Genomic DNA, 72,089 nt, shown 5'->3' with positions numbered 1-72,089 from the left:
GGGTGTATGGCCAGTCCCGTACCGTTTTCACGAAAATGGCCATATCTCTGTGTATACCTAATGGATTTTGGATCTGCAGCCAGCATTGGTCAGCATATTAGTTCTAGTTTCTGGGGAAAGCAAAAAACAAGATGTCAGTAAACGTCACATAAAATGACAAGCAGAAGAAAAAATGCATTTTTAACATACCCTCGGAAAACCCGGAACATCTCCGGTGGCCAATGGCCTATCTCAGGTTCTGCATGGGGATAATATACGTAATAAGAGTTTCCGCGTCCGATAGTCCCAATTTCATCAAAATCGGATTTTTATACGCAAAGTTATGCTGATTTGAACTTCGACAAAATTTTGCCTATCTCAACCTTTTTGTCTAACCCCTGTATGCGATCATGGGCGGTTCTTCTCCTTGGAAAAAAATGCTACGCGTGATGGCATATGTTTGTCGGTTCGTGGACAACTGTCGAACGCCAGCCATGGGTCAAGAACGGAGAAACGGTCATCTAACACAGCTCGAGTTCCAGAAGGCGGAGGAATGTCTGTTTCGAGCAGTACAATGGGAGTCACACGCCGACGAAATGGCTACCGTTCTGACTCAAATTCCGAATGACTTATATTCCGAACACTCGCTTTTAAATGGCCATTATTCGTGTATTTTTCTCTATAGGATCTTGAATTCGTTTGTAATCTTGATCCTCAGTATGGAAAACCGATGAAAGTTTTAGTTTTAGGGCGTTACACCAGTGTTCGGAATATGAGTTATGCTCGGGATTTGAGTCAAAACGGTACTTTGATCAGTAATCAACTACTCCCAGTACAGGACCGCCAACCACTGGAAAAGTCCAGCCTTCTCTATAAGACTTCGCCGATGTTGGATACAGCAGGAATATTACGAGTAGATGGCAAGTTCGGCGCGTCTCAAAACGTCCCGATTGATATGAAATTCCTGGTTTCGGAAGAATGAAACGACACCGTAAGACCTTGCTGGTTCTTGATGATCTGCATAGCAAGTTACTGCGCGCCAACAATGAACCTGTTGTAAATGAGTTCGATGCGTGTTTAAGCAATGTCAATTCTGCACGATACGTAGAGCGTAACCTACAGTACCACGAATGGCTCCCCTACCCAGGGCTAGGTTGTCTTCTTATGTACGACCCTTCACTTACTGCGGCCTAGATTACTTTGGCCCCCTATTGTTGAAGGTAAACCGCAATCATGTCAAGCGCTGGATGGCCATATTTACATGTTTGACAACTGAAGCGTGCATAAAAGGAGTACGCCGATTCATTTGTCGTCGAAGAAGTCCTGCTGAAATCTACAGCGATAACTCCACTTGTGCTGGGACAAGGGAATAGCTGTAGAATTCACTAGTACACAAACAGCGTGGAAGTTTTTTCCCCCGGGCACTTCACATATGGTGGAAGGGGGGGGGGTGCTTGGGAGAGTCTTGTGAGATCAGTAAAAGTTGCTTTGACCGCAATCAGAATGGTATTAACCTTTTTAGCGGAAGCTGAAGGTATTGTCAATTGCAGACCGCTTACATACCTATTGAGCAGGGGTCCTTAACACCAAATCATTTTTTATTAGAAAGTTCTACGGGGGTTCGTTTGCCTGTCGTACAGACAACCGACGAAGTATCGCTTCTCAAAGTTCGTGGACAGCTATCCAAAGATATCTGGATACCTTTTGGAATCGTTATACTAGGGAATATCTCCCAACTCTAACAAAACGAAAGGACCCTCCTTAGCCGTGCGGTAAGACGCACGGTAAGACGAGGCGGCTCTGTTTCAGTGTGGGGATGTAATGCCAATAAGCGGTATCGAAGGTTGCTGGAACCGAGAGCATTGAGAGGTTCCAGTGGGGGGAGAATGTTGTGAATCTGGCAACCTCGCCAGGGCGAAATCGGAGCGAAACAGGCGGAGTGAACTAATGACAGAACAGGAAAATGGCTTTAAAAACGCCAACGGGAAAAAGCAAAATATGGTACATGCTTGAAAGTAAAAAAATCGTTGTTAATACAAGAAGCACTCGATGTGTTGTTTTTTAGAATTTATCTTGCAAAATAATTGTGGTTTGTGCTTGATCTATGTAGGTAAATTTTCCAAAGCTTATTCTCTAAATGAAAAATGTAGTCATCAGTTTGTTCTAGTTACTTAAAAGAGTGGGCATTAGCCTTATATTAATTTATTCGACAAATCTCTCTGCTATATAGCTCGTAAGCATAGTGCACGAAGTTTCGCATTGTTGGGAACATCGATAAAACCACAACAGCGCACTGAAATCGTGAGTTAAAAACCTGAATAAACGGGAACACGGCAATTTATCACAGACTGCTTCTTGTTACTATAACTCTATTGGTTGCAAAACAGTTATTTGACTTCGAAAAATGAAATCAGAATTGCGTACATAATGTTAAAATTTCGTTTCGTTTCGCACTTTCGGTAGATCTAATATAAACGCTCAAAGAACTTGTCGTTGGGTTTTACGAATATTGATCAAGCAATAGATACTAAACGCCAAATTAGCTCCTTTTTCCATCTCGCCGCGACAGTAGTAGATGTACTATTTCAAAGGAATTCTGGAATTCCTTGTGATCTTCTGGTTCTCCACTTTCTCGCCATTGAAACTTCAGAAATGCTGTAACACTTGCTGTAACCTCTACCGTCACCCTTTTGAGTTTCTTGGGCAAGGAGGCCAGCTCGTGCAGGCTTCAGTAAAATACTGACAACGAGATTCCAATCTGTTTTCGTAAAACATTTCCTTGCCCTTTTCCGATTCTCCAATCCTGTTTTTTTTTTTCATTACATATTTCGATGTCAACAAGCTGCAATACCTGGCCCAGTGACAAGGTTCGTCAATTTTCGAAATGTGGCACCGAATTTCTTGTACCGCTACCCACTATGAGTCAAACGCTGTTTTGGTTTGTTTAGACTCCAATCTCTGACAGGGCTAGTACGTTTTGAGAGGATTATGGTCGATCTGGTGAGGCCTAATTGTAGTGGCAGTATTTTTAACGGGATATCAACTTTTAAGATCATTCATCCCTATCGGGGCCTGTTTGCAGATTTTCATAGAAATATAAACTGAGCCAACTGTGAAACTTCATCACATCTCCAGCTGAAGTCAGATATACAAAACTGCATAAGTACCAATCCCTTCACTAGCGGTCAATAGACCTGAAGAAGCATGAGATTGGAACTTGTGATGACCAGATCTGTATTGGGCGCCAACTCACCACGCCAAATAAATACGTTTTGTTTATTACCTTTGACCATAAATCGAAATAAATCAGCTATGAGCAGGTCTGTCTTTTATTTGCACAATTTACGAAGTGAAGAAATTCTTGATTGGAAACCCCTGATGCATAATGCCACTTCTCTCACATAACCAGACAGAAGCTGGCTTGAGCCTTCGGTGCTAATCGAAATATAATTATTAATGAGCGTAATTACAGCTTTCTGAATATTAGTGCGGTCAGTTCCGTCGGACTTGTTCGACCCGGGAGCCGAGGACCGAATTGTTGATAATAAATTTCATTGATTTTTGACGACCATCACGGCACGGTCATGGCAGCCTGTGCACCATCAGGTTGGCCCGGGCAAAGCAGTGGGAAAGACATTGCATAACGGTGATCTACTTTCACTTGGCCATCTTCTTATTGGCCAGGTTGTTAGTTTGCCTTTGCCTTCTGTATAATTCACTCACCGAGATTTCTAGGACAGATCGAACCAATCTCGATCGCATTCGATGCACGCAAATCGTGACTGGCTTATTATTTAGCTTATCTATTGCTGTTCGGTGACTGGACTGTCTCAGACAAAACCGACCCTCCCGTATAAACAGAACCTTGTTGAAATGCAAGCGTGCGCCGAAGCAGACATGGTATATATCAAGAGTAACATTTGAAAGATCTTAGCTTAGAAATCAGAAATATTTCAATGGTCATTGTGAAGTTGGAGTCTTTCCAAGTGTCGATCTCGATATCTACCTCGTAGTAATGAATTTTTACATCTATCCCACGATCGCAGTCGTCCACTTGATGGCGGTGGTTAGTTAACTTGGTCCGATTAGTAGGTGCACTAGTCATGCTGAATTATTTGTCTTCCGGTTGTTATTTGTCATTTGGGCGATTGGAGAAAGAAATTTATGAGCTTGTCCGAACGGCTGAGGTATTTTATTGACATGTGGGCTACAAAGTATGACCAATGTATATATGATGTAGATCTAGTCTTTGATTTCATCAATTCATTAGATTATTTACATGGTTCTCTCAATTGATCTTAGTTGTATTGGGACCTAAGATTAATCTACCTAGCGTAGATGGTGATGGTACTGTTGTCGTGCATATTTTTATCGTATTGGCAAGCTCAGAACAATCACTGTTAGGGAATCATTAATACTCATTGTCGTTTCCTACATAATCAACTATTTAACCTTGGTTTTTGACGAGCTTTTTCATGGATTTTTTCGTTCTGTGAAACAGTGCTCCAGCATTATCATAGCAGAATGCAAATAGAAATAAATTCCCACCTGTCATCATTTCATTCGAAAATCCGAATACGAATACACTACTACGGGTATAACCTTCAAGTTGACTCGAAAGACAATCGGGTTCTGCAGATTCTTTCTAAGGTACTGTTTTTTTTACAGAAATCCAAATAAACTCTGCGAAAACATAATTTTTTTCATTGAACCAGTGGCTTCTTCCTTCACCATTTCGTCAGCCTCTGGTCAAAATTAGTTCTCGAAGTGCAACAAATGTTTAGCAAACGATCTCTATCGGCTTGTGGATCACCTCGCCGCTTGACAGTTGGTTGGCAACTGACGTCTTCTAATTAATATCCATCGGCCGTTCCCCTGCTGTTCTGAGGCCTTACGTCAGATAGATTTAGTTTCACTTTATGCCGTCACCCATCGCCATCCTCGCCGCTTGGGTTTGTCTTCTCTATATGCTAAATATGACTTTATGCGAATACGTATGTCAAGCCTGGATGTTGTATGGGTCTTGTTCCTAATTAGTGCTGATAGTGAGTGGCTGCTCGAACAAAATGCCGTTTCGATCCATCTAGGCTAGTGCCAGATGCGGCGACCGAGGACTGCATTTATGCGCCGAAGTCACTTTGAGTGATGAATGAGCTAATGAGATTTGAGTGTTTAATAGATCCTTCGTTGTTTTTGAGGTGAAGGAGGGGGAATGGAATTGAGTCGTTTCACATACGTGATCTTTTAAAAACATTCTATGCATTTACAAATTTTTGACATTGCATTTAGCTACGAATACCTTAAAATTGAGATTGAAACTACGATTTCACACTTCTCGCATCTGAACTGCATGAACACATGGAAATGCAACCAAACAACATCTACGAGCTATCGTCACATCGATCGTGCCATATTTCAACGAACTTGGCGGCCGAAAGCAGAATAACTGAAAACCCTTTTTTGGACCTGAACCACAAATGGAGAGGATCGTGCTGTGTTTCTCCTTAGATGTCAACTCTTGTATAATAACACATCGCTTTGGCGCAGCAATGGTCGACCGACGACATCGACAACGGCACGGAGATACTTATCCCGTGGACCAGCAAACAGACAACGAGGATGGTGGTACCTACTGCTGCGGTTCTAGTTTGCTCCTTGGTATGATTTAAAAAAACATTGGCCAACGGGGAGGAGCACCGCGCATCGTCAGGAGTTTAGAGTTACCAACTGTTACAAAATTCATGGAGATATCATTTAAATCTTCAAGAATTGAATTGTGTTTTTTAGCCTTAAACGGTTACGGAGCTAGGATATGTTTAAATTGAGCAATAATAAAGTTCACATCGCCAATCATAGGTTTTGTGGCAGAGTAGCATAGACCAATGTGATAAATATTGTTTAATTATTACTTAATTTCTATTCCAAATTTGACTTATTGATACATTTTATACACAGTGTAGGGAGATCCATCTCCTTACTAAAAGGTGCACAGTTGGAAATACATACACACAAAAGTCATTCTCAACATTCGAGTTTTTTTTTCGATTATCGACAAATTCCAGAGAGTAAAAAAACAATTAAAGTTTGTTTTTGCATTCTTCATTTAATGTATCCCCCCTTTATATCCAAATGCGCAAACATACACACTTAGTTTTTATTTCTGTAGCTCGGCAAAAATCCCCACAGCCGTGCGCCAGCAAAATAAAAGAACTGATATTCCGGCAAAAATTATGTTTGTTAGCTGATTTTCGGCTAATTATTTGCTGATTTTCAGCAATTTTGACAGAATTCTCGGTAAAAAACATGTTTGCTGGGGCACAGCTGTGCGAATCTCGGTAAAAGTTGACCATTTTGCTGAGATTCCTGTTTAAAATATTAAGTGTGTAGGTCTTAATCCCAGCCATAAGGTTCTACACAACCTCAGAATCGATTGTTTTTTTTTTTGCATGCTAACCAATGCTTTCTTCAGTCCTTCTACCTATACCCTAATACCTAAATTCCTAATTGTCGTATACAATTGTTTTTAATCGCGAACCTTTTCAAATTTTCGGACGTGTTTATAAACTAAACTTGCTTCCACAACAATCGTTTTCAGAATGAATCGTTTCCTCGTTAAACCCTTGTGATCTTTTTTTCATCTTCCGCTCAACCTTGCGTTTTCTTTTTTTGCGTTCTATAATTTTATCGCGTTTCCGTGCATCCTCCTTTGTTACAACTTCCTAGACGTTACGCAACTTGCAATGCGTATGGGGTTTGTGTCAAAGATAACTGTTACACCGTAAAACATTTCGTCAATATGTAGTTGTATTCAATATTTTGTTAATACATATTCTTTTAGATATAATCATATATTTCCATTTAGGTTTATGTTTTTAAATTCGGCTAAAGTTTATATGACCAATTAGAAAACTCAAAACCTTATTGTACAACATTAAAAGTATTTCTATGAGTGGCTCGGTTTATCACCAAAATGGTTAAAGTACTGTAGTGTGTATTTAACTTAAATTGTTCGTGTGGAACATATGTTTAAGGCAACCTTGTATATACACATGTCGTCTCACATCCTGTTTTATTTTTTTGACAGCAGAATTTTGTTTTAGCATAAATTATGTTTTTGTTTATTTTAGATATTATTTTTCAGAATCCTCAGTTCCTACATCTTTCTTCATCTCTACTCTTAAGACTTAATTAAAAGGTAATCGACACAAGTTAAATAATTAATCTCATCTCTTTATTTTCAGGAATATTTAAAGCCTTTACGGGAATACATTAATGTTGGAATGTAGTGGTTGCTATGGGGATTTTGAAAATAAACAATGAAAATTTCAATGCGAAGAAATTTGAGCCTAATGAAAAACGTGATATACAAAATCTTCATATCGCGTTGGCCGTTTTATCACTTTCCTGTCGCGAAGCGACCGAGATTCTTTGGAGGTCGGAATTGTATTTTTGGATGTATCCGAATTTGACGGAGATGCGGAATTGTTTTCTGAAGGAAGTGAACTTTGCTGAATCGATGGTTGATGCCCATTCGATAAAAAATCGTGCTTCAGATACGTAGCTGTTTCTTCATCCTGGTGTTCCTGTTGTACCTTATCGCAAGAATCGTCTGTCTGAGCTGGAGCAATTTTTATATCTTGGATGTTTCGAGCGTACTGGACACCTGTAGTGCTCATTACCACAACGCGGGCCTCATTTCTGGCAATAACCCTGTACCTTTCCGGAGAGAACGTTGGATCGGTTTTCTTTTTCCTTTGTTGTGCTAGCAATACTACATCGCCCACCTTGATATCGGAATCTCTGGCTCCACGTACAGCATCAGCGTACACTTTACTAGAAAGTTTGTACTCTGCATCTCGCTCGCGAATGTCGTCTACATCAATTCGATCGCTTTTGGAATTGTTCCAGAGTCCGGGAAATATTCCACGATACTTCCATCCGGTCATCAGTTCGAATGGAGTAACTCGTAGTCTCGAATGAGGTACCAGTGTGTTATGGTTGTGTACATAATCTTGGAGTGCTTTTCGCCAATTCTTCTCTTCCAGCTTAGCAACCGACAACGCTTTTATAATACCCTGATTTTGCCTCTCAACCGCGCCATTGGATTGGGGGCTGAGAGGTATTGATTTGCGAATGGATACACCCTTTTCTTCCCAAAACATTTTAAAAGCAGAGCTTTGGAAAGGCGGCCCGTTGTCGCTCTGGATTACCATAGGCAATCCCCACGTTTGAAATACCTCACATAGAGCGGAATTCGTGCTAGCAGCATCCAATGATTTCATCTCTACTACAGCTAAATACCGAGAAAACGTGTCGACGACGACTAGAAACTCACCTAAAGCAAATTGAAAAACCATTAGAAGATCAAATCGTAGGTCAATCATACAAACATTTGTATTGGGAATGATTATGGACTCACCTGTCCCAAATTGAGTAACCGTTAGAAAATCAATTTGTAAAACCTCCCATGGACCGTCAGGTAAGGCTCTAGGTCTCAAGGGCAGAGGAGGGTTTCTTCTTGACAGAAGGGTGCAGATTTCGCAATTCTTGATGAATCGTTCTATATCTTTGGACATTTTAGGCCACCAGAAGTACTGACGCATTATACGTTTTGTTGCCATTTCACCTATATGGCCACCATGAGCGGATGTGACAGCCTTAGAACGAAGCATATTTGGTAATACGACTCTTTCGTTCTTGAAAATGAGTGGTCCCAAACAGAACAAGCTCTTCTTCTGTGACTCATATGATCGCAATTCTTCTGGCCACTTATTGGAAATCAAAGCCTCTCGTACAGATCCAAGTTCTGCGTCTTCTTCCGAAGTTCCTTCAATTTCAGACCAGGTTATCTCCATCCGCTCTGTGTCCAACGCATAAAGAAAGTGCTTGTCGTCGTTTTTGTCGAATGGTTCTTCAGACTGAGTTTCAGACACGAGACGAGATAGTACGTCGGCAACATTTTCGTCTCCAGGCACGCGTTTGATAACGAAAACATAAGGTTGCAAACGTAGTGCCCACCCTTCAGCACGTGATACCGCTCGTTTACCCAGTTTATGGTTTGCATTAAAAATAAACTGGTTTGCCTCCGCATCCGTCCATATCACGAAAGACTTTGCCAGCAAGTAATAACGGAATCGTTCGACACCCCAGACAACAGCTAGAGATTCCTTCTGAGTCTGAGGGTATCTTTGTTCGGTTTGAGTAAGTACCTTCGATGCACATGCTATTATCCTCGGATTGTCAGTTTCGTCGAACTGAACGAGAACCGCCCCAAGTCCGAATGGTGACGCGTCTACAAACAATTCTGTGCGATGATTAGGATTATAGTATCCTAACGTTTTGATGGATCGTAGGGCATTTTCTCTCAAGTGATCAAATTCGCTTTCTTCATTGTCAGTCCAGTAAAAAACGTCTGAATTGGCTAATGCGCGTAAACGTTCCGTTTTTGTTGCTCGATGAATAATAAACTTATCGACATATGTGATGAGCCCCAAAAAGCTTTTGACCTCTGCACAGGTGGAAGGTCTCCGGAACTCTTTGATTGCAGATATTTTTTCCTCTTCAATCTGCCACCCCCGAGGAGTTAGAATGAAGCCAATAAACTTCACCTCTTGAGATCCAAAGACACACTTACTCTCATTCAATTTGACGTTGTGATTGGCCAATCGTGATAGTACTACCTCCAGATTCTTGTCATGCTCTTCCTTCGTTAGACCGAATACGAGGACGTCGTCCAAGTAATTAACGCATCCTTCACATTCGTCCAAGACCTTCCGCTGAAGTGCTTCCTGGAATAAGTCGGGAGCGTTGCACAATCCAAATGGCAACCTTACGTAACGGAACATTCCAAATTCTGTGAAAAAATTTGTCAAATGCCTCGAACCCTCGTCCAGCTCAATATGAAAGAACGCATTCGACAGGTCTATGGTTGAAAACCACGTCATTCCTTCAAGCTTTGCGAGAATTTGCTCTAATGTTGGCATTGCGAAAGGGGTGCGTTGAATATATTGATTTGGTCCTCTTAGGTCAATGACTAATCGGAAGTCGTCTTTTCCTTTAGGCACTACCAACATTGACGAACAAAACGATGTATCCATTGTACCAGTAACGGACTCAATAATGTTTGCTTCAACAAGGCCTTTCAAACGCATTTCGACTAATGGTTTGATGGCTAATGGGATGTTCATAAATACGTTTCTGCAAGGTGGCTTCATCGTGTCGTAAAAAATCTTTACGGCCGGGATATTGAACTTTGGAAAAACTTCACTTGCAGAAATCGACGCAATTCCCCCAGTGCGAGGAAGAATAATAGAATCCTTCGGTACTTCGGCATACGGATTTACTGGTACCTTCAAACCTAGCATCAGTACACTATAACGACATGCAGTTGACCTACTCAAAAGAGCACGAACCTCTTGCACGACGTAAAACTTTTCTAGTAATGTAGGTCTGTCGTTCGTAATATGGAGATACGCGTGAAATGTTGCTACCACCTTAATTTCTCCAGATGTAGCGTACGCTTTCAGGGAGCGATCTGTATCGTAGCTCACGTTATACATTTCTCTGCTGTACCTTGACTCTGACATGATCTTCTCAAACATAACCAATGTGAACGTGTTCACTTGGGCGCCGGAATCGATCAGAAATTGACATCTCAATCCTGCTACCACCCCCGTGATGAATCCATCCGAGGATTCAATGTGAGCGACTTTATCAATTGAAGTCGGAATTATGCACGGATGGTGAACCTAAATTTAATAGTAGAAATCCTAAATAGCCTCGCTTATCCATAAATTTAAAACTATACTTACAATATGGATGATTGCGGCATGTGATTCTTCGTTTTCATCATTCACATGAACTGCCCGACCATCACGATCATCATCGCCAGCGTTTTTCTCTTTCAGTGTAGATAATTGTGTATTATGTTTGATGTCTTTTGAATCGTATTTTATTTCCTGTATGATATTGTACATACTGTTAAAAACCACATAGCATTTAAGATACATATATTTATATATATTTTGTATTAATGTTTCTTTTGGTAAATGGTGAAAATGCGTTAGTATTAAATTCAACGCCCGATCATGTAACTTATGTTGGATTTCATTTAAAAGGTAAACTTGAAAAAAAAGGTAAAGTAAACTTGAAAAAAAATTGACGTGAAATTAAACTAGTTATTCTGAATTGAGACATACAATGTTTATCTCATTTGATCATCAACTAACAACTACTGAGATTCTAAATTTAATCTGTATTCTCACTCACCGAATCTTGTGTCATAGGAACTTCTTCTGATTTTCCTTGTGTCTCAACTGCCGCGATCTTGCTAGGAGGCACAGTCGAAACCTCTCCACCCGCGCGTTTCAAAGAGCCATAACATACTCGTTGAATATGTCCTACTTGTCCACATCTGTTGCATGTCTTTTCCTTAGAGTTACAATCATTTGGCGAGTGATAGACACCCCCACAACGCCAACAACTTTCAACCGTTGGAACTTCGGGTCGGCCACCTCTATTCATTCTAGACTGAAATCCACGCCCATTATTCATGTGGGCGTTAAAAAATCCACCTCGATACATCTGTCTTCCTCTAGTAGAGTTTCCACGGTAACTTCCTCGTTGGTATACACCACCACGAGATCCAAAACTGTTCGGGTATCTTCGTTGACGAGAGACATCCCAACTGGGGAAAGATTGCACCGGTGCAATTAGTGCTTGTTCTTGATCTCGATGTCTTTGCATGACGTATTCTTCGTTCAGTCGGATAGTTTCTATCTCTCGCACCTTATCTACCAGGTCGATAAAAGTGCCCTTTCGACTGAGCATTTTCAATGCTGTTGTGCGGACATCCCGATTTCTTGAATGTTCAGCTACCGTAGCGACGATTTGCTCAAACTCCTTTTCTCCATCAAACTGGCAAAGTCGAGCAGTAGAACCGACACGTATGAGGAAGTTTATATCTGATTCGTCTTGTTTTTGAGCCATCATCGCTAGCTTACGTCGCATTAGCATCATGTCCGAGCCAGAACCAAAGTAGCTTTGCAAACGGTGCAGTGCGTTCGAAAATGGTGCCTTTGCTGGATCTGGTGAGTTAGTGTGCGATCTTGTGTTTCGGAAAATCTCAAGCAGTCGAGCCCCAGCTTTCACCTTAAATACTGTGAATTTTGTAGTCTCGTCCTCGATTCCAGCTAATTTAAGGGAGTCGATCAGCAGATCTTTCCATTGTTCATAAGTCTGATGATGTATTTCATCATCATCCGCTGATTTACACTCCGGAACGTTAATCGACGCAACGGAGAGTTGGTTCATTGATGATAGGAATTTAGATTCCTCGAAGCTTGCACCAGGTACATGTCTCGTACTGCTTAATCTTCCTTCAGCATTAAACTCGATCTCGGGTTCCTCTAAAACCTCCGTCCGCCTTACCTCATTATCATTCGAACTTCCTGCCTGAGACTCTTCGTTCGCTTTAAGGCTTCGTTCCAAGGCTTGCACCAAAACTGCATTTTTCGACTTTTCCTCCGCCAACTCGCGGGCCAAGTCTTTAGCTCTCCTTTTCTGATCACGTGTACGTGTCGACTTTTCTAAATTGACAAAAAAAAATCCATTAATAATGTTGATCGGCTAACGCATAGCATGCTGATTGATAAATATATGAAATAGTAGCCCACTCGCTCTACTTCTGCGAGAACCCACTCGTTCTTGCAATTATTTATTTATTTATTTATTTTATTTATTTATCATTTTTTTTATTTATTTTTTCTTTAAATCATGTGAATAGTAGCCCACTCGCTCTATTCTTGCGAGAACCAACTCGTTCTTGCAATATTCGTATATTTTTTTTTCATACATCGTCTCGTATAATTGTTTTCTTAAATCATTGGAATAGTAGCCCACTCGCTCTACTCCTGCGAGAACCCACTCGTTCTTGCATATTTTTCTTTTTTTTTTTTTTTTTTTTTACTCGAAACTACATCTCACTAATTCTTAAAATTGCTCTCATGAATTATAGGAACAGTAGCCCACGTGCTCTATTCCTGCAGGAGCGAACTTGTTCTTGCCATGCGTCAGACTTTGAGTCCTCTCAATGAAATGACGGAGCTGAAACCCGCCTGCTTATAATTTTTTTTGACCTTGTCAAATTTCATCCATTTCCATGAAATTCTGGTTTACACCAATTGTTTTGATCATTATACTCACCTACAGGCTGCGCCATGTCGTATACAATTGTTTTTAATCGCGGACCTTTTCAAATTTTCGGACGTGTTTATAAACTAAACTTGCTTCCACAACAATCGTTTTCAGAATGAATCGTTTCCTCGTTAAACCCTTGCGATTTTTTTTTCTTCTTCCGCTCAACCTTGCGTTTTCTTTTTTTGCGTTCTATAATTTTCTCGCGTTTCCGTGCATCCTCCTTTGTTACAACTTCCTAGACGTTACGCAACTTGCAATGCGTATGGGGTTTGTGTCAAAGATAACTGTTACACCGTAAAACATTTCGTCAATATGTAGTTGTATTCAATATTTTGTTAATACATATTCTTTTAGATATAATCATATATTTCCATTTAGGTTTATGTTTTTAAATTCGGCTAAAGTTTATATGACCAATTAGAAAACTCAAAACCTTATTGTACAACATTAAAAGTATTTCTATAAGTGGCTCGGTTTATCACCAAAATGGTTAAAGTACTGTAGTGTGTATTTAACTTAAATAGACCAATGCAAGATCTTGATCTAACCTCACTTATTTGACAGTTCACAGAGCTTGTTTACAAGGTGTTAGAAGAAAAATCGATGAGGAGAAAATTAAAATTCATATTTTTAGTTTAAAATTGCTGCGATCCGAATATTTCAATGATATTCTTTGCATTCAGCATGAAATCAATCGCAAACTACATGCGAATAAAATGACAAAACAATTTTATCGGAAGCATCGCCAGAGGCTAAGTCCCGGTGAAAAAGCTCTGTGAACTGTCAACCTACGTCATCATGCACTGGTCTATTGTTCGTGTGGAACATATGTTTAAGGCAACCTTGTATATACACATGTCGTCTCACATCCTGTTTTATTTTTTTTGACAGCAGAATTTTGTTTTAGCATAAATTATGTTTTTGTTTATTTTAGATATTATTTTCCAGAATCCTCAGTTCCTACACTAATGGTCCAGTTTTATTCTCTTGGGCGCAACTCCGGAGTGTATTCAGATCTTTCGCCTCGACATCGATATCATTCGCCTTATACAGCACATCCTCTAGCACATCCTTCGTGTAGTGGCATGATAACAAATCCGGTCAGAAGATCATCGAGCCTTCGAGTGTCCGGAGGTTCTCGGGAACATCACACTTATTCTTGGCAGTCACATACAGGTTTCCTAGAATCTGAGTGTCCGCATTCACATATGCCACGCTTCGTAATTTATTACGCAGCAGCGTGGTTTCGTTAGCTTTTGGTCACACATCTTCAGGGCTTGACTTTTTGCGACGTGTTTCTCGTCAAGGTTTGGGGACTTCTGAAATTCAAACGCACGCAGTTTGGCTCATGTTTTGGTATTCTGCGCGAAAGTCTTTTTCCGGATCTTCGCTTCCGATCAACAGTCAGACGTATTTCGAACCGTTTTATCACAGGCAAACAGACGTAACCCTTGATTCCAATAAATCGTATATGAATTATTTTAAGCGATTCCTTCTGCAGAGGCGCTAGCAGTCAACCACTTGAGCATTCGACGCTCGGAATATCAATCACATAAGGCGACGCGACAAATTTATGGAGAGAACGCATTTGGATTTCGCCAAAGTATTGCCTGCGAATCGTTTTAGATCCTAGATCCGGGAAATTTGAGATGTTCAACATATTTTATATTCTGCAGCTGTTCGTGTACATAGTTTTTTGTTACTGAAGGTCACATATTACCGTGGGGAAATTTGTTGATCTTCTGTGGAGAATTATCAGCCCATGAACAAGATTCCCTAATTGTAAGGCTTCCTCAAATTCCAGAAATGATGTAGGACGAAGAGTATGTTAATAAGACATATTTCAAATCTATTTGAATAACTGGATTCGATACGGAAGAAACGCACAACTGTCATTTCTAGACCAACATTTGAAAAGGGCGTAACAGCCAAAAATTGTTGGACCGTATTTATCACATTACCACTGAGATAACTTAATGAGGTGGTAATATGTTCGAGAATTTTTGAAAAGAAGCTCAAAATAGAGAAAATAGATGAAGGGACTGTATCCCCCCCTAGGCATCGTGACTACCCGAGCAAAGGCAGATAACTGAAATGATATTAAACTGATAACACGCTAAGTTATCCTTATTATCATTTTGATATTTAGTTATCAATCATGTGATTAACTGATAACTGAATAATAACACATTTTATTATCAATATGTACAAATTTTCTATTTTCTTCACCATATCGCGTCGTTCAGGTATCGTGCTAAGCATTCTATTCTTGTAAACAAACTAACTTATGAAAACATCTTCCCTAGGGACATATTTTATGGTCAATGGTCACCCCAATATATTCAACACGAGGTAAAACTTTACAAAAAAAAAAAACTGCGATTCTTTAAACAAATTTTCCTTACATAATAGGATGAATATTAATCCAGCTTTCCATTCTCACCATAATGGTGGATGTTATAAAAAGTGTAACAAGAACTGTTTCCAAACACTGAACTGAAATTTTCGTTTAAGTAGACGATTATTTTCATCGTTACCAACGATATCTATTGATTTTATTTATTTCTCTGTCAACAAAGCAATTTACGCAAGAGTTCAAGTTTTCTTATTTGTTTTATACTATGCTTATTAACTTAACTTTTATTTCAGGTGTCGTTGAATAATGAAATATGTATGTATCTGAGAACCAATTAAACTACAAATTAGTACTTAACATGGCCTTGCAACTCCCGGAACATATGATCCAAGACTAGGACCAAGAGAATGTGCTCATTCAGGAATAGTGAACACTCTTGACTAACCGCCTACTTTGCATGACAACGTCTATATATAAAAATGAGTTTGCATTTGCTTTTAGGCAATATAATTCACGGACGGCAATATAATTCATCTTGGGATCCGCAGTGTTCATATATATGAGGAAGCGGAAAATTTTACTGGGAACACCGGATAATCAAGAAATTGCAACGATCTGGTGTGATTTGGAGAAAACAATCATGCTCGCAATTGGCGAACAAACGTTGCATGAAGAAGATGCATAAAGATGATATTTGAAAAAAAATTGCACGGGGAAGCACACGAAAAAAAATGGAAACTCTTTTTAAAAGTTCTAGAAGCAATTAAATTAAAAACGGTTAACATTGCGGGGTCGAATTTTCTTATACTGTGTATTAAGTGCAATATCACAAAATAAAATTTTAAATCGAAATGATGTGGTTATTATACAATATAAGAAATTTCCGACCCCGTACTGCTAACCGGTTTTATTTAAATTGCGTCTAGAAGTTTTAAAAAGAGTTTCAAAATTTTCTTCGTGTGCTTCCCCGTGCAATTTTTTTCCAATATCATCTTTTCTGTTTCTTCTTCTTCATGCAACATTAGACTGCCAATGAAGTCGATCTAGAGTGCGGCGCTGCAAAATTCTCAACTATTAACAGTTAGAACCTAGGTTCAAACGCAAAATACAAACCCAAGATCGTTATCTACAATCATGAGTCATGAGTCCATAGTTAAGGGACAGTCGACTCATGGAAATATCGAGATATGGAAAAGAAAATCTTTTCATCACAGTAACCCGTAAAACAATTTTTAGTATGGAAAAATTTGCTTCAATGAGTCGATATATCGAGTCATAGAACATCGACTCCTGGAGGTTTTTTTTTTTTTTTAATCTTTATTTAGGTGTTGACTCCTAGAGGTTCGACTGTACATATGTAATAATGAGTTGAGGTTTCTGTTGTCTCGATTTTACTAGCAAAAGCATATTCTCCAAATAGTAACCGTTTTTCATGAATTAATTCTTCCAGGGATCAGCAGTGTTTAAATATGTATATGAAAACATGGAACGTTTCACTGCGAAATTACATAGTTGTTGCTAGCAACCTAATGATTTACAGTAAGTGAGAAAAACTAACCTGAGCAAGGTCGGGAACGATTGCCTTGTATTTATATATTTATTTATTTGTTAACAACTGAAAGTATTCAATAAAAGGACGATGAACTATATTTGTCCTATTTGATCGCCGGTTTGCTATTTTGAATTAAATTCGGTTAACATATGTTTGTTATGTTGACTGGTAATTCAACCAAAATGATAACAATTCTAGTTATCAATATAACTGGATAATAAAGTTTGTTATCATTAAGTTATTCTGTTTTGCACTCTGTCCAGCCGACATTTATTTACATATGGCAACGTGATTTATTTATAAATAGTCTTCAGTAAATGCAAGATTGTAGAAAGCGTAGAGCTCTTCTCTTCTGCTTCTCAAGAAAGTGTAATTGGATGAGTGCCAAGAGACGATGCCGTACAATCACTCGATTCGAGTTCGAATCTCAATGAATGCCAATATTTTTTCCAATGCGTAATAAAGTCGGCAAAGAAAAACTATTTTGGTCGATAAAACAGTGATGGATGATAACTAAATGCTAACTAAATAAGTTATTTTGAGTAAATAGCACGTATAACAAAATGTGTTATCAACTTGGTATCAGTGATAACTTAATTTGTTTTCATTTAAATATTTTACTCACAAAATTCTGGTATCATTTTTGTTATGTTGGCTGTTAATTCAGCCAAAATAATAACAAGTTCAGTTATCAAAATATCCGATAACCGGATAATATAATTTATTATCAATTAGTTATTCATATTTGCTCGGGCAGTTACGCCAATGAAATCCACAGAACATTGTACTACGATTTAATGAACTCCTCACGGAATCCAAATTTCAAAGTACTCGCGTTTTCAGGGGCACACCACTCGATAAGGAAGCAATGCAGAACTGCCATTTTTATGATTTCAGCTTTGTTGCGTCGCAGCATGCGTGAAATAATATAAATCTAGACCAGCATTTGAAAAGGGCGTAACAGCCAAAATTTATTCCTTCTGATTCTTTGACCACATATATAGCTATATATGGCAGAGGCAAAATCAGAAAAACAATTTTCAGCATGAATAATTTCACGTACTTAATCGACAGACAGTCATTACACGATCAATTGTGTCTTGTGTTTGATGCATGAAGAAGCAGAAAGATGATGTGGAAAAAATTGCAGGGAAGCACACGAAGATTTTGAAACTCTTTAAAACTTCGGACGCAGATTTAAATAAAACCAGTTGGCAGTACAGAGTCAGAAATTTCAATATTATTAAAATCATATTGAAATATTAGTTCTGGAAAGTACTATGACGACTGTCATATAGGTGAAAATGAAATTTCGATGCTCTGAACGACGCGATATGGTGAGAATTATTAAAATCAAAGATAATCTAAAACAATTCCAGATCAATCACACTCATCCATATTCTCTGTTCTCAAGCACGTACTTTCTGTTGTAGCCCACAGTATCGAAGTGTAATCGTTTACCAGCCGATGATTGCTACAACGACTCCAGTTGATAGCGTATGGCTATTGCCTCTAAGTGTAGTAGCGCTCGGTTTTGTCCCGCACACTCAAAGAACAATATGTGACGGATCGTCCGAACGTAATCTCTAGAGATTACGACAGGAATCCTCCAAGCATACCGAAGACAACCTCTAGGGATTCTGACTGGAATGTTCCAGGGAATCCAAAGGGAATATTTCAGGGATTCCAAATCCTCCCGGGATGTCGACGGGATTGTTTCAGGAACCTCAAAAGGAATATTCCAGGGATTCCGACGGGAATACTTCAGGAATTCGGATGCGAATGTTCCAGAGAATCCAACGGAGATGTTTCACGGATTCCAATGAGAATCTTCTAGAGGTTCCAAATAGACTCCTCCAGGAACTCTGATGGGAATATTTCCGAAATTCCAACGGGAATGTTCCAGGAGTTCCAATGGGAATGTTCCAGAGATTCCGTCAGGAATGTTCCAGGAATTCCAACGTGAATGTTCCAAGGATTTCGTAGGCTCCAGGAATGTAGAAGCAAATCGTTGAAGGATTCCGAAGCAATCAGTCGAGGGATCCAGAAGCAAATCACCGAGGGATCCTTCATGGTTTCCGTAAAGAATCCTTCAGCGATTTCGAAGGAATCCTCCTGGGGTCACGAAGCAAATCGTTGAGAGATTCTGGAGCAAATCGTTGTGGGATTCTGAAGCAACTCTTCAACGAATTTCGAAATCCTTCTGGATTCTAGTTGGAATATTTTGATGATTCTGAAAAGAAATCTTTAGAGATTCAAATGAGAATTCTTCTGGGATTCCTATGGGTATTCCTCTCGGATTCTGATGAGAATTCTCTCGGGTGCTGATGGAAATTGTGGATATTATCACGCTACTAGGCAAGCGGAAGTCTGTTTGAAAACTGTTGACCACGTCTTTCACTACTGGTGAAGTACCACGATTGCTTTGATTGATATTTTGGTAGCTCTCCGTTGTTGTTCATATCGAGCTTACTTTGATGCTGTCAAATCAATAATTGATATTATTAGATATTCCTTTTTTATAATTAACACGAAGTGCAATTTCACTGCCACACAGGAATCTTTCTCAGACCTAATGAGAAACAAGCTCATTTGTCTTCAACTCATTTTATTATGACAGTGTGAATATGGGAGATAATTCTTCTGTCTTCAAACGTTTTCAGTTATTCATTATGCTATATGTTGAGAATTGATATCATTGCCAACTAGCTTTTCCAAATCCTAGGTGGCTAACTTAAGTTCAGAACTAGGGGAACTATTCCGTTTTCCATCTCACTGGAAATGTATTCATCTTTCCGCGAAACAAAGAAATAAAGCACCGATGTCATCGATTCTTTTTGTTCTCTGCTAAAAAAATCACAAAAATAAGAAACAAAACAAATTCCTTTTCATTGTTTTGTTCATCGTGGGGGGATGGATAGATATCGGAGCTATAAGAGTCTAGGAGCAGTAACCTTATATGATTGGGTACTTGGTTCAGATCCGGCTACCTTGTACGGCAGTCGATCTTCACTGACCGAAAACGGGACAGGAGCGTCACTCCCTGGTCGACCGATACCCCAAGAGCCTTGACTATCTTCAAGTTGGGAATAAATTGTTCACCTACCATGATGCTGGAACCAATCAGCTGGTGCCTCCCTTGACAAACGTGTCCACGAACTCATTTTATTGCTGTTATGGTGAACCCTACTGATGTAGCTCAGCAAACAACTGCTCCCGGTTCCCGGTATCCACTAACCGTGACAAGAGATGTAAAGTACGAGACAGGGAAACAGAGTTAAGGAAATTCTTCTATAGTTTAATTTTAGCCTCTTGTACAACGGACCGGCACTGTAGGTGTTTTTGTTACTTCTAACGTATTTACCTTGCGTGGAGGCTACCCAAGTGCAAGCGTCCTGAGCGCACGGAAGGATTTTCTCCACGCCGTGTCTCCTCCGATCACAATTAGATGGCTTTTCCACTGGGGGCCGCAATCATTCCTAGCTGCGGTAGCAGCATTCAGAATTGTTTGGGTGCTTGCTACTGCTTGCTTCTGTTAGATGGGACTTAACTGGATATGTCCTGGGCCGTGAGGGTGGATTTCAGTAATTTACCAAATACCAAAAATTTATATGCAAAATACTTTAGGCATACCATGCTTAGGAATTTCAATACCAAACGAGTAATAATTTGTGATGCGTTTGGTATTTTAATGTTATGTTAAAAATATATCTGTTATGTCTAAAATATTTCGCATATTAATTTTTGGTATTATTTTTTAGTATTTTACCTCTTATGCAAGGCTAGTTCATAACAGAGTATGGTATCAATAACAGAATGAGGTATTATTGAGGTAATTTCTCCTGCTCGGGATGGTTGTATAAAACCTTTCCGCAATTGTATATGCCTAAATTCAATACAGATTTTGAAAAGCTTTTAGGCAGAGCTGTATTAGAATCCGCTGTCCGCAGCAAATATCATGAACCTTGAAATTTACAATCTTGTACTATAACCATCACACCACCAATTCTATTTGGAGATACAGCCTACAAGTGCGCTGCATAAGCAACAAAGTTATTTTTAACTTCATTATGTACTTGGAACATGGAGGGGTCTATTAAAAATTAAATGCTGTTCACCTGACCACAAAGTGTTTTGCAACAGACCAAAATCATTGCGACAACAGCAATGCACTATTTGTGCAACTTACTTGTTCTGATATGCAACAACCCATCTTTAGGAAGTCCGTTGGAAAGCGGATTTCGACACGACGTCAGTGAAACCGAAATGAAACATAATGTGTTTCTGAAACTGAAAACTTGCTTTAATGAGATTTGGTGTATTGTCAGAATCTACACTACAATTTAGATGGAACATGCAGCTATTCGGTAGATGCTGCCCGTGCTACTTTGAAATGAGTCAACATTTGGAATTTAATTTGTCATGCATTCCAGCTATCACTTTAAGTCTTATCCACAGCATATGAACGCCTATTGCGCTTTATGTTTCGTGATATGTTGAGCATTGTTCCACTGAAATGCCAAACGAAGTCATGATTAAAAAAAAGACCTTTGTTTTACCTGGTTACCCTATCAGCGTGGAGGTGAACCGCATGTAAGATAAACTCAACAACTTGATGAAAGAAAAAAAAACTGTCAACCCAACAAAATTGCAATAAATCGTGATGGTACGACTAAAGTTGGGTATCGAATTAATATCAATAAATTTTTACCTTTTAAGCAGTGACTTCATCGGATACTACTGCGGTCCGGCTCTATGTGCACTGGCCATGCAACGGTCGTCGGTTGGTTGACGGACGCTCAGTTGCTGGCTTACAATGGGTCACTCCAACATTTTCGGGTCAATTGAAACATGAACGCATATTTTACAATCGAAAATCACTTAGAACAATGAGTCTCCAAACATGCCCATTGTGTGCAAAACGGAATGCGTACAGAAAAACCAGAAAGACGTACACAGAAAAAAATAATGAAAAATAAACAGCGCGTAAGACTTGACATGCGGAAATTTACGCTATTCTTCGCTGAAATGGTCCTCTTCCTAACAAGATTGCTTACAACTCGTATGCAATATTGACGATTTGCGTCAAATATTGTATACATTTAGGCTATATCTCGTCTGGAATTACGCTTATAATAGTGTTCCATTTATGTGCATGATTTTTAGCTTAAATTTCAGTGGATTTTTCTATCTGTGTATGCATGAGAAAATTTCACCTCAGGAAAACATTCTTCCGAAACCAGTTTCCTTCTTTGGGATCATCCTCGACTGCCTTGCTTGGTTGCTTCCCACAATCCCCAATCGGGCGACGGACGACGAGTCGTTGTCTGTTGCTTCAATCTTGATCGGTGCCGTTTTGCCTACGTGGTCATGTTTGGCTTCTTTGGGATTCATGCACGGATCCCGTCGTCGGCCCCCAAGCTGGTGCAGCGACAAATTGCTGATATCTCTCTCAAAGCGACCTTCGCCGTGAAAGCCATGCCATGAAGCAGACACGACAATGCCATACTATTCCTTCAACGCTGGCTGGCAAGAAGGGCTCTCTGGAGAGCTGTAATTTTATCACGTGCAATTACCACAAAATCAATCACCTTAAAAGGTTTCCCCCAGCGGTGACGATGGATGGAGCAAAAACCAACCAACCGCAGCCTTTTTAGGCTGCCAAACCAATAAATAAGCAATTAATTCCAAGCATTTTTTCGATTCTTTCGTCTCGTTCCATGTTGTTTTCTCTGCAGCCTGCGACTGTAATGGCCATGCTCGAAGTGTCGCTTCAATTTGGACCTCTACAAGCTGTCCGGACGGGTGTCGGGAGGAGTGTGCATCGATTGCCGGCACGATACAACCGGTCGACATTGCCACTACTGCCGAGAGGGATTCTACAAGGATCCCACGAAATCAATCACGCACAAGAAGGCATGCAAACGTAAGTATTATTGTAATATATCGAGTTGAACTGTTATAATTCGGTCCTGAATTATAAGTATTATAAGTGTCAATATGTTACGTCTAGAATATGTTTTGTTATTAATTTTCTGTATATAGTACCTCAATGGGTTGGGTTGTAAGAATTTAAACACATGTTGCTTCACCACAAAGTGTAAGTTTGACAATCCAAGCAATATTTCATACATTGTTGATTATTTAAACGAATAACTTTTGTTTAGGAACTTTAAATTACTGCATTGGCAGATTAAAAAAAAATATTCTTAGCTTAGACAGACTGTAGTGAAATCCATTTGATTGATTTGCCGCTTTTGGTAATAATCTGCATGTTTGCAGATATGTGTTTGCTGCACACAAAACGGGCCTTTCCTTGAGCAACACAGAAATAGAATTAAAGTTACACAGTCGCAAAAATGTCTCGTGATTCGGATGTTTTCATTATAAAAACGTATGTACAGATTTCTGGTTTTATATAGATTTTATACCGTTAATAATTACGGTGACTTTGTCAACAATATCTCTAAAACACCCACCCAGTATACGATAGCATAGGCTTTCCTTTTTCACGTTGTACTTATGAAATGTTCTATCGGGGATCATTTTTCCACACATTTTTGGTGGTGATGAATAAAGTTTTATATGTAGTTTGAACTAAAAATACAGAAACCACCGTGAATATTGGAGCATTTCTTCTGGGGGATAGGCTGTGCTTACTGTACTCGCTCATTCACGCTCAGACAGGCACTCATCCCTATGAGGCTTACTTGGGTGCTCTTTCTAATACATCCTGACACTCGCTCATACGCACCATATGAGTCCTACTTGAATGCTCACCCTGCCACCTGATTCACGCTCTAGCACACCAATTTCAGATTTTTTGGGTGCTCACTCTAGCACATCCTGCCACTACTCCTGATACAAACTCTGACACACAATGTGGGACTTACTTAGGTTCTCACTTCTAACATACCATGCGAACTTGACTTGGGTGCTCTCCTCGAACATGACTTGACTTGGCTGACTTGAATGCTCACTCTACTTTCCTCTGCCATACCTCGATGCCATGCCATGTGTCGATAGCGATAGGTACCAACAGTTCTACGCTACGACTCCTACCTCGGCATGTGCAGTCCGTACTCACACCTATGTGCTCACTCTTCTGACATGTTTCGAGGTGGCGACTGCGGTTGCCACCCGCTGCGACACTTACCTTGGCATGGGCAAACCTTTCCTTCTCTTCCTCGCGCTCAACCTGTGATCACTATATGGGTGTAACCCTCATCCACCCTCCAGTTCAAGTCTGGTGCCAGACCAGGACTGACAAACGTTTCGTCAATCCATGACTCAAACCCGTTCTTTTTGAACGTGCTAGACGAACCACCATTGACTAACGCAGCGTCGTGCTTCGCATGCGCCCCAAGTACACAGTAAAAAATAAAACGTAATATCACATCATATTTGATGCACATCATCACCGTCGAATATAATGCTTTATTACATCTGAGTGACGTTTATCAAATTATAGCGTTTTCAAATTATAGCAATGTTATTAATTTTCGACGTAATATTTTTGGTGTAACTGGGAAAAATGACGTAAAAACAGGTCAGGATGAATCCCGCTTTCGGCAGCGGGGTAAGGGGTATTCGGATTTTTTATGCTCGAAAATACATTTAGCAGTAACTTCAAATTATATTTATTTGAAACGCATTTTATTGTATCCACAAATACTAATACCTCAAATTTGCAATTTTTTCTAAATAAAAATTATCAAATTTCAAATATTCCACCCCCCGTTAAATGAAATACCGTTCAAATTACCGGTATCTGAATATATTTTAAACAATTTGTTTAATATATGTTTCATTATTATGTATGCATTATATTTTATCGGCGGCGGCGTGGCGGTGTCCCGCTGTTGGTGATCAACAAATGAAGGGGGGCCGAATTTGTTCGGAAGTTTTCTTCAGGAATTCCTCCAGATATTCCTCCGAAAGTTCTTCCAGGAATGTCTCCGAAAGTTCCTCCAGGAATTCTTCCGAAAGTTCCCCCGGGGGTTCTTCCGGAAGTTAGTCAAGGAATTCTATCAGAAGTTCGTCCAGCAATTCCCTCGGAAGTTCCCCCAGAAATTCATCAGAAAGTTCCTCAAGCTATTCCTCCGAAAGTTCATCTGAAAATTGCTTCATAATTTCCTCCAGCAATTCCTTCGAAACTTCCTTCTGGAATATCTTCGGAAGATTAACCATGAATTCCCCCAGAAGTTCCTCCTGGTATTGCTTTGGAAGTTCTCCCAAGTTCCTCTCGCCATTCCTTCGGAAGTTCATCTAGAAACTCCTCCAGACATTCCTTTTGGAGATACCTCCACGATTTTTTTTAGGAATTTTATCCTGTAATTCTTCCGGAGTATCCTCCAGCTATTCCTTCACAATTTATTCCAGCAATTTCCTCAGAAGACCCTCCAGTATTTTTACCGGAAGCTTGTTCTGGAATTCTTCCGAAAGTCTCCCCAAGAATTTTTGCGAAAGTTCCCCCAGGAATACTCCGAAAGTTCCTCCAGTAACTCCTCAAAAGATCCTCCAGAAATTCCTCCAGAAATTGCTCCGGAAGTTCCTCCAGGAATTCCTCTAGAAGTGCCTGCAAGAATACCTTCGGAAATCCCTCCACTAATTGCTCCAGAATTTCATCCAGGAATTCAAGCGGAAGTTCCTCCAGTATTTAAAGGAATTCCTGCGGAAGTTCCTCCAGAAATTTCTCCGGAAGTTCCTCCAGGAATTCCTGCGGAAGTTCCTCCAGGAACTCCTGCGTAAGTTCTTCCTGGAATTTCTGCGGAAGTTCCTCCAGGAATTTTTGCGAAAATTCCTCCAGGGATTCCTGCGAATGTTGCTCCAGGAATTCCTCCGGAAGCTCCTCCAGGAATTACTCCGGAAGTTCCTCCAGAAATTGCTCCGGAAGTAAATCCAGAAATTCCTCTGGAAGCGCCTCCAGGAATAGCTCCGGAATTTCCTCCAGGAATTCCAGCGGAAGTTCCTCCAGTACCTAAAGGAATTCCTGCGGAAGTTCCTCTAGGAATTATTGCAGGAATTATTGCATGCCATTACCAAGTCGTTACGGGAAGAAGTGTCAACCACTAATTGGCGGGAAGAAAGCCCCCCCTCATTGCACCGTAGTCACACCAAGCCGTGGCGTGGAGGAAAACCAGCTGCTGATTGGCGGGAAAGTTCCTCCTGGTATTGCTTTGGAAGTTCTCCCAAGTTCCTCCAGCCATTCCTCCGGAAGTTCATCTAGAAACTCCTCCAGACATTCCTTTTGGAGATACCTCCACGAATTTTTTTAGGAATTTTACCCTGTAATTCCTCCGGAGGATCCTCCAGCTATTCCTTCACAATTTATTCCTGCTATTTCCTCAGAAGACCCTCCAGTATTTTTTCCGGAAGCTTGTTCTGGAATTCTTCCGAAAGTCTCCCCAAGAATTTCTGTGGAAGTTCTTCCAGGAGTTCCTACGAAAAGTTCTAATCGAATTTTTACGAAAGTTCCCCCAGGAATACTCCGAAAGTTCCTCCAGTAACTCCTCAAAAGTTCCTCCAGGAATTCCTCCAGAAATTACTCCGGAAGTTCCTCCAGGAATTCCTCTAGAAGTGCCTCCAAGAATACCTTCGGAAATTCCTCCACAAAATGCTCCAGATTTTCATCCAGGAATTCAAGCGGAAGTTCCTCCAGTATCTAAACGAATTCCTGCGGAAGTTCCTCCAGAAATTTTTCCGGAAGTTCCTCCAGGAATTCCTGCGGAAGTTCCTCCAGGAACTCCTGCGTAAGTTCCTCCAGGAACTCTTGCGAAAGTTCCTCTAGGAAGTCCTGCGGAAGTTCCTCCTGGAATTTCTGCGGAAATTCATCCAGAAATTCCTGCGAAAATTCCTCCTGGAATTCCTGCAAATGTTGCTCCAGGAATTCCAGTGGAAATTTCTCCAGGAATTCCTCCGAAAGTTCCTCCAGGAGTTCCTCCGGAAGCTCATCCAGGAATTTCTCCGGAAGTTCCTCCAGAAATTGCTCCGGAAGTTAATCCAGGAATTCCTCTGGAAGCGCTTCCAAGAATAGCTCCAGAATTTCCTCCAGGAATTCCAGCGGAAATTCCTCGAGCACCTAAAAGAATTCCTGCGGAAGTTCCTCTAGGAATTACTGCGAAAGTTCCTCCAGGAATTCCTGTGGAAGTTCCTCCATGAATTCCTGCGAAAGTTCCTCCAGGAATTCCTGCGAAAGTTCCTCCAGGAATTCCTGCGGAAGTTTCCCCAGGAATTCCTGCGCAGATTCCTCTAAGAATTCCTCCGGAAGTCCCTGCCAGAGTTTCTCCAGGAATTCCTCCAGAAATTCCTGCGGAAGTTCCTCCAAGAATTCCTGTGGAAGTTCTTTGAAGATGTTCTCCGGAAATTTCTCCAGGGATGAATCAAGAATTTTTTCCAGGAATTCCTAAAGAATTTTCTTCAGGAATTCTTCCGGAATTTCCTCCAGGAATTCTCCCGGATGTTCCTCCAGGAATTCCTCCGGAAGCTCCTCCAAAACTTCTTGTGAAAATTTCTACAGGAATCCCTCCGGAAGTTTCTCTAGGAATTCCTCCGGAAGTTGCTTCAGAAAATCCTACGGAAATTCTTCCAGGAATTCGCGCTGAAGTTTTTCCAGGAATTCGTGCGGAAGTTTCTTCAGAAATTCCTCCTGAAGTTCCTCCAGGAATTCCTCCGGAAGTTTCTCCAGAAATTCCTTCGGAAATTTATCCAGGAATCCCCCACAGAAGTTCCTTCAGAAATTCATCAGGAAGTACCTCCAGGTTTCGTCGTTGTGGTGAGGTAGGTCAGAAATGCGATAAGGCTCTAAAATGCCTCATCTGCTCCAGCAAAAAGCAAGCCTGTAACCAAGTTATGGGTGGACCTTCGTGTCCCAACCGTGAAGAAGCCGTGTGAGTAACTCAGCTGAATCTTAACCACTGTGCACCTGCCCAACAGCTGTTGTGGCAGTCAGTATCGGAATAGAGAATCAATTTCACCCTCCTGTCCGACCCGTACAACGTCCATGTCGATAACGGTAATTGGGTGACGGGCGGGTCTATGATGACGGCTATTTGCACGACGGGACGGTACCCGGTCCAAGAGGTAGTACACTCCTCCGCTGAAGGTGTCACGATAGCCAAGATCAACGGTGTGTACTGTAGCTGCTATGTCCCACCAAATTCTTTCATTTGATCGAGGACACAAGGACGTTCGCACCGCAAATGTACGTAATGTATGTAATAAAGGTTCCCCCATACACACGCGACGCGATTCTATCGCTTGGTGACTGCGAATCTGTCGCCGTTGGTACAGAAGCGTAAATGGAATATTGCCTGCAGTGACTCTATAGTTAGAATCCCGGCGAATAGTTGTCGCTGTCGGGGCGATGTAATCGCTTAGGTATTGGGGAGCTTTAAGGCGATGATTATACAGTATTCAGAAGATGATTAAAACTGATTCAGTGTTATCCGTATAGGAGTTACCAAATTAAATTAATAAGTATCTCTTATAATTTATTATGTTTCCTTCTCCGTTTTAAAGCATTATGAAAATCTTTCTAAAACTTTAAAGCATAATTTCATAATTTCTGTCTGCATTATGCCGACGTGCGATTATACTTTCAATTGGTGTGATGTTCCTTTACAGAGCTAACTGTTTTCACTAATCATTTCAATGTCACTGGACTGCAGAACCATTTTAATAAAGCCAGAATTTATATAACCGCAAAACATTGAAGCCCGCAGTCTTGCTCACTAATTAAATCGCTTTGTCAAGTAGCCTTTTCAAACACATTCCAGACGATGTGTCTCCACTTTTCGCGACTCCACGGCTGATGGTGAAGTGGCAACTAGTGCTTACGGATTGCGGCGTTTGCGTTAACATGGCTTTCGGTTTGCGGAGTTTCAATGTAAAAAAGCAGTTCTCCGAAGCAGTAATGGGACATGGAATCCAACTGCCAGGTAGAAATGATCCCAGTTAAAAAGGGATACAATTATAACAAAATTGCATACACTAGGTAACTTTTGTTAAATACAGAAACAAATACCCATAATAATCTTCAAGTTTTAAATAATACAGAACTAATGCTAATGTAACAACATGTGGGATAAAAGTTTGCACCGAATGCATTAATTACCATTCCAAATTTCTTATCTACTGAAAACATACATGAGCAGTTTGTGTATATCAGCAACACGACAAGTGCTTCGCTGTTTGTTCTAACTCCTTGTTAATTCCTTCCCTTTCAGATCGGTCTGGTTTGTGATTCCGCCGTTGTGGTTTGCATAACACTATTACACCTAGCCACCAGAAATCGCAACTTCAGTTCATCCGGCACAGTCAAGTCCTAGGTCGGGCGGGGTGCATGAATGGCAAAATCCACTTGGTTTTCTTGTTATTCTACACGCCCCACCTGCTTCAGTAACTTTGTCACACCATGTAAAGGTAGATGTCAAGAACGCGTACTAGGTGCGATTCACGAGGGTGGTCCTCTGCACCGGAATAAATGCCCCACCTGGTTTCGTTTGCCGGACTGCGTGGACGCAGGAAGGAACGCCCACGTCTGCGATACTTTGCGCTCGTAGTCACACGGACACTAATGAGAGCTTTAAATTACACAAATGTGACGCGGCAAGTCACGGCCACGCTTTCATGTCGTTTCGTGTTCCACCGCTATTTTTCACAGCGGGACTTAGTGGCACGTCCGCTTCATTAGTTATTTCCCTTGCGACGTGAAAATGGACGAGGATGATGGAAACTGTTTTAATTAGAGGAAATTGGAGCACTTCCGTGCAGGGCGGAAGAGGGGCTGTTCCTTAAACATTTGCGGGATAAATGCAACAGTCGGAAACTGTTGCATTTAATGCTCTTTGGCAACGGCATCCGGTATGCAGGTTGAAAGGTGTAAAAAGTGAAATATTTTAATTATCAGTAGAGCTAAAGTAAAGTAAACATACTGATTATCCTTGATCCTTCGACAATATATGTTGGTCCTTCTTAATACCACAATTAAACTACACTGTTTGACCACAATGCACAGATTTTTTCAAGCCTGTTTTTTTCTTCAATCAAACCATTCAAAGTTGTTGGTATTTCTGATAAGCATTTCCTCAATAAAATTGATTGTTAACTAGATACATTCAATTCGAACTGGCTGAGATTGCGATTTCCGTCGTTTGGAAGCTTCCTCATCTGATCCATTCCTTCTTTTCCAAGATGATGATGACCACAATCGATGGATTCGGCGTTGATCAGCCTGTTACGAATGTTTCATTTTTCTAATCAGGAAAACTTGATTCCAAATGACAATTCACCACAAATTGAACAACATGAGCGACAACTATCGATCGACTGGTACTGGGATATCTGTTTTAAATATCCTCGCAGCAGTTTTGCTAGGCATTCTATATTGATTGGCAATTTAGCGTTGAAAACAGAAGAATAATCACTGGCAGTTTAGTTCCAGAATTTATAGTCATTAATTTTTTTCCATTGCAATTTCATTTCCGAAAAAACTGAATTGTCTGAGGTTGCCAAAAGCATTTCCTTTAAATCAGCTTTGGTTTAAATCTTGTAGAAGTACAAAATTATTAAAATCATATTTAGTTCACAAAAATCTAATCATATAATATTTTCTCCTTTTTCAGCTTGTGATTGCCACCCGATTGGATCGTCAGGGAAGAACTGCAACCACACTTCCGGTCAGTGCACTTGCAAGGAAGGCGTGACGGGTCTAACCTGTAACCGATGCGCCCGGGGCTACCAACAAAGCCGATCCCATATCGCACCGTGCATCAGTAAGTATGGTCGTTACGGTAGATATATATTCCTCGATGCCGTCATATCAGCACCACGTCACAACATTCCACCGTGCCCGCCCCGTTTCTATACGAGTTCGCTGACCTTATCAGTGAACCGATGAGGCTGTTGCCGATGGAGACCACCGCTTCGGTGCTGACGGAGGGGTTCCGTGAAATGATTTTGCAAAATTCATGATTCGCATCATAATTGCTTTCCCTTTCTCCCCTGTTTTCCGTCAACAGAGATTCCACGGGTGACGATGGTGAACCACCAGGCTCAGAACACCGCACCGGACTCCTATCAGTACGACCCAGATGCAAGTGAAAGTACCAAAGAAAGTGAGTAATTAATTGCCCCGTTTTTGCCAATCCATCTATCATGCCTCTCGTCCGTCCGTTCAATGTTTGTGAGGCTCTAAATCCCTGGCTTACTACTATTCGGTGCAGATCCCCACCGTTCGTCACCTTGGTATCGTGTGAAGTGAACTCCAACCGTTTTTGGTTGGCGGCTTTTTGGTGCTGACGAAGGAGAAGCACATCACGTAGCATTTGGTCGTGATAACTCACGTGCCGTTCCGTAAAGCGTTCTTCTGGAAGGATTTGAGAGATTGTTCGAAATGCCAGAATTCGGTCGACAGCGTTGGTGTATATTCCCGCAGTTTTCGTATGCAAGTTTGTGAGGGTGCGATGGAGTACAAGTTTGTGGATTCATCAATCAATTTGAAGAGTCGGAACCTAGAAGTTAAAAAAAAAACGAAAAAGGCAGTGTCATGATAAGACAACATCAGCGAATGTCATCTCCGTGCCAAAATGAGCACTGCAATGTAGGATTTTGAGATCTTTTCTATTGATTGATTATCCAGAAGCTGCATGTAGTTTGAATTTGTTCATATTACAAGCAGGTCAATTTGAAATTCAAGATTTTGTTTTAAGTATCACTCTTAAGCAATATATTCTGGAACATAAAACTATCATGTTGCCATCCAAAATATTCATTGCAAGACAATGTCCTATTCTCACAATCCACAGAAACGCATCAAATTTGTAAATCTTGCAATTGGATATTTATCCAATGGGCCACGTATCCTACAGCGACCCTTTTGTTTACCACTACACTACGATAATCAGAAGTACCGTCTGGTAGTACTGAAAAAATACCGCCACTAAACATAGTTGGTTTCTTCTTCAACGCCACCAAAAATCGATAGTGACTTATATATGACTATGCATATGTACATGTGACCAATGAATGACCTAGTAAAACGACCTACTATGAAGAGGATAAGCACCGTGTCTAAAGAAGCTTGGTTTCAAAACATCTTTAAAAATGGACTGTGTATCTTTTCCACAAGCTGAATAGAAAACTTTTGGACTCTGCTTCAGAAATATTACGTCAATTGTGCCAGATTTGCGTTACTTTATTTCAATTATAATTAAAACAAACTACACGGACAGAAATAAAAAAGATAAACGGATTGAAATCTAATCTAAATCATATTTGGTCTATCGATTCAATGCAAAATAACGTGCGAATGATTATTATAAATATTATCAAAGGATAATTGTTGGCGATAGTCCTTACCTTCCGTGTGTATACAATGCGCTGGCACTCATACCGAAGAACGGAATGGTCAAACCATTGGCAAAATGTGAGTTCGTTAGAAGTACGATAGCAAAACAGATAAACAGAAAACAGTAAAATCTTAATCTAAACGTGGTTTATAAAACTTATCCTAAATTTACTATTTCTACATTCGTTTGGGCTTAAATCTATAGTTATCTTATCCTATAACATGAATTGTAAACATCTAGATACGAAAAAGTACAAGAATCTATAACGGTAATCAGGTGAATTTAAGCTAAAAGTGGACTAAAATCTGTAAGTAAGATGAAAAATGAACTATACAAAATACTAAAGATTAAATATTTACAGCTTAAAGCTAATCCCAATCAAATTAATCGGGTTTGCTATATAGATGTCCGAAACTTTACCCGCAAATTCACCCGTGAGCCAACAAATCTTTAAGAGATTTTATCAACCTGTTTAAGGTTATCGGACAATTTCTGTTAGCTGCCATAGCAACAATCACTGTGAGAGCCCATTGATAAAAAACCATGTCGAGTGTCCGTTATCGTGCTAGCTGCTCTGTGCGAATGCTTACTGAAGAAGAATCCACTCAAGAATTCAACTGTCCTGCTTGTGATCGGCCTGATGTTGCAGATCGTATGATGGTGCAGTGCGATTTATGTGATGTGTGGTATCACTTTACTTGCGTGGGCGTGGATGATTCCGTGAAGGATCGTAGTTTCAAATACGTACGATGCTTACCACGTACGTCTAGAACTTCTACGCACACTGGGAAATCATCAACCACGGATGGCATTCATGAGATGGTCGAGTTAGAATTGCTACGCATAGAGGAGGAAAAACGAGTACAAGATCAGTTGATTCATGAGGTCGAAGAACACGAGAAGTTGGTACGTGATCGAGCAATGCATGAGGAATTGGAGCTAAAGCGGAAGGCAAATCAGGAGAAATGGCATCGTGAAAGGGAATTCATTAGAGAGAAGTACAACATTTTGCGGACTGCGGATGAAATTAGAGATAATGTGAGTTTGAAAAGTCTACGTAGTAGTCGAAGCACTAGTAGCACGGTGCATCGGTGGTTGGAAAACCAGAGGAAAGCAGCCACGTTGGAAGACAGCGGGAATGCATATGTCCCGATGATCGCCAAGTCGCGCACTGGAACGATCCCGAAATGTACCACTGCACAGAGTATGGTTACCAGTAGCATATCAGTCACGAAAGCTCAATGCCTTCGCCGGTAGGAATTCATCCAAGCCCCAAATGTGCTGCTGCTTCGCAATCGGTTGCTGTTCCCGAGCAAACGTTAACAGAAGCTGAATTAATTTCTCCACCAGCAACGAAGCAAGGTGGTCCACCAGGCGTGTATGCTTCAAAGTCAGCGGTAGAGACTAGTGAAGTGAGTTTAGAGAACCAAATAAGGGATCTGCAATGTCAGCTGGACAACCTCCGAGCAACGAGCAAACATCAGTCACTAAGGAATCTCCAAACTGCATCACTTTCTGATCCTGTGATATTTGAAAGGGTGCCATCCGGAGGTAGGTCACGACAGCCTGTAGTTACGTTTTCGTCAAATCCGATAGATCCCCCGCGCTTCGGGAATCCTCTTATGAACTCGACTCCCGCAACTATCCCTTGTAAGACAAGTACAGACAATAGTTTAAACCACCCACTGGCGGTGACTAATGCTCCTATAACAAGTATCCCTAGTTATCCTAATCCAATTCCAAGTGCGTCGGCATCGCAGAGTATTCCTTCCATTGTTCCTGCGAGTGGTCCGAGCGCTCAGCAACTTGCAGCCCGGCATGTTGTATCGAAAGACCTTCCCGTTTTCGATGGAAATCCGTTGGATTGGCCACTCTTCTTTAGTAGCTACACTAACTCTACCCAGATGTGTGGTTATACTGACGCAGAAAACCTCATGCGACTTCTAACGCTGTTTGAAAGGAAATGCTCTTAACGCGGTCGGTTACCAACTCTTGCATCCTTCCTCTGTCCCTCAAATACTGAGGACCTTACACATTATATGGTCGACCAGAGCTGGTCGTGAATAGTCTTCTCAACAAAGTGCGGGCTGTACCTGCGCCAAGGGCCGATAAATTGGAAGCTATCATCAGCTTTGGACTTGTAGTGCAAAATTTGTGCGGCTATCTCCAATCCTTGGTATGGACAACCACCTTTCAAACCCAATACTACTGCAAGAAATGGTGGGCAAGCTTCCAGCAAATGTGAAACTGAGCTGGGCTCTCTACCAACAACAAGCTTCCGAAGTGGATCTACGAACGTTCGGGGCTTTCATGTCCTCCATCGTCTCCGCTGCAAGTAATGTTACATATTATAGTGATTATGAATCGAAGTTGGAAAAGCCGAAACTAAAGGAAAAAGGGTTTCTGAATGCACACGATGATGGTGAGAAGGCAAAGGGGCATCACGCAAATTGCGAACAGCAGAATGATAGCATCTCCGTAGAAAAGGGAACACTCCAGTCCAAGCCGTGTCCAGTATGTGAAAAGCCGGGCCATAAAGTCAGGGAGTGCTTCAAGTTCCAGAGAAGTAGCATCGATGAACGTTGGAAGTTGGTGCAGCAGCTACAATTATGCAGACGATGTTTGACAGCACATGCTAAGTGGCCATGCAAGGCACCAGTCTGTGGATTGAATGGGTGCGAGTTGAAGCATCACAGTCTGTTGCATTCAGAGAATCCAGACCTGTCTTCGACCAACGGCAGCCTGCCGCAAGTTACTGCCAAAATAAACATACATCGTCAAGGGTCACGGACAACGCTGTTTAGAATTATTCCGGTTCGTTTATACGGCAGAGACACAACAATCGATGTGCTTGCTTTCTTAGATGATGGTTCTTCATATACCCTGATGGAGCAAGCTATTGCAGATCAACTTCGAATCGATGGTGAGGTAGAATCGTTATGTTTGCAGTGGACAAATAACGTAAAACGCACTGAATATGATTCTAAAATAATACAGCTGGATATCTCTAGCACTACTGGGGAAAAACGCAATACGTTGGATGAAGTACGAACGGTGGAAAGTCTGGGGTTACCACCACAAGCGTTATGCTACGAAGATCTAGCGCAGAAATTCCCATATCTTCGAGGATTGCCGGTGGAAAGCTATGGTGGAAAAGTTCCACGTATTTTGATTGGGCTGAATAACACTGACTTGATGGTAACTTTGAAAGACGAATGGGTAAACCCCGTGAGCCGGTTGCAACGAAAACAAAGTTAGGGAATTGGACAATCTACGGAAACGCAGAAGGCCTGAATAATCCACCGGAACATCGTCTTTTACACGTCTGTGCTGTACCTAGTGATTCTGACCTACACTCTCTGGTTGAGAATTTCTTCTCCATTGAAAGTACTGGGGTTAAACTTGCACCGGTGTTCGAGGCTGATGACGACCGACGAGCGCGTGAAATAATGGAGAAAACGACGCATCGAATGACTTCTGGAAGATTCTCGACGGGGTTACTGTGGCGGTACGATAACATCGAGTTTCCCGTGAGCCGTCCGATGGCGGAGCGCCGGTTAAAATGTCTCGATCGCAAGCTAATAGGGGACTCAATATTGTACGACAAGGTAATAAAGCATATCAACGATTTGGAAGCAAAGGGCTACATACGCAAGGTTACGCAGGATGAGCTGGACACCTTTGATCCGCGGAGAACCTGGTTTCTTCCTCTTGCATTAGTGCTGAACCCGAATAAACCGGGGAAAATCCGTATGGTGTGGGATGCAGCAGCGAAGGTTGAAGGGGTGTCTTCCAATTCGATGCTGCTCACAGGTCCGGACCTCCTTACATCACTTCAGTCAGTTCTATATCGATTCCGCCAACGTCAGGTCGCTGTGGTTGGTGACATCAGGGAAATGTTTTTTCAAATCCTCATAAACCCTGAGGATCAACAATCTCAATGTTTTGTCTGGCACGACGATCCTGTGAAACCAATTGATGTATACGTGATTAATGTTGCAACCTTCGGGTCAACATGCTCGCCATGTTCGGCGCAGTATATAAAAAATAGAAATGCAGAAGAGTGGAGAACCCATTTTCCAGAAGCAGTAGACGCTATAACAAACAATCATTACGTTGACGATTATCTTGATAGTAGAGATACAGAAGAGGAAGCCATACGTATTGCTGTAGAAGTGAAAGAAGTCCACGCCAGAGCTGGGTTCGAACTTCGAAATTGGCTATCGAATTCTGTGAGAGTTGTTGAACGGGTTGGCGGAAGTTCTATGAACGAAAGCAAAAAATTTGTGGTGGATAAATCAACGGGCGTTGAGAGGGTCCTCGGGATGCAGTGGCAACCTGACACAGATGAATTCATATTCTCGCTATGCTTGAGAGCAGATATTGAACTCTTACTCAACGGAAATAAGATCCCGGCAAAACGAGAAGTTCTCCGTGTTGTCATGAGCATAATTGATCCCTTGGGGCTGATGGCTGCTTACGTAATTCATGGCAAGTGTTTGATACAAGATGTCTGGCGAAGCAAAGTGGATTGGGATCAAGAGATTCCGGACAACATCTATAAGAATTGGTGTCAATGGATCCGGGCAATCCGTGAGATGGGAAAAGTTAAGATACCACGGTGTTACTTCCCGGGATACGGTTTACCCAGCCTAGATAAAGAGTTGCATGTGTTTGTAGACGCAAGCTTGGTGGCCTTTTTTCTTTATAGCATACTTCCGGATCATAGATCAAGGTGTGATTCGTTGTACCTTGGTATCGACAAAGTCCAAAGTAGCACCTTTGAATCCACTTTCAGTCTCGAGGTTGGAACTCCAGGCAGCGGTACTAGGAAGCCGTCTTGTAAAAGCTGTACAAGAAAGTCACACCCTACCAATTCTTTGTCGTTAAATCTGGAGTGATTAGAGCACAGTTTTATCCTGGATTGAGTCGGATCAACGAAAGTATCGACAATTTGTAGCGGTCAGAGTTTTTGAAATTCTAAGTGAAACGAAAATTGAAGAATGGCGAAAGGATCCCGGTAAGCGTAACGTCACTGACGAAGCGACAAAGTGGGACGCAGATCCACGCTTCAAACAGGATTCACGATGGTTTGTGGGTCCAGGATTCCTGTACGAAGAAGAATCACAGTGGCCTTGCAATTTATTTGTTACCGAAATCGGATTCTACCGAAGAACTTTGTATAGTGAATGCACATCATCGCAAATCTTCCAAGTCGTTCATCGAATACAAGCGTTTCTCGAAATGGGAAAGACTCCAGCGAACAGTAGCATACGTAGTCCGGCTTTGCTCGAAGCATGCAAAAAAAAAAGACGTCCATTGGGTCAACTAAAGAATGTGCACATTTAACGCGAAGTGAGCTTCAGAAAGCTGAGATCGTGCTATTTCGTTGGATGCAATCGGAAGCGTACCCGGATGAGGTAGTTCAAATCCACAGGCAAAAGCAACACCATTCGAATGAAGCAGCGCGACTTGACAACACTAGCCCTCTTCGCAAATTATCACCAAAGATGGATGATGCTGGCGTACTACTGGATGGGCGTATTGGAGCAGCACGCTTTGTACCATTTGATACACGGTTTCCAGTGATTCTTCTGAAAAATCACTACGTTACCAATCTAATTATCGACTGGTACCATCGACGGTACGGGCACGGTAATAATGAGACTGTGGTCAATGAGGTCAGGCAGAAGTATCACATTTCGAGCCTCAGAAATGTTGTTCGCGTGGTTGCAAAGAGCTGTATATGGTGTACCGTGCACAAATCTTCTGCTTTCACCCCTAGAATGGCTCCGCTTCATGAATGTCGCCTAGCAGCGTACGTTAGACCATTTACGTTTGTTGGAGTTGACTATTGTGGCCCATATTTTATTCGTATCGGGAGGAGCAATGTTAAGAGATGGGTAGTCTTTTTCGTATGCCAAACCATCCGCGCCGTACATCTTGAAGTAGCTAGTACTCTCTCAACCGACTCTTGCATATTGGCAGTGAGACGATTCATTGCTAGAAGAGGTGCTCCGCAGGAGATTTACAGTGATCAAGGTACTAACTTTCAAGGCGCTAGTAAAGAATTGAGGCAAGAGCTACAAAAAATCAACAAAACTCTGTCAAGTACCTTCACTAACCGACAAACTGCGTGGCGATTCAACCCACCTGCGGCGCCCCATATGGGAGGTTCGTGGGAACGTTTGATTCGGTCCGTCAAGATCGGCCTGAATACACTGTCTACTTCCAAAAACCCTAATGAGGAAACATTTTATACGATACTGGTCGAGGTTGAATCGATGGTCAACTCAAGACCACTGACCTATATGCCTGTAGCAGCTGAGAATGACGAAGCTTTAACGCCCAATCACTTCTTGATGTTAAGTTCAAGCGGAGTTGTTCAACCACCGAAAGCACCTACCTGTACAGCAATCGCTCTACGAACAAATTGGGGACATGTTCAACAGACTTTAGACAGATTCTGGGCACGGTGGATACAAGAGTATCTGCCGACTATTTGTCGACGTACAAAGTGGTTCAACGATGTGAAGCCACTACAATCTGGAGATCTTGTAATCATCGTTGAAAACGGAATACGAAATGGGTGAGGTACTCCGAACGTACGCTGGAAAGGACGGTAGGGTTCGTGCTGCTGATGTGCAAACAAGTGGAGGAGTATTGCAAAGAGCGGCATCGAAGTTGCCACTTCTGGATATCGCCGAAAATGGTACAATCGAAGCAAGTCTCCGGTAATACGGGTCGGGGAATGTTGGCGATAGTCCTTACCTTCCGTGTGTATACAATGCGCTGGCACTCATACCGAAGAACGGAATGGTCAAACCATTGGCAAAATGTGAGTTCGTTAGAAGTACGATAGCAAAACAGATAAACAGAAAACAGTAAAATCTTAATCTAAACGTGGTTTATAAAACTTATCCTAAATTTACTATTTCTACATTCGTTTGGGCTTAAATCTATAGTTATCTTATCCTATGTAAGTAAAAATTGACAAATGAATTGTAAAATAACTAACATGAATTGTAAACATCTAGATACGAAAAAGTACAAGAATCTATAACGGTAATCAGGTGAATTTAAGCTAAAAGTGGACTAAAATCTGTAAGTAAGATGAAAAATGAACTATACAAAATACTAAAGATTAAATATTTACAGCTTAAAGCTAATCCCAATCAAATTAATCGGGTTTGCTATATAGATGTCCGAAACTTTACCCGCAAATTCACCCGTGAGCCAACAATAATATATCTAATAAAGACGCAATATAGGAGAAATGACGGCTTTGGCAGGTTTTGTTCTATTATTGTCAAGGGGGTTTTTGTTGACCAAATTTTATGAAATTTGGCCACAATATTGATCGATATGCAAAGGGCAAATTTGGGCATAATTAGTTATAGAAAACCCCCCTGACAATAATAGAACAAAATAACGTTTAATATATAAAATTGCAAAACAATATGCTTAAGAACCTCTTTTTATTTGTTGTCACCACAATAGAGTTTTGAAAATTATTTTTTCAACAGCAAGGGGAAAAATTCTGTAGAATTTCGAATATCCCGGATAATTCTTTCATATTTTATAAAGCATTTATTCGGAAAATCTTGAGAACTTCTCCAAGAATAGTTCCAGGAATTCCGAAGAAACCTTCTTCTCTAGGAACTTCTTCAAGAATTCCTTTTAAATTTCTTCAGGAATTTCCTAACGTTTTTCTCCACTTATTGCTCTAGGAACTTTTCTTGAATTTGCTCAATGGTTCGTCCTGGAGTAAAGTTTTAGCAAAATCCTGAATTGTGCCTTCCGAAGTCAATCAGACAACTGGCTGAGACGTAACCCAGGTAGTGTGGGCTTGGGATCACTACTAAAACTAATTCATCTCCAGTCACATCCCCTGGCCCACAACTAAGAAATACTTCGGGGTGTGACTATTGAGCTATGTGATCCAAATAGGTGTGTCCATGTACACGACGCCTCCACTACTACTCCCCATGTACCTCAGTGCACAATACAATACTACCAAATGTGCTACAACACTCGATCGAGAGGATTCACACGATTACCTTACAGGAGGCTCCCCCAATGCTGGTCACTTGCTACCCCGGCAGTTATCACTCAAGGTGGTGCTGTTTCTGTCCTACAACAGACGACACCACCGTTCTGCCATATCGGTGGAATTGCAGAGACCAATTTGGCAATTACTAGGTTGACCACAGGCATGTTGAGGCACCAGACCCATGTCCTTGTATCGTCATGGACAGACCTGTTAGTCGTGTTGCGAATAACACAGGAATGCAAAAATGATGAATCAACTTAGAAAACTCGCAGTTAATAACTGTGGAAATATTAAATAAACACTAAATTGTGATGTGGCAATTTTCAAATTGTGAATATAACGTCAACAAAGAAGAACGGAAGAGAGAATCAATACATAGGTACCTGGAAATCTAACAGGAATGTTTAGGAACTGATGAAGGAATTTTTTCCAGGAGTTTCCCATCCATAATGTTTGGGAAATGTATTATGCCCCGAAGTAGGGGCATCTCCAAATTCCTGAAGGTCCTTCTAAGTTATGAGGAAGGCATTTTCACAGTTTTTGTAGAACAAGTTCCCAGAATTTATGAACTATTTTTCAGAATTCTCAGAATTCCTAGAGAAAGAATAACCCTGTATTATTGTTAAATAAGTTTCCCAGAATTGATGGAAAAGGAATTTCGCAGAATTTCTGAGGGAGGATTTTCTTAGATTTGAAGAAGGCAGTCACCAGCATTTATAATGAAGCAATTTTCTAGAATATCTGGAGTGGGTAGAGCAGTTCTCCAAAATTCTTAAAGGAACAATTCTCAAAAATTCTTAAGAGAGGAATTCTCCTGAATCAAAATACAGACACGCACTAATTAATTTATTTACCAGCCGCACAAAGCAGAACACATTGTTACGGATGATCGTGCGATCGTTCTGCGTACTTCTTGTAAATACGAACACGCGCACATAGAACAACCCCGGAGACCGCGATTGTTCTATGTAACATGAACGCCTCTAATCATGCATTGCTGCGGGATCGATCTGCGGCCAACACAAAACACGAACAAACCTGCACTCTTAGTACAGGTATACCTCGATTATATGGACTTTTTCGATGCAAAAAAGAACGTAACCTTTTTTCCAGCCACTTGTTTCTAAGAATACATTAGTAATGAAGACTTCGCCCAGCTCAATGTGAGAACACTAATATACTTATTCACGAATTCTAACTGCAGTGCCTTTCTGTTTCAGCAACAAAGCAAACACTGAGTGGTCGAGAAAGGTATATGTTACACTAGAGTGATTCAAATTTTGACTTTTTTGCTCCCCTATGCTTAAACGATGGCAATTGCCATTTTAATAATCGTCCTAAATTTTTAGCTAATTTGGATGTAATTTGACTGAGCACAAGCAGTTTGAAGCTTGTATGAAAATTACTATGAAAACAGTAACTTTTGTAAAAAACCGTTCCCTATCATTGCTCTAAAAAGCTCTAAAAATGTATGCATACGTTAGCAACATAGGAAATTTAACAAGGGAAAATATCGTCGTTGTTGCTAAACGATTTGATGCTGGCAACGAAAGTTATTATGGAAATACTGAATTGTTACACCCAACAATACAATACTTGTATAAGAATCCAACATTTTCGCATATGCCCAGCTCTTATACAGGTTTTGTCAGATTCTTATACAGAATTGTTAGAAAATCTAACAGCCGCCGGTTGGGTGTAGATTCAAAAACTGGCTTTATATAGAAGGACTGAAACTTGTCCTCTTTTGATTTGATCGCAGCAAATTGAAACCGATGTAAAGTTTTGTCCTATTGTCTCCTTAAGAAAATGGTCCGGATTGGACTATGGGCTCAGAAGATATAGCCAAAATGCATTTGTTTATGCAAAAATCGCGTAGAAACAGTCTCACTTTTCTGACACTTATCTTTAAAAGATCTCCTTGCAACAAGTTGCGTTTGATTGATATTCTTAAAAAGAATTTAAATCAATGTAAATAAGGGGCTCTATCCACGTATCAGTGTCATTTTTACAAGAACCAATTGACATTTCCCGCCAAAAAATGTATCTCGTTTTATTGTCTCAGTCAATTCTTTGACTTATTTAAGTTCAACTTTTTCACAGAATTCATATTTTAGAATAAAAAAAAAATCGGAAAAGTGCCGCACGTTTGAAGAATTGGAATTGGCCTTATTTTAATTCAAAATCGGGCGAATGTTAGGTCAAGCTTGGAAACCAGCACTATTCGTCAAAAAGTATGGCGTCAAAAAGTAGGTTCTTTTGGAAAGTTGTCCTCAAAAAATTGAAGAATCGATTGAGCGGATAAAAATTGTTGACGGGAAAGGTCAATTGCACAGTGCACCTACACCTGCTAAGTGGAATATTAAAGGATAAATTGTTATGGCTATTTTGGACTATGTTCGTATATTAAAGCAGGACTGTATTTTGCAACGGGTTTTAAAATTCAAAACGACGCACGGGCCCTCATAAAAATCCCGGACAAAACTTGAGATTGCACTCAAAATTTAACCACCGCGCGCTGTTGTATTTTGTACAACACTAACGAAAACACACATCGCTCACATTACACAGCATGAACGAGTTTGCATGAGCGTTTCAGGATCACGCTTTGCTGAACGGTTTAGCAGCAATTGATTTAAGAACTGCTAACAAGAACATTCTAAAGATATTCAATTTCTTTTCCTACCGTTGAGCGTCAGTATAATCCTTAAGCCTTGTGCTTAACAAATGTGAATACCAGGATATTCGACAACATTTATTTAAACATAAAGACTGCTCGAAGAGTTTTCAGTTTTTTACATTCAAATAATTATCAAGTTCGTCCAGAAGAAATAATGCCAGGTTTGAAAACCATTTGGAACTTTATGTATCACATATTGAAATAAACTCTTCCAGTTTCGTGGATATACCTAAAAAATCAGTCTCAGTGGGTCCGGTTTGCTAAATGTTAATGCATCATCCGTCCTTCTATACTTAATTCCATGCACCAAAACCAGAAAAAGATCTAACAGCTAAATATGACAATCTCATCTTATCACTTGCTCCGCATACTGTCAGTCTGACAATTCACTTCACGTTTTCGTATAGCAGAGATCACCAAAAATACTCATTATTTTTCAACACCTATTTGTAAGGACGTGGCCGTGGCTGTTGCAGACTAAAGAATTGTATATTTATTATTATATACAATGAAATTTTCCAACGCGAAAATGGTAAATCAATCAAGTCAATCGAACATATGACTCAGAGTGCATCTCCATATATAACATCACAACATGCCTTACGGGCCTGCCCCAATGTACCATAATAAATATAGAATCAATGTAAAATATGACTTACAATATTCAACATCTTTTTAAAACCTCAAAACACAAAAAAAAATTGAGCGAAAAAAAATGTCCATATGATCGAGGTAAAAAGTCCATATAATCGAGGTAAACCTGTACATGTTCTTTTCGGCATTTTTCAAATGTGTTAATATTTGAACGAAATTTTTCTTATACAAAATTGGAGGGAGATGAATCAACCCCAAAATCCACCTCAAGCTACGGTACTGACCGTATAATACATTCACACTTAACTTTTCAAAAAGAGCAAAGTAACATTTTTTTTAATGAATTGCAATATTCAAATTAATTCATGAAAAAGAAGTCGCTTAGGTCCTTTTGAGAAGTAAAGCAAAAATTGTGAAAAATGGTCTACGTCTACGCGGCGGCCCACAGCTCTACCCCTGTTGAATTTTGAGTTGATTAAATAGATAGACCAACGCAAAATGAACTCCCCTAAGAAATTGTGACGTTTGAGCGGGTCGTGAATGAACGCAAAATGCGCTTTTGTTCCAGTGAATACGCGAGGAGAAGTGGATGAACGCTGTCATCAGAGGGAAAGTAGAATCACTGAAATTTAACACGGCAAGGTATAGCCAGTGGAATTGAAAGAAATTTTAAAAATTACAAACAGATATTTTTTTGAAAATGATTTATTAGGCGGGATTAGAAATTCAATTAAGAATAAAAGTAGTACCATCTCCGGAATCATTTCAAGAAAAAACTTCATTGTCATTAACAATCAAATTAATATATGTATAATGTAGACAATAAAAATTCTAACCTCATGCTAGAAATTATTTATAAATAAATTTTATTTTGAAATTTTGAAAATTATTTTGAAAGCTGCATTCCATACCTCACTGTGAATTTTTTTTCATGATTCTACTTTTTCTTTTGATGACAGAATTCATTCTTCTCTTAGCGTATAGGGCATTGCATAGGTTCATGAATGAACGCAAAAACGCAAAAAAAAACGTTCCAGTGAATGGGGCACAGGGTGGGACAAAATTTTATTTTCACTTCCTTCGTGGTTTTTGCACGCCTCTTGGGTCCTATAATGCTTGTGCGAAATTTCAGATCAATCGGTGAAACTATATTTTAGCGCCGGCGATTTTAATTTTCCATAGGATTTACTATGGGGAAATTTACCTTTACAAAGAAAAATCCCCAAGGTGTCCCATTATTCTCTAACGATAAATCGATCCAACTACATCATACGAAATTTTACCAGCAAACTTTCATTGGAAGACCGCAAAGTGATCCGACGCTCGTGAAAAATGTTATTTACATAAAACTGATTGCTGTATGAACGCAAGGCTCATTGTACTTTTTGTTCCAGCATCACTGCCGTCTGCTGCTTGCTGTTGTTTGTACGAGGCACCACTTTGCGTGGAGGATTCGCTTAGTATGAATGAAAAGCGGGTTACTATGGATACGTTTATTGGCCTTGCTGTTTGAGTCTTCGTCCTTCTAGGTAGAAGAAATTCAACCAAATTTCAATGAAGTTGTGATTAACAAAAAGAGGCATGTAACGAACACTTTTCACACATCATGCAAAGAAGCGATAATAGATGCGATGTATTAGTTGGGGCCTCTGAATCGCGACGTCAATAGTTCGAAGCTGGTCTGAGCGGGGATTTTTTTGGTACTGGTAATCTTTTTGATATTTATATTTATATTCCCAAATTCTAATTTTCGAGAAGATTTCCAGTATTTCTAAAAGATTTAGATAAGATACACAGATACAAATATGTTGGGATTTTAAATGTATTTTCATGCACATATTTGGAGCATGCAAATAGACGTAATATCTAATCAATCTTATTGTTACTTAAAATCGAAATAAATTCAAACTCTGCCTGCTTGTAAAACTCAGTCAAATTTAATTGAATATCAAATGTTAATTCGATTAGATTAGATTGTATGAGATGATTTTCACATCAAAATTTACATCACATGACATTTTGTATCAACGCCACATCATGGATATTCAATTAAACAAATTTAGCAAAGAAATCAATTATATAATTCTGCAACTATTACCAACATCATTGGGGCTATTTTAAGCCTGTTGATGGAAAAAAAATAAATAAATAAATAAAAATTAAATTATAACGATCTTATAGAAATGGATAATATATTTTCCCATAGAAAATAATTTGAAAGCACTTAAAATGAATCAATTTGAAAGGTTGTTTTGAAATGGCTCTTCTGTCTCAAGTATATTAATAATTAAGTGATTTTTTTGAGTTTTGGTTTAAAGCATATTTATTAAATCTATTTTATGTCACATTCCTACATATGAACTCAAAATATTCATGTACAACATCAACGGTGATATTAAGAACTATTTGTACAGTACAGTTCATGATTTTAAAATATAACTATTAACTATCAACATCATTACGGTTTAGATGTAAACAAAATAAATAAATCATCACTTCCTAATTAAAAAAAAATACACGGCTGTCAGAATAATTTGTATGAAAGTCAAAGGAATATCCTCTGAAAATAGAAAAATGGTTATAATTCAAGTCTTTGATTTGAATTATTGGCATATCAATCAAATATCAAAGAAGCGAAGCAACTTCATTAAATTATTCTCTTCTGAAATCAGTATCACAAGAATCATATCTCAGTCTTTTAGAAACACCAGAAAGCTTCTAGAAAGTAAGAATATGGAAATATAAAGAATACCAGTATCGAAAAAAGAATTCCCGCTGAGACCAGCTTCGAACTATTGACGTCGAGAATGAGAGGCCCCAACCTATACCTCGCATCTATAGTCGTTTCGTTGCATTGTTAATGGAAACTGTGCGTTACATGCTTTTTTGTTAATTACACCTTCATTGAAATTTTGTTGAATTTCTTCTACCTAGAAGGACGAAGACTTTAAACAGCAAGGCCAATAAACGTATCCCTAGTAGGGAGTGAGTGCTAGTAATGGACCCCTTAACGACGGAAAATTACTTCAATCGCTTCGCCAAATTTCCATTCTGCAGCACTAGATGACAAGCAACAGGTATCAGCATCGCGTTTCATACATAACCCATGGTAAAACATTCATTTTTACTAATAAAATATGTATTTTAAAAATATGTAGCCAGGATGCCTATTATGGCCACCCCTGGGTCCATAATACGCAACATCGAGTTTGTTTACATACGTATTATGGTCTCCCCATTTGATTTACCTGTTCCATTTCCACATGTTCCTGTTGTCTATTATGGACTCCCCCTTCTGTGCTAGTAATGGACCCTCTAGCGCGTTTACATTCATAAATTAGTTAATATAACTAAATTTCAGTCTCCCAGTGCAAAACAATTCTCGCTTAACTTTTCAAAAGGACCTAAGTAACATTTTTTTCATGAATTAATTTGAGTACTGCAATCAAAAGCTTTCATATTGGTCTGATGATTGCGCTATTCAAATTAATTCATGAAAGAAATGGTACTTAGGACCTTTGTGAATGATTGAATGATGTGAAATGATTGAATAACAAATTTGAAAAATATTGCAAAGATATAATACTTCATATTTATATATTATCAATGGTGTTGAAAACAGTTTTCATGCCAACTTCAAAGGTACCCCAATGGGCACAAAATCGTCAAATTGACTCAAGCAAAGTAATTTACAATGTTTTATAACCTGTATAATGCGAGAAAAATATTTAAAAAATAGAATACATCATTTTGAAAAATGACCTTTTGACCCTCTTTCTAAGGATTCGTCCCTCTGTGCGTCATTAAGAATGCCTTCATCACAACCAGCGAGAAAAATCTGGGCGAACTACACACCCAGAGAAAACAATGGATCACCGATGAGACCTGGAGAAAGATAGAGGAGCGAAGAGAAGCCAAAGCCGCGATAGTGCGATCGAAAACCAGAGGAGCCAAAGTCTTAGCCCGTCAACGATACGCGGCTCTTGAGAAGGAACTGACCAGCTGCGCTGGTTCGAGCACTTCGAACAACTTTTTCAAGTGCCAGCCAGGCCATCACCACCTCGGCATGATCTGCCTAGGATCTGACGTATAACACGTGTCAATACCGAAGCTCCATCACTGCTAGAGATTCAAACAGCCATCCAAAGCATGAAATCGAATAAAGCCCCAGGGGTCGACCGCATATCAGCCGAGATGCTCAAAGCTGACCCCATGACATCCGCTCAACTACTGCATCGTATATTTCGTAATATCTGGGACACCGCAACTTTCCCGGTCGACTGGATGCAAGGTATCTTAGTAAAGGTGCCCAAAAAGGGTGACCTGACTGTATGCGATAACTGGCGATACATTATGTTGCTGTGTACCGTTCTCAAAGTTCTGTGCAAAATTATCCAAGCCCGGATTCAGGAGAAGATCGATGCGACTCTCCGGCGGCAGCAAGCCGGATTCCGTGCCGGAAGATCCTGTGTGGACCATATTGTCACGCTCCGCATCATTCTGGAGCAGGTCAACGAATTCCAAGAGTCCCTTTACTTGGTATTCATTGACTACGAAAAAGCTTTCGACCGTCTCAATCACGAGAATATGTGGGGCGCCCTGAGACGCAAGGGAGTTCCTGAGAAAATCATCGGCCTCATCGAGGCACAGTACGATGCCTTCTCGTGTAGAGTGCTGCACAATGGGGTCTTGTCCGACCCTATCCGTGTCGTAGCTGGTGTGAGGCGTAATCGTAATCGACGAGATTCTGGTAGATGCGATTGACCGTGAACCAAACCGCGGGCTGTTATGGCAGCCTATAACCATGGAGCACCTAAATGACTTCGAATTGGCGGATGATGTTGCAACGACCTTGCCGAGCGCTCCTCTTCGGCAGGTTTAGTCATCAAGTCAACAAAACCAAATCATTGGATGTAAACACGGTGACTCCTTCCAGTTCCACAGTAGCCGGGCAACCAGTGGAGAATGTTGAAAGCTTCCAATATCTTGGTAGCCAAATGGCGTCAGACGGCGGTACCAAGATCGACATAGGCGCACGGATAAAGAAAGCAAGGGCTGCCTTTGCGAGTTTAAGAAATATCTGGAAAAACAGGCAGATAAGTGAACGCACCAAAATACGAATTTTCAACTCTAACGTGAAATCTGTGCTGTTATACGCTAGCGAAACATGGTGTGTATCAGTGGAGAACACTCAACGGCTGCAGGTGTTCATTAACAGATGTCTGCGGTATATAATTCGGGCCTGGTGGCCTCACAACTGGATCTCAAACCATCGTCGTTGTCCCCAGAGGCCGATAGCAACAGAAATTCGGGATCGGAAGTGGGGCTGGGTCGGCCACACTCTACGTAGGAGCGGAAACGAAATTTGTAAACAAGCATTAGACTGGAACCCAGCGGGACATCGCAGCAGAGTCAGACCCAGAGGCTCATGGCGTTGAAGCCTCAATAAAGAAATAAAAGAAGTCGACCGAAATCTAACCTGGGAACAGGTTTAAGCGATAGCCGGGCAACGCTCAGGACGTAGATCTTTCAAGTCGGCCCTTTTTTTACAAGGAAGAATGCATTTACACACTAACCCAGTACACGTGCATTGTAGTTGCCAAACTACCACACGGAAGTGTACTGGAGTGTCGGACTCGACCATACCGGTAATACCGACTAAACTCCCTTGGGCTCCACCATCGGGCCTTTGCACCACCGGAGGTGTACAGGATCCATAAGTAAGTAAGTTAAAAACTGACGGGCTGACTCTAAATGTATGTGGTAACTTTTTCGTCTATGGTATTTTCTTAGATTTATTCAGCAAAACGAATATTTCAATGTATATTTCTCTCAATAAATAAATCTCACGTCGTCAGAAGAACCATCCACAACAATTTCTTCATCATTATGCTAATGTGACCCTAGACGCAAAAGCATAAAAATGTGGCCACAGCCAACTGAAAAATCGCGAAACCACCTTTTTGGAGAGCCTTCCAAGATGCAAAATGTGTGCACATTGTGCAAACTTAGCCGTACGCCACAGTTCAGCCAGTTGCAGGAAGGCGATTAGAATTTCAGATAACCATCGCGTTGCTGTTCTGTTCCGTTGCTGTCGGTGGTTGTTCACTGGTGTGCATGCATTTTTTTTTTCGTGGCGGCTTGCTGTGGCTGCATGCAGTTCACTGCAAATAGCGTAATTCGTAATCCCCCATAGCAGCGATTAGCATTTCTCTCGATCGAGATCCAACAACGAGGCTTGTTTTTAGTTTTGATGTTGGATAAGGGTATGGAATACAAAAAAAATCTAAATATTCGACTTTTAAATTATTTTTCATGCCACACATGAAAAAATTCCCAGCTAGTGGTGATAACTGTGGAGATGCTTAAAAAATACAAAGTTGAAAAGCAGGCCAAGTTTCAGTTGGAATATAGAGCAACCGAAGAAGAAGCTATGCAATAAGTCAAACGATGTGTGTATTGAGAAAGTGAAATAAGCTTTAAAATGAAAAATTATTCTCCATCAAAGTCGATCTGTTCATGTTCAAGGAATATGAAGTTCAAGCCTAATGCAATGTCTCAATCAAAAATTTCTGGAATAATGATTTATTCAAGTCATTAGTTTGCTGTTGAGAGAAATAAGAATTATATTTTATTACTGTCAAGCTCAACAAAGAATGCTTTCCACCCATAATCAATACACCAAGCTTTTTCTGATACTGATGATTTGTAAATTGAGAAGATTTTATTTAATTGGTAAGGATGATATCAGGCCCGAAAAACTGGCAACTTCCTCGCAGAAACTGATAGTTAGAATCTGGGAAACTGAACAGCTACCGGAGGAGTGGAAGGAAGGGTTCATATGCCCCATCTACATCAAAAGCGAAAAGCTGGAGTGTGAGAACTTTCGAGCGATCACCATCCTTAATGCCGCCTACACAGTGATATCCCAGTGTGAATGCCAATAGTGAATGAGTTCGTGGGAAGTTATCAAGCCGGCTTCGTTGACGGCCGTTCGACAACGGACCAGATCTTTACTGTACGGCAAATCCTCCAAAAATGCCTAGAAAACCAGGTTCCAACGCACCATCTGTTCATTGATTTCGAGGCCGCGTAGTGCTATGGAAAATTATGGACAAGAACAGCTTCCCTGGGAAGTTTACCGGACTGATCAAAGCAACGGTGCAAAACTGTGTGAAGATTTCGGGCGAATACTCCAGTTCATTTGAATCGCGATGGGGACTGAGACAAGGTTATGGACTTTCGTGCCTGTTGTTCTACATTGCTCTAGAAGGAGTCATGTGGAGAGCTGGGTGTATCATCCGGGGTACGATTTTCAACAGATCCAGTCAATTTATTTGCTTCGCGGATGACATGGACATTGTCGGCCGAGCGTTTTCAAAGGTGGCAAAACTGCACACCTGCCTGAAACGTGAAGCAACAAAAGTTGGCCGGAATCGAGCGCGTCAGGGCCCGCCTGGGAGTCAGTGTTACAATAAACGGGGATAACTCCGAGGTCGTCGATGAATTCGTCTATTGTTGCTAACGGCTGATAATAATGTTAGTGGTGAAATACGAGAGCGCATCATCTGTGGAAGTTGGACTCATTACGGGATCCCGAAGAAACTTCGATCAAAACACGATTCACACCGCACCAAATGTGTCATGTACAGGGTTTGCATAAATCGCTCTCAATAGTTGACGAAAAACGATGAACGAAAGGCAAATACTGTTTCGAATCATAACAAGCCATGATAACAGATTTATCAGACTTGTATACAAATGCGAAAAAAACAGAATCGGATAGGCAGCCCTCACAGAAAAGTGATAATTTTCCCTTCGTTCTCGCTCATTTTGTGTTGGGGACTGCACAGCTGTGTAGATAGAGTTGCAACGCATCATCAGAATTAGTGCTCCCTGCGCTTGTAGCTTTTTAGAAGAAATTTATCATAAGGTATAGCCTTCCGGAATCAGTTCTTTAATATGACAGCTTGCGAAGTCTCTCGCGATATGCTACATATTGTATATGTATACAGAGATGATAAGTGAGAGAATTTTTCATTCTTTTTTGGATTAAATCCCGGATAAATTGTTCAAAACACTCATAAGACCGGTAGTCCTCTACGAAACTTGAACCATGCTCAAGGAGGACTAGCAAGCACTCGGAGTATTCTAGAGACGGGTGCTTCAGACCATCTTTGGCGGTGTGCAAGAAGACGGTGTGTGAAGGCGAAGGATGAACCACGAGCTCGCCCAGCTCTACCGCAAACCTAGTATTCAGAAGGTAACTGAAGCCGGTACGATGGGCAAGGCATGTTGCGAGAATGCCGGACAGCAACCCCCCAAAAAAAGTGTACGTTTCCGATCCGGCAGGTATTAGAATACGTGGAGCTGACCAGGCGAGCGAGGTGGGCTGACAAGGTACATAATGACTTGGCGAGCGTGGAGCGCAATCGAGGATGGAGAGATGCGGGCTCGAACCGTGTATGTTGGCGTCAAATTGTTGACTCAGTGTTATCTGTTTAGATGTAAGCTAAATAAATGAATAAATTTTATACGAAGTTCTCAGTCCACTATTACATTACATGATTGGTCTTTGAGCCTCCTATAAAAGTTTTCTTTTGAAGTCAAATAATGTCCTTACGTAACAATTTTGGTGTACCGTAAAGACAAAACGGTCTTTATTAGATCCCGTAAGGCTATTGGAAAACTAATAACACATACCCTCATCGGGTCCAGATTAGCATATTTAATTCTGCTCCGTTTCGATCCACTAAACTCGACCTAGGGGGTGTCTTTTGTTCTGTCGGATTCTCCTGGTGAAGATGAATCAATGTGAATTTTAACCAATTTAGAGCTCCCTAAGTAGTGCTTCAACTCATATGTATGTAGATGATGCTTTAACTCAAACTTTTCGCTCTTCTCTCGATTCTTTTCAGATTGCGGCAAATGTAGATTTGACACGAAACGATTAAATCTGAATAAATTCTGCAAGCGTGATTATGGTAATTTTTGCCCATTCTTCCTATTTCACTTCTGGCTTTTTCTCCTGCTGCACTGTTATAAAAAAAATGCATCAGGTGAAAAAGCGACCAACCGAATAAGATGCGCTTGATAGTATTAACCAATTTTGGTTTCGTTTTCCTTTCCTTCCTTTTATCGTACCCGCAAACAGCTATTATGGCAAAGGTCACCGGACGGACAACATCCGCAAATAAACACGTCCCTAGGGACGAGGTGCGCTTTAACCTGCAGGTGCAAACCGTTTTCAAGTCGACGATCCCTCTGCTGGCTACGAACAGCCAGCGGAAGTCATCCGTCGGTTTGCTGGTTCCCTCGAAGAATCTCGATTGCCGATGTCCGAGTATTAAGATCAATAAGTAAGTATAGCTGTTCTGTTTCATGTTTCACATCAATAAATGGTTTTTCTAAAGGGTTACAACGCTTAATCGATACACTAAATCAAATGGGTAGGTTATTCGAAAAGCAACTTGTACCTATGCATTACCTTCTAGTTTTTCGTGTATCAACATCACATTTTTTTTATTATGTCTAATTCATATTAAGCTCGTCACATTCATGTGCAACACGAGCCCCCGGAAATAATTAAAATCTCGGGTCCTGGAGATTGAACTGCAAGGACAAATTTTGCCTGCCAGCAATGATCTTAGTTTTTAATCAATTGATGTTTATTTGTATACCTGGTGACTGGAAAGGCTAACTTGCCGAAATTTATTTTAACAAAAGGGACATTTGACCGAAAGAGTCATTTGGCCGAAATGGTAATTTCATCGAATAGATCATTTGGCCAAATAGGTAATTTGGCTGAATAGGATATTTGGTTGAATAGGACATTTGGCCGAATATGACATTTGGCCGAATATGACATTTGGCCGAATACAACATTTGGCCGAATACGATATTTGGCCGAATACGACATTTGGCCGAATACGACATTTGGCCGAATACGACATTTGGCCGAATACGACATTTGACCGTACACGACATTTGGCCGAATACGACATATCGCCAAATAGGACATTTGGCCGAATAGCTCATTTGGCCGAAAATGTCATTTGGTCGAATAGGTTATTTGAACGAACAGATCATTTGGCTGAATAGGTCATTTGCCCGAACATGTCTCTTTTTTTTCCTTGTTGGGTATTTTAATCACTGCGACTTTGTTAGATCTATTGTGATATATGTCCCATTTGATATAGCTTTATCAAGTTGACGCATCATTGTTATGTAGAGCAATTGCATTACCTTGACTGCCAGCGTCTTCCCAATGCGGTATTATGGTTCTGATGAATCGTACAATCATATTTGGATTTGTTCTCCAAACTTCAGATGGTAGGGTTCTATCAGCTCCTTGTTGAAGAACTGTATTCTTTTCCTAAAAATTGCCGGAGAATGGCTGTTCCGAGTCCTCTGTATTAGTCTTTCTTTGGACCGATTCCGCACATTCTCAAAAAGAAATATCGGACAACCTCGGAAGCGGTTTCGGAAGCAGCGGAGATGACGATGACTGCCTGCGGTTTCAGCGGAACAACTTCCGAAGTTGACGAACAGATGATTGGGTGCGATAACGGCGACTGCTGGTTCCATGCGCGGTGCGTGGGCGTTACGGCGGAGGCGGCGATAGAGAACAAGTGGTTCTGTCCATCCTCCGAGTGCCAACAGCAGTACTGTGAGTACTTAAAGAAGCTAGAGAAGAAGGAACAGAAGAAAAAGAGTAGTAAGAAAAATAAAGTGGTAGGTGAAGACACGGCTAGTAATAAGTCATCTAAGTCAGTAAATGATTCCGGGTCAGATTTGGAAAAGTGTTTGAAGGAGTTAGACGATGAACAGCAGGCGAAAGAGAGGGAGATGGAGATTGAGATGATCATTCTTCAGAAGCGGTTTGAGATAGAGACGGCGTTAAAAGAGAAGAAGATGAAGCTCGAGAACGCGATTAGGGCAAAACAGCGGCATTATGAGAAGGTGCTCATGGAGAAGGCCCTATCAGACAAGAAGAAACATCTGGAAGAGTTTAAGATGCGTGACTGTTTCGAAGAGGAAATGTGTAGTGTGCGGAAGAAAGTAAAGCAAATGTAGTTGAAAGAAGACGGCAGCCAGACGAAGGAGAAGGCTCTGGTAACGCCTCTCAGAAATCCAGAGGTAGTGGTACCGAAGCAGATGGAAAAAGAGCAGAAGGAAAAGAAGAAGATTGTCTCTCGGCGCGAGCAAGAGTCAGATGACAGTGAGGAAGACTCCGAGAAAGAAAGAAGTGAAAGTGAAGAAGAAACAGAAGAAGAGGAAACCGAAGATGAAGAAGGAGAACAAGCAAAGAAGAAGAGGAAACCTAAGCCGAAAATGAAGAAAGTCGTCGAAAACGGGCTGGGGCAGCAGCGCAGTGCGCCGACAAGGGCACAGATGGCGGCGAGGAACGGAGTAACAAAGAAGCTCCTGGTGTTCACCGGCAGACCGGAGGAATGGCCATTGTTTATCGGCACGTACGAGGCATCCAGCGAAGCGTGTGGATTCACAGACGTCGAGAATCTCGTGCAGCTGCAGGAAAGCCTCAAAGGGCCAGCATTGGAAAGTGTTCGAGGGCAGCTGTTGTTCCCGAAATCTGTTCCGAAGGTAATAAGTAAGCTGAGACAGCTGTATGGTCGGCCGGAGCAACTACTACAATGGCATCTGGAGAAGGTGCGTAGGCTGGAACCGCCGAAGGCTGACAAATTGGCGACATTCATACCGTTCGGTACAGCAGTGGAGCAGCTCTGCGAGCACTTAGAGGCCGCCGGGTTGAAGCAACATCTGGTTAACCCGCTGTTAGTGCATGATCTGGTCGATAAGCTTCCTTCCGGCGATAAGCGCGAATGGGTGCGGTACAAGAAGCGGAATAAAGATGGTGACGTTCCGTGCCTTCACTAATTTTATTTCGGGAATTGTGGCCGAAGCCTGCGAAGCAAACGTTTCTGTTGACTTCAAGTCCGAGGCGAAACCAGGGGTGGCATTGTGCATCTCGAATCGAATCACTCGATTCGTACGTTTTTTAATTCGTTTCGAAAAAATTGCGGCATTATGTATTTCGTTCGACTTCATTCAGTCGCAGTACAAGATTTCGAATGGTGCTGTACTAGCTCAATCGAGTATGTTCTGTCAAACGAAATGTAAACAGAGAGAATAAGAGATAGCTGTCTCCGTGTTTAGTATGCCGCCCGCTGGAGAGACAACCTTCAGCGCATGGCGAATGTGAGTAAACAGAGAGAATAAGAGTAATATAATCTGCGTATAGCATGTTGCCCTGTTGGAAAGGCATCCTTTAGGGCATGAATTGGCAGTTAATTTATAAACAATCAAATTGTGCTCAATGACTATGACTATTGAGCAGTTGCAACCGATTAAAACATTATGCCGATACGATATGTTTTGTTAATTAAGATATTGTTACGACACAAATTATGAGTTTTGTGTTTATTCGAGCTTATGCCACATATCCAATGTTGAGCTAAATAATTTAAAGCTAAAGAAGGATTCGATAATAAATTACTTTGATGTTTCCATGTGTTGGAGTTAAATGCACTTGGATCATCTCTTGCGCGTTTTTATTTAACTCAATTATTTTTACGTAGATTTTGGAATATACACGTTTTTACGCAGATTTTCCCCATCGATTTTTCACGCGGTTTATCGAAATCGTCAAGAAATACATGAAAAAAGCAAAAAAAAAATTTAAGTCGAAGTCGTTTTTACGCGGATTTCGGGATAATCAGAGGTTGCATATTGTCTGCAAATTATAAAAGTAGGTATACTAATGACATTCTTTCCTTAAAGATACAATAATGAAACATTTATTCTCTTCCCGTAGTGAAATAATAACAAATATAATTAAAAACTTTCAGAAAGAAATGACTCTCGAACAACATTCGAAAGCTATAAAGGTGACGAGTGTTTTTCATTCGACTTGAGTCGTTTTCCAGTGTGCTATCGAGTATCCATAATGCCAAAACATCTCGTTATTCTTGTACCTCCTCGAGTATACTCGAACGATGAGTCGTTTTCGAGATCGAATCGAAAGCCGTTATGCCAAACATGTTCGACTCGATAGAATTACGTTCGAATCGAGATGCGCAATGCCACCCCAGGAAGCTCCGGTTTAGAGAAAGAGCGGAAGAAAGAAGGAGGTTTCGTCTAGAATCATTGGGCTACAGAGTCGGTCGTAAATGAGCCGGCTACGGTGGTGTCCAGACTTAGGGCTTGCAAGGTTTGTAAGCGGACGGACCATCGACTGCGATTCTGCCAGGATTTCAGGAGCATGACGCCGACGAACCGGGTGAAGCTCGTGCGGCAGTGGAAGCTCTGCGAAATATGTCTAAACGACCATGGCAACGCAGAGTGCAGGTTCAGAATGCGGTGCACTATTGGAGGGTGTACAGAAAGGCACAATCCGTTGCTGCATCAGGGGTCCGGAGTGATCGTCATGAACGCCCACATCCGGCAAAACAGCAGCATGTTGTTCCGGATGCTGCCAGTGACACTGTATTTCCGGGACAAATCCGTGACTACCCTAGCATTTCTGGATGAAGGAGCATCGGTTACGATGGTGGAAAAGGCCCTGGCAGACTAACTCGGCGCAGAGGGTGTCCGGGAGAAGCTCGAGATTCGATGGACCGGAGACGTTGCCCGCGTTGAAAAGGACTCGAGAAAAATCAGCCTAAAGATTAGATTAGATAAAGTACGCGCTGGAGGTGTCGATGATCAGTAAATTGAAAGAATCCACGGAAGACAGGAGAGTCCGGGAAAATCTGGCGATGACAACAGCTACCCGATGGTACTACGTCGGTGCACGCAGTTGGAGAAATTGCTAAAAGGAGGAAGGCACAAAATCTACGTGATGGACGTAGCCACGTTCGTTTAGCTCAGCGCGGTTCATCAAGAACAAGAACGAGTTGGAGTTCACGGCGGAGTTTCTAGATTCGGAGAATGCGCGGCCTATGCCGAACGCTCCGGTGGCTAGCACGATCGAGGAAATGAAGGCCTGTGGAAAAGCTTATGGAGAGCCTATCTGGATGAGTAAAACTTCTGAAGGATATCGGAAAAGAGCCAGAGCATCGGTGAAGACGTTCCTGGAACCGCAGTATACCGCAGTTCGCAATTCTTGGCGAATAGAATGTTTGAGCGATGGTACAAGGGGTACTTGCCGGGGATCATCAGGCGAACAAAATGGTTCGAAGAGCGAAAGCCGCTGAACGTTGGTATTGTTAACGGTCAGAATTGGAAGACATGGATCCGGGAAGTTGTGGAGAAGCTAATCGTAGCTGCGGATGACAAGGAGCGGCAGGCACAAATCAACAGAGGTGTGTATCGGCGGGCAATAGCGGGCGGGCAATATTTGACTGCGCCGAGCTCTTCCAACCGTCAATGCTAACGAAACGTGAGCAGTGAGCGCTTCCAGCAGGGTGAGATGTATGCAGAACCAGTCTACGACAACATGCTATGAGGTTGATTGTTTACGATTTAGCAAGATGAAAAGGCAAATAGAAGGAAAAAAGTTTACGAGTGAAGAGTACTGGCGGTTAATAGTTAATTCGAGTTTAATTGTGCAGTGGTAATTGAAATTGAGCCGAGAAAGGCAAGGTAGAAAATAGTTAAGTTACGAGCAAGATTTGAAGAATCGTAACTTAGACATCTGCAACATAGGTTGCGTTTATCGCACTAGGAGAGTTCGAAGTAAAACGCGCTCAGCAATAGTTTGTTAGCATCGTATATCTAATCGATAATAATCGATAGCATCCGTAACAATTCGCGACACAAGGAAACTATTTCTTGTAAGTTGTGTATAATATACACTGTATATTGCATACATTTATGTTTTTGGTAAAACTGATCGAAATATAATTTTAGTTTGAGCTGATCGCGAAACTGCTACAGAAAATTAGTCTTTCTTTGGACCGATTCCGAACAATATGTATGCCGCAGAAACGACATATATCATCTTGAAGTTTTCCTAGCAGCTTCCGCCGACAGTTTTTGACACGCCGCCGCCGCCGAAGATTTTGCATCGGCGCGCCGCTGTCAACATTTTGTCACGCCGCTGATTTGTTATTTTCCACGCTGATTCAAATTTGTAGAAGTCCGCAGAATTTTCAGAGCAAATTCCGAAGATCCAGTGTAGTTTTCGTAAAATTTCCTGATTGATATCCTTACAACATAACGTTGAAACTCCAAAGATTTTTTTTCGAAAATTCTAAAGAATTTCCTGTTGAAATTTTGAAAAGCTCTTCGTAAAAACGAAAAAAAGCTTCGAGTGGAAATACCGAAGGATTTTCCGGAAGACTTCCCGTTGAAAACCGAAAAAGTTCTCGTTAAAATATAATTTTTGAACGCCGAAGACCACGAGGCCGAAGGTTGTTTGACCGAGTACGCCATTTGACTGAACAAATCAATTGGTCGAAAAGGACATCCGGCCGGGAAAACAGTTCCTTTGGTTGAAAAAGTCGTTTGGCCGAAAATGCCATCGTTGGTAAACTGATCATTTTTCCGAAACGGACCTTATTCTTCTTCTTCTTCTTCTTATTGGCATTACATCCCCACACTGGGACAGAGCCGCTTCACAGCTTAGTGTTCGCTAAGCACTTCCACAGTTAATAACTGCGAGGTTTCTAAGGCAGGTTACCATTTTTGCATTCGTATATCATAAGGCTAGCACGATGATACTTTTATGCCCAGGGAAGTCTAGACTATTTCCAATCCGAAAATTGCCTAGACCGGCACCGGGAATCGAACCCAGCCACCCTCAGCATGGTCTTGCTTGCTAGCCGCGCGTCTTACCGCACGGCTAAGGAGGGCCCCGGGCCGAAACGGATATTCGGACGAATGCAGTCATTATATAGAAAAAGTCGTTTGGTTGAAATGGTTATTCAGCAGAAAGGACATATTCGTGCCAGATGGCTCTTTCTGCCAAACTACTATTTCTATCAAACATCTTTTTCGACCAAATGATCTATTTGATCAAACGACATTTTCGATTATACGGTCACTTCGGCAAAACGGCATTTACAGACAAAGGACCTTTTAGTGCTAATAACTTTTTCGACCAAATTACCAATTCGGCCAAGTAGAATTAAAAAAATGGTTTTCCTCAGAATGACTTTCGGTAAAACGACGGGAAGATCCGTTGGACCGTAGACCACAAGGCCGAAATGTTTTTGGCCGAATATGTAGTTTGGTCGATACTCGTCTGGTCGGATATGTCATTTAGACGAAATGGACATACGGCCGTAAATTTCATTCGGCCAAATTGATCCTATGGCCGAAAAAGTAACTTATCTAAATAGGTCATTTAATCGAAAATCCCGTTTGCCGAAATGGTCGTTTGGCTGATTTTTTATCTTTACTTCCGTGAATTTTGAAATGACTTCAGCCCACCACCAATGGCTTAAAATTTCATTTGGACATACGGCCGAAAATGTCGTTCGGCCGAACTGATTCTATGGTCGAAAAAGTCGTTTGACAGAAAGGCAATTTGATCGAAAATGTCGTGCCAGATGAATCTTTCCGCCAAACTTGATCGAAAATGTCGTGCCAGATGAATCTTTCCGCCAAACTACTATTTCTATCAAACATCTTCTTCGACCAAATGATCTATTCGATCAAACGACATTTTCGATCATTCGGCCACTTCGGCAAAACGGAATTTACAGACCAAGGACCTGTTAGTGCTTATAACTTTTTCGACCAATTACCAATTCAGCGTTACTTTTGTCATTTGGCCAAACGGATTGTCATTTTTGATCATACACAATCAATTTTTTTTTTCTGGAAAATCCGCGCAGCCGTGTGCCCAACAAACAAACAGGTATCTTGGCATACATTACCTTTGTTAAATGGCTTTCGGCTAATTATTTGCAGATTTTTTAGCAAGTTTGACAGATATTTCAACAAAAAAATTGTTTGCTGGGGATCGGCTGTGTGGATCTCGGTAAAAGTTTAACAAATTGCTGAGATCTATCGTGACCTTCCGCAAAATGGCATTTTCAACCAAATGACCTATTCGCCGAAACGACCTGTTGGGCAGAAGGCTTCATCGCTTTCGGTCAAATGAAATTAACGGTTTTCGAATCAATAATCGTTTCGCTAAAATATTAATTTCGGCCAAATGGAATTCGCCTAGATGATTTTCAGCGTAACTTGTTTTTCGGCCGAATAGCTGTCCGTCGAATGACTCTCGGTCAAACGACCCTTCCTCTTTTTGCATTATTTCCCGTAAAATTCTTATGGACAATACAAAAGTATTTCCGGAGCAATCTTGAAAAACTCTCTTAATTTTCCAAAAAAAATATAAAAGAATCTCGTGGGACTTCCAAAAAGTTCCTCATGAAAAGTCCTAAGAGTTTCCCGCGGATATTTCGAAGAATTTTGTGTAAAAATATTCAACAGAATTTTCGAAGAGCTATTTTGAATAATTTTCTGTAGAAATTTGGAACAATTTCCCATGACAATTTTGAATAATTTTTCATGATTATTCCGTAGAATTTTCTGTTTTTTTTTTTTTGGAATTCCAAAGACCAAATTCGACAGGAGTAAACTTTAAACTAGTTCCCGTGGAAAATTAGAAAATAGATTCCATATGAACATTTTGAAAAAAAAAAAACGTTATCTGGGGACGTATATTAGGGTTCTTTCATAAATTACGTAATGCTAATTTTGCCGATTTTGAACCCCCACGCTCCCCTCGTAACAACTTTTGTATGGAAGTTTTTTTTGTATGAACCGTAACGCTTGGCCTGACTGCACCCTCCCCTTATACGTTACGCAATTTGTGAACAGTCTCTTATATTGTTCCGACGATATTCAAAACATTTACCCGTAGATATCTTGAAAATGTCTCGTAAAATTTTAATAAAAATCGAATCCAATAAAAAACACCACGCCGATCCCCGCCGCCGCCGGCTAAAATGGCTATCGGCGTGACGCCGAAAACGCCGCCGCCGCCGACCAAAATTATGACACACGCCGCCGCCGACGATTTTCGGACCGGCGCACACCTCTATACTCAAGGTTTGGAGGGACTGAGCATGTCTCTTGGCCGAGTAGGTCATTTGAAAAGTGAGAAATGTGGTGTGAAAATTGAGACATCTCACTACTCACTTTTCGCAGTGAGAAGTGAGACATTTCACTTCTCACTTTTATTTCTTACTTCTTACTGTAAAAACTTAGAAGTGCGAAGTGAGTTTTTAGGCGTCTCACTACTCACTTCGCTCTTTTCACTTTTTGTAGTGGGAAGTGAGAAATGAGGAGTGATAAGTGAGTAGTTTCACTACTAGCTTCTCATTTCTCACTCCTTTTTTCTCACTTTTCAAATGACATGTTCGGCCAAATGTCCTATTCGTCCAAATCTCCTAAGTCAGACAAAACTGGTTGCAGCAACTTGATTTTGACATAATCTGGGCACATATGAGTTGCAGTAACCTATGTGGAATATGTTTGCTGATAGGAAAATGTCGGCCAAATTTCCTATTCGACCAAATGACTTATTCGGTCATTTCAAATGGCTTCCGGCCCAATAGGTTTCGGTCATACGAGCCTTCTCCCTTACATTCATTTATTGAAAATTCAGACCAATTTTAATTTAAAGAAAAATGTGCAGTCAATACAAACGCTAATAATCTAGATTTTGACCAGTTCCAGTGGGTGTGTATGTCCTTTTGACCATTGACCAGATTTTGATTCCCGATTTTGATCATTTCGCATGAAAACCAGTGCTGCCGTTATCATTATTTCTGGAATTTATGTAATATTTTATTTGGAATTTCATCTCAAATCGAAAACATTAGATTTTCTTATCCTTCGAAGTATTGAAGGGTTCTTCTTCGTGAACCAACAGAATCATGAACCTTGTTTGAACACCATGTGTAATCTATGTTTACTCAAGCTTCATATCAGCAAAAAGGTGATTACTACCGTAAGCACTTATTAATTATTCACCATCTCTCCCATATCAACAGATCGTACCTAATATTGGGCATGGATTCGAAACAAAATCCGGACAGCCTGGTGCTTGGCCCGAAGACCATCATCATCGAGTGGAAGGACGACTGGAATCGACGGTTACGACGATTCCAGCAGCAGTCTGGTTCTTGTTATTAGGAACGACAAGACAACACAGAAGGTAGGAGTGCTGGCTCCACCGCGAGCTGTCAAGTCAATTTGAGTCATCCAGTGCGTGGGTGTGTATGTGCGGGAAATGAGTGTTTCGGAGAATGAGCATGGCCAGGTCATGGTTCGCATAATTGTAAATTACGCTAAGTACATAAAACATGAGGCCATTAGGAGCTTAATGGCACCGAATTTTACAAAACACAACCTTACTCACAATGTATTAACGTAGGAAATAAGTGGATTGTTGTAGAAGATTGGACGAATCACAAGAAAATTTCCCTAAAGTGAAGATCCTCCCGAGCAGGGAGACGGTACCATATTTTATTTGTACCCAATGCAGTCATTAATGACGTTTGTTAATATAATTTTACAAGTACTATAATTTTTTGATGAAACTTTCTTATTCTTATATTTATATGTTTTGGAAATTGTGAGATATTTTTAACAACATACAAAACTGGTCGTTATATATAACGTTGCAACTGAATAAAACAAAACTCTATAATTCTTTTATCTCCTCCTGCTCGGGTTTCCAAACCAATGCGATTTGGTTCGGTGACGAAAATATAAAGCCATAATTTTCATTGTAGTGTAGTTCAGTGCAGGCACTCACATCAAGAGAATTTTACCAAACTATTGTCGTCGTCACTGTAACGAAATCAAATTTGGATTGAAAGAGGTCATTCAAACTGAATCGGGAAGAATGGTGTTGTACTCTATGCCAAAATAGATGAATTAAACATGATCTTACCAACAATAGTATTTTGTCTCTGTCAGTGCCAGAAACTAATTAACAAGCAAAGCGTAACAAAAAAGTAGCGTGTGTCATTGTGTTGTCGATGCACAACAAAAAGAAATTATATGCAATAATGTTACAATAAATCAGTTTAGAATGTACATTTTATGGTTATTATGAGCAAGTCATTTTGAGAATTCGTATTCAACGGAGTTCGATCAAGCATTGATCATCCATCGTCGTCGAAATAGCTATTATCTCATAATCTACAAATCAGTTCTCAAGAGTACAAGAAAATTGGATTTTCATTTGTAAATATGATAATTTCTTTTGATAATTATTTCTTTATTTATCGGACAAATTGAACAAAATCTACATGTACTGACTGCAACTGAGTTCGTGTGACGAAGTTGTTATAATCGATCGAATATTATTTTCCGATCAAATCACGAAATCATCAGATAATTTATCAACAAAATAAACATTAGACATGAAACTTAGCTATTAGTATGTAAACAAATATGTTGTGTATGGAAGCAAATTGGAACAAGAATCTATCAGAAACGTATTTAATTGAAAGTAATATTTAACTATAAATTGTATACAAATTGTGATCATACTCTTGTAAATACAACCAGATAAGCAAAATCTATCACATAATCGAAAATCAAAAACTCTATCTTATTTCTACAATGAAAATATTTGCACAAACATAGCAGTCAAAGCAACAAATTTCCATTGAGTATATTTCAGTTAAGTGTTTTGTTTAAATTTTTAACTATTAATATCTTCCAAATATATTACAGTAGCGCTCATTTATTGAAAGTCCACGTTCAAAATAACGATTACCAATAGCTCTCCATCAGAGTATTTCTCAGTGTTCGAGCGCTTCGTCAAAATATCTACTCAATCAAATCTTGTAACTTTAACGCGGAAATCAAACACCTTGTAGACCGTACAAGTGAATCAGCTACGAGGAATGTAGAACGTTAAGTGGAGAAAAAAGGAAAATAAATTCATTAAATTATTTTGTATTAAACTGAACCAAACGTCAGGCGTTTTATTTGTCTTCGAAACAGACCCATGAAACAAAACTCTGCGAAAATCCGAAAAATAAGAAAGGAAAACTTGATGCATAAATATTTCAAACCTTTCGGTGACTGTTGTGTTCCGTTTCCAGTAGGGTAATTCACTACCAACAATTCAAGATTTAAAAGTCTTTTATTTTTTAACTCTCGTTTATATCGAAGACCCAGTACGCCAAGTAGTCTATCTGAACTAAGCGGGTGAAAAGATAAACGTTAAACCATTCAAAACAAATTAATAACGTAGCGTAAAATGGCAATTTTCAGCACCCTCTCCTCTATGTAACTTTTATATGAAGCATCTAAATTTTTTTTGTGGGGCAACCCTGCATTTCCGGCACACTAAATCACTTGGTATAAACAATATTAAATTTCCTTGCAATCTCTTATATTCTTATCCTCATTCTCTCTTATAATTGGTACATGTTAAAATTGATTAAATCATAATTTTGAGTTCCACCGTTACGCGAAACCATGAGGGCTGGCTTTCAGCGAGTAATGAGTCTGCATTCGAAAATTAGCTTCGAGGACATATGATTAAACAGGTGTAATTATCCTATACCTTTCTAATGAAATATTCATTTTGAAATTTTCGCTTTAAATATATGTTAAATATAACGCTGCATTTCGTAACGACACCTTAGCTAATTGCACTTTTCGCTTTTGAAATACAAGTCCGTTTTTAGCTCTGGTATACGGTTTGGAGTCTCGATTTATTCTACGCATTTCTCTGTATACATCAACAGAAATGAGGCTGTGAATTCAAATTTCGGATAAAAATAAAGGAAATTATAAGGCAATTTTAATTGATTTCAACACCGTCGCGTTACGCTGATCGATAAACTGTGTTCTGCAAATGGTGTCGCGTTACGCAAACGTGTTTTGGTTGATAGAATACATAATTGAAGCCGATTTTGATGAGGATGTATTGGACAGATGATATTGTCATATTCAGAGCCGTAGCGTGAACAGCGTCCTTGGGGAAACCGTTATTGGGCGCCGTTACTTCATGCATGCTCAAATCAAATAGCATGAACATGATAAGAGCTTTTAAAATCAATTTGCTTGGGCCTTCTCATTCTCGATCTTGAAATAAGAAAGCGGACTCTTTGGAAAGATGTATTTACGATCGGAAAATCACCTTCGATTAATTTTCACATTACTTCGTCAGAAACCTTGATCAGCTGGCAGCAGAAATAGAAAAATGGAAGTTGAGTAGATGGCTGTGTCAGAAGTGGTTCAAAATACTGAATATGGGACGATACTTCAGTCGAACCATGTGTCGTATAATGTGCGTTGCACATATTTTCAGAGTGAGGCTCTCGGAAGGCAATCTGTGTGTCTGTGGCGATTATTAGCTTATTGATCACGTCGTGTGGGCGTGGGTGGGCTCCATATCTGCGCTAAAGAAACATCCGAGGGAAACAACCATAAGGGAAGTGTTGCAGGTCTTGATGTCGATTACACGTCCCTTGTCCACCAATTTTGAGATTTCTAATGTAAGACTGCAATCATGATCCAATCCTCTTGTATCTTGTATGCGTTTCCCTTTATATGTCTTCCTCTCATGGTTGTCACCCAAGAAAATGTTGTTCCCAAAACTAACATTAGTCAAAGAATCAGAAAATTATTAAACATGATTTTGGCTCGATAACGCTTAACGGCAAATAAGCCTTCAAATAAATGAAAATCAATTTCTTTCCTGCTTTCTCCTACAACAAAGTTGTACCGAAAGCTATCATTTCACTCAAAATCGAACTTTTATAGAAGACTCGGACACCTATGTTATATACCAATCGACTCTGCTCGTCGAGCTGAAAAATGTCTTATGTCCGTGTGTACGAATGTGTATGTACAGAAAACCGAAAAAACTAGCAACTTTTGTCTAGTAATTCCTATACCGATTTTCTCGCAACAAGTTGCATTGGTAGGGAATAAAGCCTTGTTGATCACTATTGAATTTGATAACGATCGACATTGCGTTTAAAAGTTATTAAGAAAATGGAGTCGAACTATATAGCGCCATAGTTGGTCTCTTGGCAAATGAGAAGGGATATCACCACTCTTGAATTAAGTTGGTTTTAAATTAATCTTTTTTCGCGTAGTGGATGTAACAAATGTTTTGCTTTATGAATTCCTTAAGCCTCTATGACCTGCATTGTTCAATAAGTGAAAGTAAGGATTATTTAAAGACCAGAACATTTCTAAAATCCCTTTTAAGAAGTTTTAACAGTTTTCTGACTACAAAGGGTCCGTAACAAAGTTTCTTTAAGAGTCGTTTCTCACTTAATCAACTCGAGCTGTGAAGAAGAATACTCATAAAAATTTAGTTACTGAAAATCGGTAAAATGTGGTATATTCCAAGTAAATTTGCAAAACTCTTGTAGTTAACATTGGAATCAAGTTTAAATAGTTTAGTACAAGCTTGAATAATAAATTACCGCTGTGTGAGGAAAAAATAATAAATGAGGAAAATTCTACAAGTTATATATTGTTCAAAATTGGCCCATTCTCACCCCTCACAGGGGGTGACATTGGGCCAAATACAATCAAGTTCAGCGGTGACGATGACTCGATTCAATCGTTCTTTTAAAAGTACATTACGCCTCTTACCAACTATGTAAGCAAATCAACCAAAGGCTTGGCCCAATCTCACCTTTTTAGCGTGCATTGCTCGTTGCTACGAAAACCAGAACCGCTATATAAAATATCCATAAAATTCAGTGAAACAACAATAGATTATCGTAACATGAGGTATCCATCGATCTAAAAACTAGTTATGTAATAGATTTGTGGGGCATTACGACACTATTTTAATCGGGTTTATTCGATCAATAGTTTATCTTCAAATTCCAAGCATTATGGTACGAGAACAATTAGTTCTTGGAATTTGTTTTGTGATTTCTAGACGTGAATTTAATATAATTTCGAACCGTTTGAAGTTTTCATCAAAATTCGTAACAGTTTCTGAGATATGGGAGTGAAACATTTTCGTTTTTGGCCCAATTTTACCCCTAGGCCCAATGACACCCCGAACGATGGTATTAGAAGTTTTAACGGTGTTTCTGAATATACATCCAAAGATAAACACTCAGATCATGATCCCCTAATCAGCCTCCGTCGAATTGCGCTGGAGCGCGCCCATTTCTTCATCGCAGCTATTCCCTAGCTGTAACCCATTCGGACGCTTGTTAATTTACAGCACAGACACGCACCCTGCTAGACAAAACATCATTCCAAGCAGTCTACAACTGATTTGCCACGCCCTTCTATAGTCAGACGATTTTTGGATGTTTGCGTTTATTCGTCATCTAACGATGAGCCCCGTTCATGCACCAGTATATGATATTGTGAATGTTTTAGAACCATGAATGCAATGCATCGGTATGAGAATAGTGCAATGGAGTCCAAATAAGTCTAATTTTCGTTGCTGATCCGGAGCTGTGAATAGTCCGATGATTTCAGAATGTCGCTTAGATTTATGGTAGCTGTAGTGTTGTTGTGTTTTCGGACCTCCTTTCAGAAACGCAGATTTTTCTTGTTTGCTATCTTAAAGCTATACAATTTTATTAGATGAATATTCGAGTTCTCAGATTACATCTACTCACATTCGGTCGCCTCTACGTCAAGTTCGAAAGCTGATTTTGCGCTTTTTCAGTAAGGTAATGTACTGAACCTATACAACATAGTTAATGAGAAACACTGAATTACTGAGTAGAACAAATCCTACTTAGTGCCAGTAGGTTAGAATACCGGATCAATAATAAGTTTCACTTCCTATAAATTCTGGATGTCGATCTCCTACTTTTAGGTACCTTGAGGAAACATTAGATTATTTGATTATCGATATAGGCTAAATCCATATAAACTCACGAGTATTGCTAACAGGAAAGTAGATCAAGTTCAGAAGCGAAATACCAGTGAAAATAATATTATTACGTTTATGAATTCAATTTACGAAACTACAATATGCATATAGGGCCGCGTTATCAAAGCATCACTTTGTTATCATCTGTTTCCTTATTCCGGACATTCGTTTCGCTGCTGTCGAAGTTGACGGTTGCGTTGACGGTATCCTTTGTGAAGGCCGGATTGCGGAGGGATATTGGCCGTGCTGCCGGTGGTCGCAACATCCCCCGACCCTGTGACGCACTTCCGGTGGCCCACCGACTCTGCGTTACCATTCCTTGCACCTGGTACTGCCAGCTTGGAAACTGGTCGCCGAAACGCCTTCCGTTGTCTGTACCCAACGCGAATCCGGCCATCGCGTCCAGGGATCGTCGTTATGACCGCCTCTCAACCACATCCGTTACGTTGACCTTCGTTCACAATCAACTTCGAGATCGTTCTTTTCCAGGTTTTCGTCTCGCCGAACCACTTGGTCCTATTAGCGAGATCGGCAGATATTCGTTCATCCATCGACGCCAGAATTGATCCGCAGCTGCCCTAGCCATGTTCAATTGGTACAGGTCGCTACTTGTTGGTTCCGCTAGTGTTGTTCCAGGCTGGATGCACCGTTTCGAGCTCAAGGGATAAGTGATTCCAGTTAGTGCTTCCTGGCTGGGGCTTTCTAGAATTGAAGTCGTCTAAATTTACTATAGATTTGGCCTCGGCAATAACGGTTAACAGGGTTTCTCGTCCGGTTAGATCGCTACATAAGAGCCTAAGCAAACGGATTTTACGAGACGTTCCGCGCCCCCGAAATTTGGCGGCGTGGATAAATACCCTTTGTATTCGAGTTGTAAGTTTCAGACCCTTTAAATGCTGTCTCTTCACGAAGTCTCGGCTTGCCCCTGAAAATTTGCACCGTTATCCATATTTTGGAAGAGATCCTCGACGTGCAACATCTCGAACTGCCATCTTGCACGACTCCGTAGATAACAATGGGATCCTCAAATGTATGGCTCTCACTGTGAGACATGTGAATAAGGCAATCCATCTTTTGCCAAAAGCTGACCAACTCTAACCTGGATGGGCCAAAATAATCAAGCCCGACGTAAAAGAATGGTTGGATCAGCTGCAGGCACGCGACTCTGGCAATGGTGCCATCCGTGGCGTTATTGGTTAACTTTGTTGACCTTGCAGGTAATGCATCCCTTACCCTTGACGGACCGCAGTGAAGATTGGAAATATGGAACCTCCGAATTTCATTTGCAAACGTATTGTGATTGGCATGCAGGTACCGCATGATGGTGCCAGTCAATGATCAACGGTGAGATAATTGGTGGCGTGGTAAGATGATTGGGAACTTGAAGTCGTATGTGACATACGGGACGCTCCAATCGACTGTCAACTCCGTCACCCCATTTTCGTCGAAAAACGGCGATAGCTAAACTGGACTGGTTTTCTCGATCGCTTTTTATAGGTGTGTTGTCCATCTTTGAAATGAAACGCTTCGTCCGGATAAGCTGATGCCTGCACATTGCGCCACAGGTTGTTTTCTGCTTTTATCAGCTCTTCTTGTTCAAATGACCGGTGACCAGAATTTGCTTCTTACTTTTGCGATAGCAATCTCCGACTCACGTGCATGGCTGCTACTCTCAGGCAACCGTTCCCATTTGGAGAACCGATTGAACCGATAAATATCCTCAGTTTGTCGCTGTTGTTGGTGAAGCATCAAGGCCGTATCTCTTCATCTGTCTCAACGACTACCAGAATTTTGCTCTGGCCATTTGGCCTCCGGTTGTGGGAAATCGGGCCCTCGGAACCATCGAGTGGTGCTTTCCGTGCTGGGTCCCCTTCCCCTTGGTTGCCTCCGGCCGGATTAAGCTGAGTAGGAACATATCTCAATCCTGGATTCCGTTTGTTTTAAATTTCCCCTACTCAGAATGCCACAAATTGCCGGTACCGACGTTGCTGGGACTGAATCCAGGCCAGCGTGGTTTTCGAGTCTGTCACATTACTCGATTGCAGATTGGTAACGTGGCGGTACCCCATCACTGCCTTAAAACCTGGGTACCCCCATCAATTCCAGGCGTGGCACTGACAATGCTTTCAATGGTGCTACTGCCTTCGTCGCGCTAGTGTGACGTGCGTTTTCCGCTTTAATTATATGGCTCGGAAGTAGGCCGCGCAAGCATATGCTTCTCGCTCACATCCGTAAAAACATGTAGTTCCACCATACCGATCTCCGTGGATGAGAATTCTGGGAAGTAGGCTCGGAAAAGTTTCATCTGATACCTTCTTGAACAGCTTTATCCATCGCGACCAGCGCGCATGTACAACTTACTTGATCTCTTCATCCCATTTAGGTTTGGTCGCTAAGAGTATCCTGGATGATCATTCTTCCCTGGATCGTTATATGTGAAAGGATACCTTGTGAGTCAAATAGACTCATGACGCGCAACGCAGTACGTTTCTCTTCGTTGGTACAATGCCGTCTAGCTGAAGCTCCGTGGAAAACATAAGGACGTCTTCATCGGTATCCCAAAGTCCTAGGACTCGTTCTACTTCACCTTCTGAATCGATTTTGATGATTTGCTGCTGTGGATTTTTCGGAATCCCCGGACCATTTGCAGAAGTTCATTGCAGTTTGAATGTCAATTTCTAATCTGGAATCCTCCCCTTGCATGCACCTTTTGCTTCAGTGCTACCTTGATTGCTTCCTCTACCGTATCGAAACTGTCGAGATAGTCATCGACATAGTGCTTCTATTATTGCCTTCGCAGCCTCTGGGAACTCTGCCTTATGTTCATGCGCGTTGAGGTTCTTAATGTACTGTGCTTGACAGGGTGAGCAGGTAGCACCCAAACATCCAACTTCTATCACAAATGTCTTCACAGGATTGCGGGAGTGGTCGCGATAAAGAATCGTTGACTGTGCATGTCTTGTTGGCGAATTCTGAATTGATGAAAACATTTGTTTCAGGTCGCCGCAGACGAGTGGTCTCTCCGAAATTTGCACAACACCGAAGCGGGGGGTTAACAAATCTGGTCCCTTTAGCATGTTATTCGGTGAAATTCCTCCGACCTTCGCGGCATGCAGACCAGCCTTATTTGCAGCTGCTTTTGGGTTTCTCACGGCGCCTAATGGCAAATACCACACTCGGCGTGGATCGATGACTCCTCCTCCTGCTGCGTTACTTCGTGGATGTGGATTGCTCTCCAGGTACTCTTTGATCTGCCGTTGTACACTGTCCTTCAGCTCAGGATCTTTGTTCATCCGCCTTTCAAAGCATTCTAGGCGACGCATTGCCATTGGAAGCTGTTGGGAAACGCCACGTTGTCCTACTGCGCACAATAGAAGATCTCAATCTGTCGACACGTTTTGTCGTTTGTTCCAGCATCCATCGAGCCTGCTTGTTTTCTTCCGATTCTGGTCCTTTGTCTGCTGAAATGCCAATACTCTCAATCGTGAATGGTCGTTTGACCAGGTCGTGC

General features: G+C 40.8%; 1 protein-coding gene and 1 pseudogene across 1 annotated transcript; one reads left to right on the top strand and one right to left on the bottom strand.

Annotated features, from left to right (window-relative positions):
* Positions 1-7,021: 7,021 nt before the first annotated feature.
* On the bottom strand, positions 7,022-13,497 carry LOC134206759 (uncharacterized). The gene is made up of 7 exons (XM_062682486.1): positions 13,183-13,497; positions 11,248-12,566; positions 10,791-10,937; positions 10,392-10,727; positions 9,614-9,767; positions 8,399-8,605; positions 7,022-8,314 (listed from the first exon to the last, which is right to left on the bottom strand). The coding sequence occupies exons 1-7, from the start codon at positions 13,196-13,198 to the stop codon at positions 7,326-7,328; spliced, it is 3,168 nt and encodes a 1,055-aa protein (XP_062538470.1). The 5' UTR covers positions 13,199-13,497; the 3' UTR covers positions 7,022-7,325.
* Positions 13,498-22,567: 9,070 nt separating this feature from the next.
* LOC134206758 (netrin-B-like) lies at positions 22,568-63,600 on the top strand (annotated as a pseudogene).
* Positions 63,601-72,089: the final 8,489 nt, after the last annotated feature.

Source organism: Armigeres subalbatus, chromosome 1 (genome assembly GCF_024139115.2).
Source record: "Armigeres subalbatus isolate Guangzhou_Male chromosome 1, GZ_Asu_2, whole genome shotgun sequence".
NCBI classification, from domain to species: domain Eukaryota; kingdom Metazoa; phylum Arthropoda; class Insecta; order Diptera; family Culicidae; genus Armigeres; species Armigeres subalbatus.
This window is presented reverse-complemented; position numbering and strand designations above follow the sequence as displayed.

What these genes read in the sequence shown, in the direction of transcription:
- LOC134206759 (XM_062682486.1), bottom strand. An exon ending in TTCCTATGACACAAGATTCG is followed by an intron (nt 10,938 to 11,247) that starts GTGAGTGAGAAT and finishes AATATCATACAG; the next exon opens with GAAATAAAATACGATTCAAA. An exon ending in GGTTACTCAATTTGGGACAG is followed by an intron (nt 8,315 to 8,398) that starts GTGAGTCCATAA and finishes AATTTGCTTTAG; the next exon opens with GTGAGTTTCTAGTCGTCGTC.